Here is a 72,089-nt window from a genome sequence, read left to right on the forward strand (position 1 = left end):
TGGCTACTGTGTTGTTTTTTTCCCTGATTGAAATCAAGAAAACTAATGAGCAAAAAAAAAGATTTTGTACATTTTTGTTTTGTTTCTAATCTGCAAAAATCAGCAATATGGAAAAATTGTGAGAATCGCAATTTAAATAGAATCGACACCTAAAATAGCAGAATTGAATCGGGATAAAAGCATATCGTCAAAGCCCTAAAATTAATATTTACATTCTTTTAAATATTATTATTATTATTATTAATAAATATTATTTTACATTCTCCACTTTTAAAGTCAGAATTGAAATATTCCAGTAAAAATCCACTGAAAAAATGACAATCTGCAGATTTTTCATTATGAATCGTTCATAGATTGTGATAAGATGTTTTCAGGCCGTTCCATTTCATTTAATCACGTCACAGTTCTCATCTAAGATTACAAACACTGACACTCAAGTGGTAGCACGTTAACAAAAGTATTAGCAACTCCATTAGCAGGATGTCGCAGTCATTGAGCCGTTGGATGCAGACTATATTGCTTCAAAATCTTTGATGACTACAGGTCATAAATCAAGACTTCAGCGATGTTGTGAAATCTATTAACTCAAGCGTTTCACAAATCCATCATGAATGCTAAATATTCAGATCCCAACTGTGGCTAACTTATCTAAGGGGCATCATTTCTTGCATCCTACAGCACCTAAAAGTTTTGAAAATTGACTATTAACTTACCTTGTTACCTTGTTACCTTGCTCTGGTATTTGGGCATGTTTATCTCATATTTTTATCTTTTTATCTGGTATTTTTTCCCCTTTTTTCAATCATGCAGAAAGATAAAATTAGACTTTTTGTGTATTGGTGAGGTAGTTTTCTGAGTCTATATGAGTGGATTTAAAGAAACAGGTCTATTATTGACTAAGAAGGTGTTTTTTTTGTCTTACTTACAGGCAAACTGAAAGGCTGCATGTAGCCAATATGAACAACAGTGTTGTTTAGTGCTGTTGTGTTGACCTTGGCTGGCTGCTATATGATTGTTTGTGTGGTCTGACGTTGCTGCCAACAGGGAGCATCATTATTTGTCTCTCTTGGACAAAGACCTTGCTATGATGCCATAAAGTTGTTTTTTAAAGAAAACATTTTCTGTCCTTGTGGAGTGACATTTTTAAGAACGTGGTTTTCTGAACAGGAGTCACTATTAGTTTTTTTTCCCCTCCCAACCTAACTGTGTATGTCTTTGTGTGTGTGTGTGTGTGTGTGTGTGTGTGTGTGTGTGTGTGTGTGTGTGTGTGTGTGTGTGTGTGTGTGTGTGTGTGTGTGTGTGTGTGTGTGTGTGTGTGCTTTGTGGCGCTGCTGAGACAGTTTGGCTGCTCTCCAGCTGAAACTGTCCATCGCTTGGAAGGCTGAAAGTAATGGGCTCATTTCCCCAGTGGTGACAAGAGGGGCGCTGAATGAAAACAAGGGAGTGGATGCCAGGGGACGCTGCAGAAATGAAAACAGCACATAAAAGAGTAGAGCGGGGACGGTTATATGTCTGTGTGCCGTCATTTAACGATGAAACAGGTTCATACACATCGTCAGCAACACATTAGGAGTAATTGTGATGATAGCTGAAGGCTAAAGCGGTAATGACATTTCTACTTATTACTGATGTCACACAAAATCTGCAATAACACGTTTTGATTAACATTTTTTATGGTAAATATGTGACCGTATCAGTTTTAGATGATGTGCATTATCAGCACGGTTGACTGCCATCTTTCTGAAACAAATCTCTTCTAAGGTACAGTCTTCTCCTTTTGTCTTTTGCTTTTTTTGTATGTTTGTGTGGAGATGGATGGAAATTATCATGCAAAATGCTCCATGTCCGCTCAAATGATTGCAATCAGCCTATTCTGTAATAATTGTAAAAGCCCTGTCTTTATTTAAAGTGCTGTAATCACAAATCCAATATGGGAAGATTAAATTTAGCCTGGATGACAGAAGGATGTTGTCCTATAAAAACTCAGGACTTGGGTTCAGCTGCAGGTCTTCGTCAACAATGTGGTTTTATAATGTTATCATGTGTGAACGGAAGCCCTCCGGCCATACACTTTACTTCTAGATGGCATGATGCCGTGTGTTTCCTTCGCAAGTATGATGAAAACAGTCATTTGATGTGTTCAGAGCAGAGTTTCAAAATATCAAACATGAAAGAAGTGTGTATTCAAACAAACACTTGCAAGTTGGTGGAGCCATATTTGCATAGACTTAGCCTGGGTTTCGTTAGTCCTCACCTCGTCGTTGAGGAGGATCGATATGATTTCTGTCACAGTTCATGCGAAGCAGGTGGGAGGGAGGCTGGATAACTTAACTGAGACTTTGTACTTTATACAACCTGAAGAGACTGTCTGTCAGGCTATACAGAAGCAAAAACACAATGGGACCATCCATCCATCCATCCATCCATCCATTCACTTACTTAACTGCTTAGTCCAACTTGGGGCTACAGGAAACTGGATCCCACCAATCATTGGGCAACACGCTGGCTACACCGTGGACAGGTCTTTAGGATGATGGGATCCTCTGATGCAGAATAAAAGAAAACCTGGAACATAAATATTAATAGGCAAACAATGACTAAGAGGCAGATTTGACAATTAGCAATAAAGAACCAGGTGTAAACGGTAAACCAGGAAGTAAGCGTCACTGAATACAAGAAGCAGAAATCTAACAGGAACAAAACCTAAAATGGAACCAAAATGCACAAATCTGGACACTTTCTGTGTTTGTGCGATATAAGACATTATGTTCTGAATTCAAATATGTTTCTGTAGCCTTTTTCACACAAAACGTGCCTAATGTGTTACACACGATCAAAAGAAAAACAGGAGAATACAAACATTTTTTTGTTTTACAATGTCCCATATTATACATTGCAGCTACAAAGATTGCCAACAACCCGGTTTTCACTGGATACAAGATTTAGTTTTTCATTTCGTTCCGATGGGAGTTTCCTCTAACACGGTATTATTTTAGCACAACAGATGTTGTGTCATCAAAGTTTGTTTTTTGTGACCCTTGTTTGGATTGCGATCTCCATTTCCCGGCAGGTGGCATGTTTGCTCGCCGGGTGGAAGATTTTCAATGAGTTGCAAAGCAACAGGTCCTTGAAGTTCAGGATGTGCTGCACTGAATCTGTTTTAAAAAGGTCACATGCTTTATGAGGCTTAAGTTCTGTATGTTTTGTGCATTTAAAAGTTCTCTAAAAATGAGACTGCCTATGAAAATCCTGGTTTGTGGTTCAGGCTTTTCCTCTTTTACATAATGACATGTAAGTAACATAGATTTGCATGTTGCCTACCTGGTAGCTGCCTGGGATTCTTAAAGAGACAGGAGCTGAAACTGTGAAATACAGAATACATGGTAACTGGATGTAACCTGACCTTTTTTTTTTTTTTTCCTTCTCCTCCCTTTCAGACCCTTGTCTTATAGTAATGCCGCCATGCATGGGCGAGGCCGACCGCTTCAGTCTGGAGGCGCTGCGGCACATCCACAAACAACTGGATGACGACAATGATGGGGGGATAGAGGTCAACGAGAGCGTGGAGGTGAGCAGTGTAGTTGTGCATTTATCATGCGGTGTATTCAGCTGACAGACGCGGGATCTTACCTGGGGAAATACGATGAAGCAGATGAGTTTAAATGACAGCAGAGGCCAAACTTGTGGCCTAGTGGACAGCCTGAGGCCAAGATATCTTTCAAAACAGGCTCCACGTGAAAATGTTGGACTCTTTGTGATGGTGATCATTTAATTCTACGTATGCATGTGTCATGGGGCTCTAGCTTATTTTGTTTGTATGAAGCACAGTGTCCTCAGAAATGAACGGTAAATGTTCGCAAGCTGTATTATGCACGTAGCTACTGGCACACTGAAGGGGAAGTAGGACCAGATCGTTTCATCACCATGTCGATTTAAATCGGCCAATAATACTCGTTTTAAAAATAAACATTGACAGGAGTTTTGCTGATTCTTTTTGCCATTTTCCCCGTCACGCGCCCCCTATCGACGGCTAAGTCAGCATCCATCTTGCATCCTGCCTGACCTGTTTGCCCTCTCAAGCTAGCAGAAGACTATCTGATAATCACTTTTGTTTTGTCCCTTTCTCTCTGTTAATCTTCTTGCGTTTCTTTGCTGAATCAGTGACGTTGCGTGTTACAAAACAGCCCGTTTCTCATTTTACCGTGCAGCAAAACTCTGCTGCAACGTCCTGGATAATAAAGTTGTATAAAGCGGTTTCTCAGCCTTGGGATGCTGCTGTGCAGAAGCAGCTCTAGAAATACACACGATAAATGTCACTTTGTCATGGAACAAGTTTGGAACACCTAGTTGTAAGGTCAGAAAGTTATGTAATGCGTGTCGGTGTCATGTGACATGTTGCATGGAGTTAATAAAGCTTTTCAAATCAACAAACTTGGTTAAACTATGCTGGGTACTGAAAACAGAGCTAATAGGGACGTGAATATAACAGCAACTCACGATTCAAGTCAAATCCGACTTTTGGGCTGACAATTCGATTCAGAATCGATTTTTGATTCAAACAGATTTTTAATTCATAATCATTACACTTAAGTAACAAAAAGTGCTGATTTCCCTAGTAGCTTCATTCTTCTATAAGCTAGAAAGAACTGAGAAATTATTTGGGCTGACTCGATTTAAATTGCGACATGTTCAAAACTTTTTTTGCTCGACATTTTTCTTAATTTTAATTAGGAAAAAACAAAACAGTAGCCAGACCATCATTCTGCTGCTATAATGCTAAAGAAAACAAGTAAAAAGATAAATAAAAACAATAAAAATGACAAAAATTTTATAATGGATTATTTTTGTTTATTTAGAAATAAAAACTGATTGTTTAACAAAGATATCGATATCATAAATGTGAAGCAAAAACTGCAGATTTTTTCCAATTTTTTTTTTTTTTTTTTTTTTTTTTTAAATAGAATTTTCCACCCCTAATAGCTAATAATGACCAAATGTTACACAAATACTGCTTTCCTAATTCTTGGTTGTGTCTTATTGAATAAAGTATGGACTTTTACTCTGCAGGCACAGATTGTGCATCACAGCTGGCTTTTGCATTGCGTCCGATGTAAGGAGATGCAGCAGAGGGTCCTGCCATCACTGTGGGCTCTTGATGTCCATTTGTTAAATAAATTTGAAGTTTAATGTTGAGTGTGTGATTGTCAATTGAGTTTCCCTGCATTGTGCATATTTGACCAGGTTAGCTTTGGCACAGCAGCGCCATAAATGTTTCAGGTGTTGACACAGACACACTCGGTCATCACGTCTGTTGGGCGACGACTGCACACTAAATATTTAGCGTACAATGCTAACAGCCAGTTCCAGCAGCTGGCAGGTGGTCAGACTGGAAGTCCAATCATTTTAATATTTAGCAGTAGGTCGTCAGAGTAAATAGCCGAGTCAGCATTCCCAGCACCGTGACACAGCATCTCTCACACACATACACACGCACTGAAAATGAATGGCTTTTTAACATCTGTAACTATTTAAAGCTGAATTTGTTTACTTATGAATCATAGTTTTGTCTATTAAAGATGTGTATGAAGGTGATTTGATGCCTTTGTGATCTAAAAGTATCACCATGAAGATGTTTGGGAAATCTACCGTAGATAACGCAGCTGCAGGGATGTGTGTGTGTGTGTGTAGCAAAGGCATGGGTTTCTGTGAGGGACTAGAAGGGTATGACTGACATCTGAGAGCACTCTGACCCCCCGTGACCTGCATGTCTCTTGCTAATAAACGACTTAGGCCCGCAGTCACATTTTCTGTTTGTGTGTATGTGTTGGCACGGAAGCGCTGGTGTGAGAGATGGTTATACCCTGCAGCTCTGCGGTGGCGCCTGAGTTTAAAGGCTTGATGCTGTATAAGGGTCCAAACTGGACCCCTGCCCACACTGAATGTGTCTGTACATGCATCGCCGATGCCAGCGTGTGAAATATAGGAGTAATGTACAAAATTCCCGCTTTACCTGTTGTCTTTCTAAGAGCAACAAGCTGTGTATCTGCCTTTCCAGCAGAAACCTGGAGTTGTTTTTTTACATACTGTTCCTAATCAAGGATTTTCAGCTTCTTTGCTGAACTCCGATGGAAGTCCAAGCTCGGCTTCCTGACATCATTGATGCTCATTTCGTCAAATTAGTTAAGTCTATTAGTGACTCCATGAAAGGCGGACATTGTCATGAAAGTAGGATATCATGACCGAAAAGAAGGTCCTTGATTGTAACCACAGCTCCAGAAAAAGGGAAAAAAAAAAAAAACGTCTCCCAAAATGCCACTGAAAAATTGTGATTCTTTCAGGTTTATAAGAAAAGAATCGATTCATGAGCAAACAGAAGCCGATTAGATGGAAACATCAGTAAGATAAACAAAAGATAAGGGGAAGCAGCTTCGCAGTGGGCCGTTCGATTTAAACAGTAAAGCTGATTAACTGATCTAATGAAACCTAATGGTTTAATACCTCACTAGATACTTTAATCTCTGAAAATATCTGGTATACTGTATCATTATCTGGGAATATGCGGATCAGTCATGTTATTTTAGTCTTTGTCTGGTCAGAAGTGTTTTGCAAAGTCATTCCCCCTACTGGCCGGGAAGACCTTTTGGAAAGGGGCAAAAACTACGGCAATGTTTTTCTTTTTGCGTTTCGATTTCTGACCAAGCTAGGAATAAAGATGTAAATACTGTCATTTATCTGGCATTGGATAGCAATCAGCTCTTAACAAGAAGGTCAGGAGAAAATGTTTGCATATATTTAATGAGAGGAAGCAACATTGATCAAATCTGTTCACAACAAGCCCTCTAAAAATGGCGTAACAACACATCGGTGATCTGGAATGGAGGACCAGGAGAGATGAATGATGAGTAATTAATTGTAAAATAAAAATATAAAGTGTTAAATTTAAATTTAAATTCCACAAATAATTCATGCGGGAAAAAAAATCAAATTGCAAAGTGTTATGTCATGACATACTATAAATGAAAATATAAACAAGGAGTTCATTATTAAATACTGTGATTTGTAAATGTATTATCAAATGCTATTTGTAAAAGGGGGGGATTTATAACCAAATTCTTAAATTTGGTTATAAATACTTTTTAATGTCATGCACTTCAATATGATGCTGAAATCCAAAAAGCGACGGCTGTCTTGGTAAACTACATTTTATATTTGAGACTGAACATCAGAAAGGCGCGTTCTGTATCCTGCTTTAATGCAGACATGTAGAAATGTTAGCTTTCAGTTTTAGCTCAGTATACCGTAGGGCTGCAACGATACGCTTTTCTCTCAATACGATTTTTTTATGTTTTGTCATTTTTTTAGGTGCCAATTTGATTAGAATTGTGATTCCTCATTATTGCTGATTTTAGTTTGCTTTTTAAACACCCGACCATGGGAAAATGTTGCATGGCAAAGTTTACCGACTATATCTCGAACCACACCTTCCCAAATAAAAAAATCAACTGTGTGTCAGCTTTTAAGATTTATTCAGCAGCAATATATCTGAACTAGCCGTTTTATCTTTTACTTTCGTTTCAAAAGCTTAAACTGCAGATAAAAGTGCTGGTTTGAGTATCTGTTGGCTTACTGCTGCTGTTTAGCTGTCAGCTCTGCATTCACCTCAGGAGGGCGTCTTGCTTAGTTGTGTTACTGCAGTATGCCACATGTGCATCACAGAATTTATAAATATTTTTTGACATTTATAGCTCTGATTTTTCATTTAAATAAAAAAATCCAAAATTGGTCCACACTTTTGACTTAAAATGCAGTGGTGAAGGAATTATCTCTGCACATTTTTACATGATTTTCGCCATTCTCCGTCTTCAGTTCAAGTGTTTTCCAAAACGGATATAATGTCATGTTACTAAATAGTCGAAGAGAAACAATTCGTCCTCTGCTGGAGAAAAGTGCTAACTTCTCCTCCATCTGGCATCTAAACAGATAAAAATTTAAAATTGAAAAAGAATCGATATTTGACCCCCCCCCCAAAAAAAAGCAATTTATTGTAAAACAAAAATTCTTGATTTTTATGTGAATCGATTTTTTTTTCTCCTATCCCTACAGAAGATTGCACCCACCAGCCTTTTCCTTATGAATCTTAGGTGATTTGCCTAGAAAGTCTACACCTAATTCTGATTAAAGAAGCTGACTTGATCATTCTATATTAATGCAAATTCAGTCTGCTTCAAGTGGACAAATTATATGAAGAGAGCTAGAAATCTAGGTGCATTATCAGTTGAGCACACAGCATTGTGGGTAAACACAACCAAAACATGCACATGTAGGATGAAGAATTTGGTGGTAGTTCTGATTAAAAAAATATGATCAACCCACACTTCTAGGGTCTGATGTTATTTAAACTGGCTGGCTTATGAGTCAAATTTAAGTAAAGTCACATCAATGTGCAAAATTAAGCTAATTTTATTATATTGGCAAAAACTGAATGGATATGTTATTGTATTGTGACAAAGCTTGGGATTTACACACCTATCCTCTACAGTAGTGTGAGCCTGATGGGCCGGCAGACCAATGAGACCTCTACATCAGATGAACACCAATGAAATGTTGCTGCATAACACAAACTTATGTGTCATCAAAAGAAAATAATATCATTTTCTCAAAGTTAATATAGCTCTTTAGATGGGACAAAAAAAACACAAAATCTTACTTCATGTTACTTCTCATGTTAGGTAGTTATTCACCTAAAAATGATTATATAACAAGCCAAGTGCCGAAATTTAGAAAAGCTTTCTAGGTATCACATCAGCCAGATGTACAGTGTATGGTGTATGGATGCTAAAATGAGCTTTTCTCTGTGTGTCTGCAAGGTATGCTGATTTAGTCAGAGATAAAATATGATAAAAGTAATAAAACATGGTTTACAAGAGATACTTTTAATGATAAGAGCAACGTTTGTGATTTCATCCTTTCTTCTAAGATGGAGGGTAAATAAATACTTCCTGACACAGTTGTGAGGTGGGGTCAGGGAATGTCAGCCTGCATTTGGCCTTTGAGTGACAAGACCTCGTCACCCCTGTCACCCCTTTGCCACCAGGCTGAAACCTCAAACCTCAAACAAATAACTTTCGTGCTCCCTGCTTCATGTAGTCCAGAATTTAAGAAGATAGCTGACATGAGAAGTCGGTGGTATCTGTGGCATCGAGGGACTTGTTATTGATGACAAGCATTTCACACATTCTTATGCTGATAGTAAAGACGATAGAAGGTGTTGTTGTGGCTCATCCAATTGGAAAGCACCAACTGGATATACCAGGCTTATTGATCACTTGAAAGAAAGAAGAGAGAAATAGAAGACGAGGCATAATCAGGGCGGTGAAAATCCATAGATGTGATTGGCAAGAAAGGGTTTGAGATTATGTCAATTAAGGGTCGATACTGACTTTGACAAGACTTCAGTTTACCAACAGGCTCCTCCAGGTTGTCTTTTGTTGATGTAAATGGTTTAATTTCATCCATCCATCCATCTTCTGCCACTTTTCTGGAGTCTGGTCGCAGGGGCAGCAGCCTAAGCAGGGAAGCCCGGACTTCCCTTTTCCACAGCCACACTTTCCAACTCTGCGGGGAGGATCCCGAAGTGTTCCCAGGCCAGCCGAGAGATATAATCCCTCTGGCGTGTCCTGGGTCTCTAGGTCTCTTCGCAGAGGGACGTGCCTGGAACACCTCACCAGGAGGCATCCTGACCAGATGCCCGAGCCACCTCAACTGGTTCCGCTCTATGCGGAGGAGCAGCGGCTCTACTCTGAGCCCCTCCCGGATGACCGAGCTCCTCACCCTATCTCTAAGGGAGAGCCCAGCCACCCTGCGGAGGAACCTTATTTTAGCCGCCTGTATACAAGATCTCGTTCTTTCGGTCACGACCCACTACTCATGACCATAGGTGAGGGTAGGAACATAGACCAACTGGTAAATCGAGAGCTTTGCCTTCTGGCTCAGCTCCTTCTTCACCACAACAGACCGGCGCAGAGTCCGCATCACTGCAGACGCCTCACCGATCCGTCTGTTGATCTCACGCTTCATCCTTCCCTCACCTGTGAACAAAACCCAGAGATATTTAAACTCCTCCACTTGAGGCAGGACCTCCCTTGCATCCTAAATAGAAAATGGAAATAGAAAATCCTCCTAAACACTAAATATTTCTTAGTAATCCCTTCTGATCATTGCGCTGGTGTTTTATTATCAAAACAGTTTTAAAGTTCAATTGATATTTGTCCTAAAAGTAAATATTTCGATCTAGTTGGGTATAAGATTTCCTTGTCCAACTAGTGGCCAAACAAATACAACAATTCACAAATAAACACCAAAAGGGTTTACTGTTGTTTGTGCAAAACAAGCAGCATGCTAGTTTTAACTTCAAGAGAATAACTTTCAAATAAAGGCAAGAAGGCTTGTTGTTGAAGCTGTTGATCTCTCTTTTTCATGCCGTCTGTTAACGGCCATATATTTCATTTTAAGTAAAAGGAGGCATTTTTAGTAAGTTCCATGTTTCACTAGGGAAATAAAAAAGGAGCTGCAAATGCCTTTTTTTCTGTAAACTCAGTTGTTTTGTCAGTTGATTTGGAGCAAAGAAGGAAGTGTCGTGGAAATAAACATCTCCAACATCTCAGTTGTTATCCAGGATGTGGAACAATTCAAGCTTCGGCATCCTTTCGGGTTGCATGTTTACAGGTCTGCAAAAGCTAAATCGGTTGTTGTCAGGATGGCTTGGTATGATGAGGGTAACACAGTGGACATTATTACACACTTTCCCATGGATATGATGTGAGAAGGTGTGTTAATATCAATCTATTTATGATTTCAGCCCAGTTACCTCAGAAGCCTTTTTTTTTTCCTGCTCGTGATGCCGATCTTAGATCAACTGTCAAAGCTTTCTCTCCTCCCCGTCTCTTCAACCTAAATATATTCTCATCAGAAACTTGACCCTCTAAGATATGCAAAGATGGTTTCAAAGCCATCTCACAACACATCTGACATTTTACCTCCTGTTATTTGTTTTATTTTAAAGAAATTTCACCCATTGTAACGTCGTCCAAAAGAGAAGCATTTCGATTCTGGGGCTTTCTCAGGCGTTTTGAATGACATTCGGACGTCAGTTGCATAGCAAAGTCACTGGGGACGGCAGGTGCACGCCCTCGCCTCGGGGTGAAGAGCTGCCTGTCTGCCAAAAAGATGTTCGGCAGGATCGTGTTGCATCACTTGAATTGCATGAACTCAAATCACGTCAAAGCAAGAGACGATGGTTGTGCTGCTGCACGCTACTTTATTAGTTCTTGACAAGTCATTCATAACATCTGAGTGAAAAAAAATGGACCTACATGTATGTAAGACGTGCTGTATACAGTACGTCTTACTTATGTGTAACTGCTCTTAGCACTAGAGGAGCTGCATGGAGCATCAAAGGTATGGTTATATAAATGTGTGTGTGTGTGTGTGTGTGTAAAGTGAAAATATGGAGACAGGCCTTCTTGCCACATCAGAGTTTGGAGTCAGTCATCTTAATAAACACAAATATCCAGGAAGCAGATAAATGACGAAGCAGGAAGTGGTGTTCGGGAGTACTAAAGTCAACAGTATTTCCTAAACTCTAGTCTAGTCTAATGCTCTTCTTTTCTTTTCTTTTCCTTTCTTCTCTTCCCTTTTTGCCCAGCTTTTCCCCCATTCACATGAGAACAGCACAAGTCAAATTCTTCAAATACACAGGAAAGGGTGCTTCAATGCTTCGTTTATTATCTTTATATGCATGCAGGACACTAATATGAGTGTTTAGGAATGTTTTAATATTACAATATTGTGGGTAATTTTGTTTTTTTATTGCTTTAATTTCTAATAAAGTAATATTTTCATTGGGTTGTCGTTGATTTCTGGCTTCGTGAGCCAAATAGTAAAACCATGGGAAGACGTGTTGGATATAGTTTTTGTTGTTTACCTGAAAAATTTGGAGGTTTTCCTAAATAACAGGGGAAATTTCTGTGTGTGCATGGGGAAATGCACGGGCAATTACTTTATTGCAAAGACAAGATTAAACACACATATGATTTATATCTATGTTGCCATGACACAAAAAAGTTATAAACAATGTTTGTAACCAAATGAAGCCAATCCAGTGGGAATAACGTTGTCCAGAAACAGCAACCTACCGTAGGAACACAATCCTCCTTGTGATCACCCAAAAACTGGTCAGGAACAGCTTGAGAACACCAACAAATGAAACTTAAATAAAAAAAATACTTTATGTATCCCAAAGGGAAATTTTAAAAAAGGCCTCTCCTGTTTTCACCACATCCTGATCAGACTGGAACAAGCCCAGTCTGTTGAAACTTTACAGACACCACAGGTCATCCACCGATCCACACGATGTAGTTTATGATAGTGTAGAGTAACAAGGTTCATTGCAGCGATTAGGAGACACAGTGATTGGTGTTAAAGGTGAGCCTGATAAAATAAATCATCCTAATCGTCTTAATAAATCTACTAAATGCCCTTTGCCTTTTTGTCCCAAATCCATGACATGTTAATAACAATTTATCAGAATCCCCGTGCTCAATCTCATATGACTTTCTGCTTTAATTAATTTTGAGGCATGTTGCTGAGTAAAGTTATCACTTACAGTCGAGATGGAAGATAAGCGATGGGTGTATTAACATTCAGCACATTAAATGTGGCCACGCTGACTGATGAAGTTGATATTGGGGGGTGAGCAGTCAAAAGAGGAATCTGGTGTGAACAAATATGTCTTTGTCTGTGTGCTATTGTGTAGTGTGACTCTGTCCCAGTCTGTGGTTGACTGTGTGTCAAACTCTGCTGTGCCAGGCCTTTGTGGATGTATCATTGTCCTTTCACGACGAATGGCTGATAATCTGGCGGAGTTGAACATCATCGTTCAGCCACAAAGTTTCTTTATCTCTGTTGTTGTATCAAATTGCAACAGGCTCCATGAGATTTTTAACATCATGCTGATGAAGCTATCGTAGTTTTGAGCCCCTGAAACCACAGCAGTCCTACACAGAGACTTATCTTTACATTTAGTGGATCCATAAAAAAATTCCAAAGCTGTCTTTCACCATTTGCAAAGCGACCGCGCCAGTCTTCCTGCAAGTAGTTTCAGGGTGAAGCTCTGCAACCACTTCAGTTGTTTTTAAATACATGATCATACAATTTATGATTAGAATCATGCAGGTACTTCTGGCAGGTTTTGGGTGATCTTTGCTTTATTTGTGCAAACCTTTTACCTCTGTGTCTTCATTCGGATGTATAGGTGTTGTATCAAGAAAATCAATGTTAAAGAAATTATCATTCCTTTTTTTTTTTTATTAAATACACTTTATTATTTACTGTAATCTCAAGTTAAAGTACAAACATCTCAGAAGATTGTAAAGACAATATCCTTCATGTCTTTAAAAAAAAAAAAAAAATAGCCTCTTTATTTTTCTTTTGTCCTTTAAGCACTGGTGCCATTGCGTTTGGAGTCGTGCTGCACACACTGTGTTCCCACCACTCACTTCACAGTTAGTTCATTTAAGTTGTTGCCTGGTGCTGCAACAAAAAACAAATTTGCATTTGTAAGTATCACAAAAATACCCCCTCCACCACCCCCACCCCAAAACCCTTGAAAAACCATGTGTGACTATTCCCATCTACTAGGATTGTTTTCAATTCATATCAGCGATTTCTTCAGGCATGCAGTTGGAGGAAAAATGTCTCTTCTAAAGGATAATCTGCTCAGATGTGCAAAATCCTGTTATCATTAAAAACAGATCAGACTCTGAACAATCATCAATGTATTTCTGAGTTATGAAATCTTTGCAAACATGAATGGGCCTAAATTGATGAATGCAAGCCCATTAGGATAATTAATTTAAGGGGACCAGGCCAAAAAGACGTTAAATATTAATGTCTCAAAGTGCAGAGCTGTAGCATATATATATATGTATATTGAATTAAGTTCAATTCAGTTTTATTTAAGAGCCATTTTATGAGGAAGTCATCGCAAGTCTTTCCTGTAAAGTTACAGTCCTGTCCAGCTCTAATTTAAATCAGCCCAGTTCACTTTAATCCATTTACAATGCTATAAATCAAACTGATTTATAAACCTCTTTGTTCCAATTTATAATCATTTTGATCATATCAAGCGAATTTATAAGAAAATAAATTTCCTAGTTAAGGAAGCCAATGGATAGCGTTAAGTCTTCAGTCCTCCTTCTTTAATCCAGAAGGACCAGATTCAGGAATGGTGGCTTGTGGAGCCAGAAGACAGCAGCATACGTAGTGTGGGAAATCTGTAGAGGAATCATAGAGGAAGGCTTTGCAGACAGAAATTTATGTGTTGAACTGCATTGTGGTGAGTTACTTTCCACCTGAGTTTCCACCTGTGTTCTCTCTTAAATGCAGTAGCTACGAGTGTCCACCATTGGGTGCGAGCACGTACCATGTTTAACTCTAGTTTTTGTGTGCCGGTGAAGTTACACTTGCTATGAACACAGCTTGCATCAAATGACACAACCTAGATGTTGACAACTGGACTATTGATAGAGCATCAGTTGCTGTCCTTACTTTTATTCATTCTGTTTAAGATATGCATGCATATTTATTCACAGAGAAAAGTGTGTAATCTCTCTCTTTGACAGATTGAGTAGCCCTCCCTGCATCTCTTTGAACATCGGATTAAAATACATGGACGGGTAAGCGAGTAGATGTACCAGATTTGAATCTCGGGGGGATTTTCTGAACACTTCTTTGACAGCTAAAGAATTTTTTTTAAAATCTGTGACAGCAGGAAAGCAGGAAAGATTTGTAGCAGACAGCCTCTTGACACCAGACTGCCATTATGTATTCAGTGTCAAACTCACAGGACTCCGTTAACGCTGGCTTTCTGAGCGTACACCAGAGAGACGCGAATTTGCCGGTAGCTTCTGATGTTGACTGCCACATCTACATTTCTGTGTCATGATTAATACAGTTGTTCAAGACATGTCTTAAAAAGCTTTCAGGGGTGTTTCAAACGAATTTAGTGCCGTAAAAAAATCTGTGATAAAATCTGTCTTGTGACATTTTGAAGTCATGTGAGAGTCTGGGCTGTTATCAAGTCAAATGTGAAGCTTATTGATCTGTAACTGAGATACGTATCTGTATGAAATGCCAAATTTTCCTCAGCAGAAGCTGATGAATTGATCTTTACCTGATTCAAAATGCTATATTCAGTTATTATTGCTAATAAGTTGTATTGGCTCTGCTGCTAACATGAAAGAAGCAGACAGTGTGCTAGCATTAAAGGCAGAATGCTAATCTCCTCGTTGATCACAACTGCAGTAAAGGGGATAATCAAATTGCTCATTATATTGTAAGGTTTTCTAACACTTTAGCAACTTTGCAACCAATTCTTTGTTAAACTTTATGTGGGTATCCCTGAATCATAGTTGAAAGTATTTAAATGAAGACTTGCCTGTTTTCTTTAGCTAAGATAGCATTCTCAATATTACCCCCCCCCCCCCAAAAAAAAAAACTTCAAAAATCCATTTTTGGACATTCAAAGTTGTTATTATTTTATTTAGATATTGCTATTTACTTTGAAAAGTATGGATATTTTGAGATATTTTTTTCAAGAGTGATGAAACATTTTAGAAATTGCGCTTCTTTCTTTAAGCTAAACGGTAGCCTAGCCTAATCTTAAGTGCAGAGAAATGGCTAAGGGTTTAAAAGAAATAAAGAAAAATATGATAATAATGGTTGTGTAGAGCAGAAAAAGTTGGAAAAAACTAAAAATATAATACAACCTACAGTTTTAGTTTAGATCCAGTTTTCCCACAATTGATAATTTCAACGATACACAGTAGCGAAATACACAAAAAAATTAAGGAAATACAACATGGGAAACTTTCGTTAAGGTTTTTTTGTTTTTTTGTTTTTTTTTAAGATAAATCAATTTTATCTCAAGAAAACAACAAAAACAAAAAAAGAAAAAATAAATAGAATTGTCTAAAAAATTACCTGCACAAGTCTAAATGTATAAATAAATACAGTTATGGTTGCTTGCAGAGCATACCTGGGTAATAGGCTCCTCTGTAACAGTTTGGGGCTATAAGACATGGCTCCAAACATGAAAGCTGTGTGGAATCAATAGGAAAGATTGTTCAATTCTGTGGGAATTCAACGTAACAAAAGAAGCTGGATTATACCAGTAAACTGTGTCTAAAATTTTGCAACATGTATGAACAAAATGAGAAAGTTGCAAAGGCAAACATCCAGCCAGATCAAGAAAGATGTCAAACATCTGGAAAAGAAACTCAAAGCAATACCCCGTAGGGAAAAAAAGAAGCAATGAAAAACAAATGGACAGAAAAGGGGCTGCATGTTTGTGACCAAACTGTAAGAAACTGGCTGAAGAAAATGGGGTTTCCATCCAAACAAACCAAACTTAAATCATCATTACATTTCCACCTAAACAGAAGAAAAGATTAAATGAAACAAATATGGACTGGATGTCGGATGAAACAGATATTCATCACAAGTCTGGTGGACAAAGTGATGATGCCTCTATGTGGTGCAGATGCAGTTTAACGCATAGAAGAAAGAAAAGACAGTAAAGCAGTAATTTCTCACAACCACCGATGATGTTTCATTTAAAAAAAAAAACAGATGATAGTCAGTACCAATTCAGTAAATAAGCAGCTTTAGAATAAAACTGTGGGCACTTTTTTTTAAAATCAAAATAAGATTTTAAGGTAGTTTTAGTGGTGATATATCTTTCAACAGCGCAGAAAGTGTCCAAACATCTATTCAGCACAGGTATATCTACTCAATAGCAATGTTGGCAAACAGTCCACATCTCAGCCTGAGACTCAATCTATAGTGGAAATTAAGAAGAGAGAAGAAAAAAAAAGTTTGGGGGAAAAAAAACATAGTTCAACGATGTTCTACAGTACTGTCAAAGGCTAATTAGTAATCTAAAGCAGTCAGGATGTATGAATTAAACGGAAGTTGTTCCGATTGAATTCATGCCCGGGCCACACGCAGACACACAGTGCTCCAAGATGGATGCTTTGAGGTGTTTGGTAGTCCGCCACGATCCTTGTTAATGCTGCTGGTGTTCTGGCAATGCTTTAGTGGGTTTGTTTGCTATGGCTTTCTCTGCAGGGGCATTTAAGAAACCAAAAGAGAACAGCCGGAAGCTCATAGCACACACACACACACACACACACTTGCACACACAGGTGGAAGTGGTGCCTCTGCTACTGGTTTCTTTTCAAAGCCCATAAAAGGAAGAAAGCAAAGGAAAAAGAAAGTGTGTGCATGTGTGATCTAAAGCCAGACCTTTATGCAAAGCCAGCTGTCTGCAGCTCTCTGTCGTTACCACAGAAACACAGAAATCTGTACATCCTCTACATTTCCACACTGTGATCTTAACCAAAAACGTCCTGCGCCTCAGCTGTTCCTCTGCTTTTATTCAGTTCATAATAGAAGACATGAAGCAGCAGCAAACCAACAAGCACAGCAACCTGCATCGCGAAGACCAGCACATCACAGTGGAGGAGCTGTGGAAGGGCTGGAAGACCTCTGAAGGTGAAGACTCATGTATTTGCATTCATTCATTCATTCATTTTCCGAACCGCTTATTCCAATTCAGGGTCGCGGGGAAGCTGGAGCCTATCCCAGCCGGCTTTGGGCGACAGGTTGGGTACACCCTGGACAGCTTGCCAGTCCATCGCAGGGCTCATGTATTTGCACGTTTATCAAAATTTACTTTGGTCATTTACTGTGAACCTGCCTATTATTGAGACTGTTTGAGGGGAAATTGAAGCTGAGACAGTGGGGGAAAAAAAGATTCTCCCTATAAATGACAAATTGAAGTTTGTAGGTTTGTTACAATAAAATACTCACAAAGCTGTCTTTACTGCTCCTCCTCTTCCTCTTTAAACTTCCTCTTAGCTTCAAAAACATAACCTGAATCTGTCATTCTCGTCCTGGAAGTGCCACAGTTTGTTGATCACTCAGGTTCAGATAAGTACTTTAATAACAAGCTCTTCATATGCGCCGGCCCCCCGGGACCCTGCCTTGGAATAGGTGGGAATTGAAAGTGGATGGTTAGATAGACTAGTCAAATACTTCAAAGGAACACCATGTTCGCTCTTAGCTCAGTTTTGTATTTGTAAAGTTAAAGGAAATGTAAATTTTACACCAGCTACTCTGTAATACTGCAGGTTTTCCATGTAGCCCTGGTCCGGAACACCTGGTTCAAGTCAAATGTCAAACCATTTTAATTAAAAATAAAAAATTATTATCTCATATGTTTAATTTCTAATTGAACTGAATTGAAGATAAAAATAATGATTGTCATTGTAGAGATACGTCATTTCATACTTAAATCTAATTAAACTTCGGTTTAAAGCAGCACTGTTGAAATTTGGCACATTCACACTTTGATGCCCCCTAACAAAGGCTAAATCCACATCCGTCTTGCATCCTGTCTCCTCTCTGAGCTCTTTCCACTCAGTAAAAATCAGTCTAATGTTGGCCCTTGTCTTATTTCTTGCCCTTTTTCCCCCTTCAAATCAAATCAAAACAAAGATACTTTATTTATCCACCATTTATTCCAAGCGAAATTCCCCCTTTTTTTTTTTGCTTGTTTACTGTTTTTTTTCTGACTTGTATGTGTTTAAAATGACCACTGTGTTGCTGGTGTGGGACGTGGTGCATGAGAGCAAAACTCAGCTGTCATGTCCCTCTCCAAGCTGGAAAATAAAGTTTTGAAAAGCAGGTTCTTGGTCTCGACCTCTCGCAGGGTTGCGATGGTGCCAGCAAAGTGCATGATAGATGTCATCGTACAATCAAAACAAGTCAGAAGCGCAGAGTTTTAATGCCGGAAGCTTCAGTCGTCGCCGTTTAACCAGGACATTGATTAGAATATAAATTTGCCTTAAAAACAAACAGCATTGGACTTGAACTCTCGGTGTGAGGTGCCCATTGGTTTGTCTCTTGAGCTGTAGGCTGGCTCTGAATCAGTTTCAAGCTCTTTGTTCTAAGGCTGGTCTTGCATAATTTCCACTTTATATTCAAGGTTTCTCCACCGCTTGTGCCTGACAAATCTTTTCTATCTCATGAAATACAAGAAAGCCTGAATTTAAAAAAAAAAAGAAAAAGAAAAACAGCATTCAAGCACATAATTACCAATATTTATTAACAGCTAGAACAAATAACTTTAGTCTCACTGAAGAATTTAGAGATTGCTTAAGTTTTGATCCTGTTCCTCTCTTCTTTCTGCTTTTCCCATCTAATTCAAACCATTGTTGAAATTTCCCAGAATGCAATGCTGCTAATATAAAAAAAAATGACTCATTTTTCTACACTAAAAGAAATCTAGTTTCTTGTAATACTTTTGCTTTAAACTAGAGCAACTTTTCCATATTTTCACTTCCGTTTGCCTTTAATCTGTCGTTTTGTTTGAGTTTCATTTCATTCTCCCGTGCTTCTCTTCTTCTACATCAGTCCACAACTGGACCATGGAAGACACGGTGCAGTGGCTGAAGGATTCAGTGGAGTTGCCGCAGTATGAGAAGAACTTCCGGGACTTCCGGGTCACGGGGAACACTTTACCTCGGTTAGTACGCCGCAGTTCTAACAACCCTGCTGCTTGTCTGTTTCGTCCTAGGAGCACTCCTGCAAACGTCTTAATAACACAAGCTGTGTGTAGGTGTGTGATGCATCCTTGTTCTGCATATCCAGAAACAGATCATCATATTTTCAGTTTCATACATATTGCTTCCAATTAAGATGTTTTAGTCTTGTTTTGCCAACCTGAGAAGTGAGTGAACGGTAGTTGTTCTGAACTTTCCAAATAAAGTTGTAGTTTTTATTACTCTTGTGTACTGCTGCCCTCTGCTGGTTGCACAAGGTAACACAGGGGGGAAAAAAAGTCTAGACATACTTGAACGTCTCATCTTGTTTTTCTGGAGGTTTCTTTTCATCACGCTCTCTAAACAGGCAGCTTGTCCTAAATCTTCAAATGTGTTTTACATTCAGGATGAGCTGCTATATTGTAAATCATCAACTGATCGCTTTAAAGCCCTCCAGTGAAAATGAAGTTGTTATATAAGGGCTGAGGTTACTGAAAAGACTCTGGTGGGACATGTGGAATGTGAGCTGCCTCAGACTGCATGTACTGAATGAACAGACTGTAACAGGGGAGGTGGCGGATTATTGAGGGGTTTCATGTTGCGCCTCAGAGCTGATCGGGGCTGACTCATGAAGTGATGTCATAGCCAACGGGTATAGTTTTCCCAACCTTTTATGCTGTCTGAGACATTTTAAGCGGTTAAACTGGTGATCTGCTTTGCGACTGGTCCTCCTATAGAGCATGTCATTTCAAATGTTGAAATAACTCAACACATTTCTCTTAAAAGACTCCCATCGCAGTTAGATTTTAACGAAAAGCTCGACCTTCCTTTGCTTTGTGGAATATTATCAGTGCGCGCCATTTTCATCTTCTTTTTTCTCCATTACAGAATAGCGGCGAATGAACCGTCGTTTATGTCGATGCAGTTAAAGATATTAGACCAACGGCACAAACAAAAGTTAAATCTAAAGGCACTAGATGCGGTGCTCTTTGGGCCTCCTCTCCGTAAGTAAAACCACAAATTCTTCATGCAAGTGCTGCTTTTTAGTATCATAAAACCACCAATCTTCCCCTGTTCTTCCCTTCACCTGCAGGTCCACAACATAACTGGATGAAAGACTTTGTGCTGATGGTTTCCATAGTGATTGGTGTCGGCGGCTGCTGGTTTGCCTACATGCAGAACAAATCTAGCAAGGTGCACATTTCTCAGATGATGAAAGATTTGGAGAGCCTGCAACATGCCGAGCAAAGCCTCTTCGACCTGCAGAGCCGGTAAGAGACAAATAAAAAAAAGTAGATTTCTGTGCCTGAACACAGAAATTATTCGTACGTGCTTTGGTTTAAAATTTATTCAGCACTCCAGTTCATTTGCATGTTGTCTTTCTCCATCTTTAACCCAGGCTGGAGAAGGCTCAGGAGGAGAACCGGACGGTGGCCGTAGAGAAGGAGAACCTGGAGCAGAAGATGAGGGATGAGATCAGTGGGGCTAAAAAGGAGGCTCACAGACTGCGAGAGCTGCGAGAGGGGGCTGAATGTGAGCTCAGCAGGCTCAAATATGCAGAGGAGGAGCTTGTACAGGTAGAACTATCCTAGTTTGCTATTTCAACAGGCTTTCAAATCATCGTTCAGACTATTTGTCCTATTTAATATCTTATAGTCTCAAAGACATGCGACTTGATAAGACTGTAGTCATATTTATGATCTATGTAATTGTAATGAAAACATTACAATGAAATATTGAATTTCAAGACTGAAAAGAGGAGGAGAGGCAGGATGTAGAGACACTAGCCATACCAGTATTCATTACCCTTGCTGTTTAACTTCAACATGAAAGTTAAATTTGATATTTTGCATGTTAAATTTTCATTTCATCCCCAAAATACCTACTTTTCACATCCTCAAGATTGCTTTATTTGCCTTCACTTAGAAATACGGCAGCAATATATCGAAGCCTCGCCTCCCAGTAATGAGTTCTTTCCTCCTATTTGAGCCACGATTGGACTTATTTTTTAGTCAGCTCAGTTCATTTGGATCAAACTCTGGAGCATGTTTGATCAATGACGGCGCCAGAGACGTTTCCCTTCACATTTTGGTGGCGAATCTGATCCAAGCGTCATCGTGATGTATCGCTGTGTAGGTGCGAAAGGCCCTGAAGCGAGCGGAGAAGGAAATTCAGTCGGAGCGCTCGGTGCCGGAAGCTCTACAGATGTGGCTGCAGCTCACACACGAAGTGGAAGTTCAGTACTACAACATCAAGAAGCAGAGCGCTGAGTTCCAGCTGTGCGTCGCCAAAGATGAGGTAACTTTCTTTCACAGGAACATACTTGCATTAGGAGGTTTACAGAGTTTTGTGGCCACCTACATGATTAAAGCAAACCACACACACACACACATAAGGTGCTGTGTGAAAGCAGAAATAAAAATGTCGTTTTTTTCTTTTGAGACCAAGATTATACATTCGGCACTTGTATATGTGGAAATCCACATAAGTCATTTCAGACAGGATGAAGGGGTTAAGCTTCAGATCCTCTCCAAAACACACACATTCACATTAATCCTAAATCTATTAATCCCTGCTGATCCGAAGTCAGTCTGACCTCATGTTGCCTAACAACAACCAGACTTCAACATCAGTTACTAATGACATCTTCGGTCCAGCAGTGTCATCAACAGTAGAGCTGCATGTGCAGTATGTTTGGTCTGACGCTATGGTAACAGTATGTTGTTTTTTTCAGCTGATATACCATTTGCATCTAAATATAATACTAATTATTGGTCATTTGTTTATGAAGTATATATGACTCTTGTTAAATAAATGCCCCTGAGAATAAAATGTGTGTTTATGTGTAGAATTGAATCAGTGTGTTTATTTGTTAAAGAAAAGAAACATGAGTTTCTTTCCAAAGATACAAAGAAGAAAGCTACACATAAAACTCTCTTCTGAAAGTTCCTAAACTGTGCATGAATCAAGTCTTTTTACCTGGAACTGACTGGATCCTATCAGCTCAATGACAAGTTTCACTTTCCAATAAACGGCAGATGGTTTGACCTTTCAACTCTGCTGCTGAAGCTGCTGAAAGTGAAGTAGACCTTTAAAATCTGGAAAAGGAGTCTAGTATCTGAATGTTTCATACATAATTCGAACATTCGGCACCGATCCACTGTTTATGGGGTTCCGATCCAATACTGATATCTGAAATTTGAACCTGCATATCCCGAAATTTGCCGATACCAAATCTGTTTATGTGAACATTATTGTGACTATGGTTATTATTGCTGTTACTGCTGTGTAAGATTTTATTAGGTTGTAATAAATTACCTATCCTTCCTGAAGTTACCTGACCAATACAAATATAATAACGTTACAGATCTAACAGTTTCAACAAGTTTTACTTTTATTTGGCACATTTTACTCAAACACAACTTTACATTTGCGATTTTGAAACAAAGATCTAGCTTTTAGTGTAACCATTATTGTCACATTTTAACATTCATTTATTTCTTTCAAAACACATACGAAGCATGCCATCAAACACATGTGCTTTGGCTTGATGAGTGTGGTATCCGGTATCGGGTGTGATATCCGAACACTATTATTAATACCAAGTACGAGTACACACACATGGTATTGAGCCAATACTGATATTGGTATTGGTGCATCCCTACTTAGAAAAGTAGCTTCCTTTGTATCATGAATGATGTCCTATCTGTATTGCAGAAAAACTCAAAATCCTCTAAATCTACTTTTCTTTCAGGACCTGCTGCAGAGTTGAATCGAATCAAATCAAACTTTATATCTAAAGTGCGTTTTAAGTCAGAGGCAACACAAAGTGCTTTATATGATCAAACAAAGTCTTACAGATTAAAATAAAGCAAACCGTCACACTCCAAAATTCATAACATCACAATTTAAAAACACTTCTCTTTTGCACACATTTCATACACACACACACAAGGACAGACTGGAAAGACAGCCTCATTTAAATTTGGGTTTTCACATACCATCATATTCGTACACAAACACTATTATACTCTTACTCAAACAACAGTATACTCTCTCACAAATACTTCTATACTCTCTTATAGGGAAATTCATACTCTTACACAATTACTACTATACCCTCTCCCAAACAATAGTATACCATGGTCAGATACAGGGATCAGTGAAAGGGTACCACACGGGAACACAGAGAACCACAGAACAGGAAGCCAGGGTGCACACGACTCGGAATGGAGGCGAGAGTAGCTCACTTTTATCTGTTTCTGTATGTTGAATCTCTCCGCCCCATACGTAACACATGCGGTTTTGACGTCCTGAGGACTCTTTCCTGTGGGTTGGTAGACGCTGGATAAGCTTGTCTGGCAATACGGGAGCTACCACATCCCATAGTGAGACATCGAGTGAAATATTAGCAAAGAGAACTTTAGGTCATTTACATAACCCCGGTTCTCTGAGTGATATGAGTGAGATGTGTCACCAGACAACCCTTCTTGCTAGGGTGAGTAAGAAGAGGTGCCTATCTTGAATGAGGCAGTGCCGTCCGCATGAGCTATATAAGCTAGGTGACATTACCTGATGTGGACGGACACGTTCACCAGCCAATCAGTATTGGTGTGATGAGATAATGCTTCTGAGAGCTGCACAGAGGCGTGCATCCCGTAGTGAGACATCTCACTCATATTACTCAGATGTAAATCTGGGGTGATGTAAATAACCTAAAGTTTTTGTTGAGAGAAAAGATGTTTTCAGCACAGATGGTATAAAGTAGCTCAATGAGTGTCAGGTAACATCAAGCCAGAAAAATAGTTAATACAACTTTGCAACACATCCCAAATCAAGGTAAAGTTTTTAACAGGATCTCTTTTGGAAGGAAACGCCTGATCAAAAATAATGTCTGCAATTAGATGAGCTAATGATGCTCGAAAGAGCATTGAGTTTAAAAGATTATTTAGGAACATCAGATCAGTGGTAATCGCTTCTGATCTGTCTGTCACAGGAGTCTTTTGTAAGTTTAGAAACTAATTAAGCTACACATTTGTTTATTTTATTTTCTAATAATAGACTTTTAGAGTAATGGGTCATCCTTTCTGTACAGGTTTAACAGATTGTCTAGAGTCTGTGGTTGGATTAAAGTGTTTTCTGTGCATCTTTGTATCTTAGTCTCCTCTTTCTTTCTTTTTTTTTTTGTTTTAACTATTTTCCTTTTCCTTTCTGTTCTCTTTCCATCCTTTTTCTGTCCCTTCCGGTCAGGTCCAGCAGTACAATATCAATTCTGTAAAACAAACATTTATTACAAATAAATAAACAAAGAAATAAAGAATTTATTAAAGATTAAGGGGATCTTAATATCTATAAAACTCCTCTTGGCAAAGCAAGTTTTCTCAGCCCAACCTCAGCAGCCAGACCACTGTTCTGCTTGTTTTCATATACAAGCACATATACAAGCTGATAAATCCCATCCTATGCATGAGAATGCTTGCACGCACACTTTAGGCACACTTCTGTGCATATTCACTTTTGATGAATGAGGCCCCTGGTATTTATGTGTCTCTTGTAGCTTTAAAAAAGAAACAAAAACTTCAGCTTGTCCAGGGTTTACATTGCCTCCTCACCATCAGCTGCTGGGATCGGCTTCAGCATCAAAATTCCATTAACTATTCTCTGTTCACTGAGGGCAGTTGTTAGTTTTTGCAGTGTTATGCAGTTATACTTAAAGACTCTGACAGAAATAACTATGGCGGCACAAGAATGACAACACACTGAGCTGCTACAAAGAGGTTGGTGATGCTGCGGTACAATTTCTTTATTTAGCCAAAGTGACTTTTCCCCCTTTTGTTGTCATTTCAGGCTGAGAAAATAAAAAAGAAACGAGGTTCTGTGTTTGGAACTCTTCATGTCGCCCACAGTTCATCACTGGACGAGGTGGACCACAAGATACTAGAAGCAAAGTAAGGGCACTTCCCAAACCACACAAGTTAGTTAGTTAGTTAGTGTGTGAATGTGTGTTTGTGTGTCCAAACATTTTAAACAACAGAGTTTATTGTAACTAAAAACACTTGTTCATGTGATTTCTTTTCACATAATGACTAACTGATCATTTTATCAGGTACATCTAGCTAAGATTAAAGCCTTTAATCCTGCTTCATTGGTTATCACGATCAATCTGCACATTTTAGAAGAAGTACTGTGTGTCAGAGCTTCATTACACTGTCAGGTGGTTAGGTCCCAAAATTATGTTCAGCCTTCGTCTCTTGTCTTTTTAGACATCAGACACTTTACTTAAGTAATCAGAGAAAATATCAGAAAAATCTTTATCAAACATCCCAAACAACGCTATCGTGTTAAGTTTTGGCATAAGAGCCGGGCTCTGGCTCTGAAAAAAAGGCTTTCTTTGTACTCAAAAGGGAGAAAAAAAAGATTTAAGAAATAAAACAAAGTAAAATCTTCAGTTTGGATGTTTTGGCAGAAGTTTAGTATCAAACCAGAAGGCTTGTGTGCCAAAAAAAACCCCCCAAAAAACTCAACAACCTGCAAATCCTGGCTAATAAGAGAAAAGACGACTTCTTACTGTGTCACATTCAAATAAAAAAAAAAAAAAAAAGCCTGCATCAGATGGAGACACCTCTGTGTTTGCCAAGTTCAGTACATTTAGATCCTCACTCAGCTGCCTCTCCTTTCCAGGAAAGCTCTGTCAGAAGTAACAGCATGCTTGAGGGAGCGGCTCCACCGCTGGCAGCAGATTGAGAAGCTCTGCGGCTTCCCAGTCGTCAATAATTCAGGTCTGCCGAGCCTTACGGCCAGCCTCTACTCGGACCACAGCTGGGTGGTCATGCCACGAATGTCAGTCCCTCCCTATCCCATCGCAGGAGGAGTGGACGACCTGGACGAGGACACGCCCCCCATCATTCCACAGTTCACCTGTGAGTAAAGCAGCAAGGGAAGCTTTTTGTTAAGATATGCTGTGTGTCTTAAAAAAATAACAACTCCAGTATTCCCATTAACTCCTCCTTGTGTTTTTATCCCCCCCCCCCCCAGCAGCTACATTGATCCGGCCCCCTCTGACGCGCAACAGCAGCTTGTGTCGTTCCCGCCGGAGCCTGCTGAGCTCCCCGCAGTCCTCGCTCATGTCTCCAGACCCCGACCTGCTCTCCATGGCCGGCTCGTCCCTCTCCTATCACCCTGAGGCAGACGATGAACATATCATGTTCAGCTCGGATAGGAGGGGGTATGTAGCTGTGGCCGGATCGCCGTGGAATGGTTTAACAGAGTGGACTCAAAGGTGTTTTGTTCAAACATTCACACTGATGAGCTAAACTTGGGTTAAACTTTGAGCTTTCTGTGGGATTTTAATTCATTAACAGGACTTTTTAATTACTAAATGTTAATAAATTAGTATTGGACTGATAACAGTTTAGCTTTAAGTTGAAATACTACATTTATAATAATATTATATTGGAAACAATATTATAACAGCTTGCTTTAGGGCTTTGGGCCTAAAAGAAATGACAGGAGGCAACATATTTTACTGGACTTAACAAAGAGCATGAGAGCAGAGACAATTTGCCTCATCAGCAGATTAAATATTAGATTTGTTAGCAATAATGTTTTTTGTTGTCATCCTGCCATCAAAAAGACTAGAATCTTCATCTAGCCTAAACTGGAGAACGAACTGAATGCACAGCAAGAACACAGTAACATGTCGCTGAAAACCTCCAGCCAAGATTCAAACCTGGGTTATGATCCAATAGTCAAGAAAGTCTTATTGGAAAGTATGAAAAGGCTAAAGCCACACTAAGTGACTTTCTTTATTTGTTTCCCACTGGCTTTGACTGACGTTACATGTACGTACATTCCTCAAGCCGTTGCTGCCTGGCAGCATCACGACCCTGAGAACCCACACTTTAGCGTTCAGGCTGCTGCGTCACATTCCAGCTAAGTTTTGCTTTATGCATCACGTCACACGTTAGCAACTGGATATCAACACACCAAACGTTTTGTACATATTTTGTGGCTGATTAACTTAAAACACCCCAAGCAGATGTTATTGGAGGAAAAGAAAGAAAGAAAAAGAATTGATTAAGAAATAAGACATCAGACTAACTTTTACAGACTGGAGGGAGCTCAGAGAACAGGTAGGACGCAAGATCTGTCAGAGGGCGACTCACTTCGAAATTCACTGGTGCTTTGACGAAAAAAAACGACAGCGCCGCAGTTCGAATTACTGAGTACACCCACGTTAACCTCATCCACTTTCAAGCTGAGTTGTTATTCAAAGAATGCAAACAGAAAGTGGATAAAAAAAAACAAGCTTCTAGCAGAACAGCTGCTTGACAGCTTGTCTCTGGTGAGAAGTTCCGCAAAGGGGTGAAAAGTTGAGGAGTTTATGCTTTCTGTGTAAATGCATGCGGCCCATGTGGAGGACAGAAAAGGCAATCCCATTGTAGATAGACGTTTTTTTGGCTTCCAGGAAAAGAAGAGGGAGAAAAAGGCTGAACAGGGAAACACGTCGTCTCATCACTCTCACCCAGCCGTCCTCATACTTCAGTCAGTCATTCATCGTCTATACCACTTAGTCCCATTCAGGGTCACTGGAAATGCTGGAGCCTTTTCCCAGTAATTAACTGGCGAGATGTGGTGTCCTTATATATCTACCCACACAACAAACAATCACACACAACTATGTGAACACAGCGTCAGCTTGAAACTCAGCTGTGAGGGATCGTCTCCTTTCCTTCTGGGAGAATTCTCCAGTCTTCTTTGCTAAAGCAAAACAGTACAGGATGCCTTTTTTCTGACTATTTCAAAAATTCCAGCAGCGCTTATCAATTTTTATTTTTGGAATATTTCATTAAGTCTGCAACTTTTTTTAAAGAAAAAAACCCAAAACAACAATAAGTAGACACTAATACTTTTGGTGAAAACTGTTTAGCCAGAAAAACACAAAGCACATCAAGCAGAAGAACACAACAGTAAAATGAATGTATTTATATACATTTGTAATATTTAGATATTGTTTATCATCATTTCAGTGTAATTATTATAAAAGTATCATTTTTTTCATTTAATTGTAACAAAGCTACATTTGCATAATATACCCAATTTTCCTGACGATTCTCTCTGTTTGTCTAATTGGTGTATCTCCTCTTCTTCATCAGGGAACCGGCTCAGGAGGGCGGCTCCGACACAGACTCTCTCAGCTCTTCGATGGGTCGCAAGCAGCTGCACTCCCCCTGCGCGCCGGGCTCGGAAACCCCTTACCGCAAGATCTCCCGTGACGAGCTGCTTCTGTTTAGCCAGAACCCGGAGCTCCCAGCGTCCACCCACACCACCACCACCAGCAGCAGCAGCAGCAGCAGTCTCAGGGACTCCACGCCCCCACCTCTGCCTCCCACCCCGGCCACCACCCCATCCGGACCGCCCTCCACCTCACCGTCCCCGGCGTTGGAGCACCACCAGTTTGTACAAAGAGGCTCGCCCGATCTCACCCGTGTTATACCCGAATCGCAAAGCGCCCCTCTCTCGCAGGGAGGCGTGGCCTCTCAGACAGGAAAGGGCGTGTACAACGGCATCCTGGAGAAGTCCTACAGCTACGGCCAGCTTCCGGCGAGCATGCTACCCAACGCGGGGCGTTATCCGTCTCTTACCTCACTGGACTCAGAGGGCCGCAGTCTGGGAAGGGATTACAAGCTCCAAAGCACCTCCTCCCAGGACTCCAGCGACAATGGAGAGAAAATCAAGCGCTCCTCATCTAAAATCAAAAGCTTATTTAAGAAGAAGAAATAAAAAAGAAACAAAAAACTTGCAGCTTGAAATAGTACGTGTGTTTTAAGTGACAGGAAGAGAGAAAATTAAAATGACAGGAGCTGTTTTATGGCATACATGAAAAAAACGGACATCGCTGTAAGATAAAACATTTCATTTTCTCTCTTCTTTTTATCATCAGAGATGGAATGTAGCTCAGTCTGGGTGCCTTTAAACGCTCCTCAGACTGGTAGCCTTATTTTACAATAATGCCTTCTTCTTCTTTTTTTTTTTTTTTTTTTAAGTTCACTCACAGGGAAACCTGCAAAGGTCAAGGAAGAGTCAATGAAAGCTCAAAGCTTGCAGCAGCTCATTGTCTTCTCTTCATGTTTAGAGTTTGAATGGAAAAAAACAAAACAAAACACTGTTTAAAATGTCTGAAAGTGCAGTTTGTGCATTTAGTTTTAAACACAATGTGTAGTTTTACTGCTGATGTATAGTACAGCCATGTTTGCTGTGTTTGTGGCAGCAGCTCACGATTAACGCCCACAGAGAAGGTAAAACATATTTACCTCTAAGTTCATCTTGTGAAGAGTTCTGAACTCTGTACTTGATTCATTTCCTTCAGAGAGAGAGAGAGAGAGAGAAAAATCCTGCTAAATGTTTGTTGCACTACTGCTTTCCTGGTATTTTGGGAAAGAGCCGCTGCTGGCGGAGAACATATTCAAGTAAAGATGTCGAGGTGAGAAAATGCCTGAGCAGCCGCAATGAAGACGCAACACAGAGCCAAAGTTACTTGATGTGTTTTCGGTGCCGCCATTCGTGGACGTCTATGTTTTTAGATCACGATGTTCTTCTAGATGTTTTTAAATTAGGATATCAAAGACTGAACCCACACCAGTCACTTTATCTGTTCTCGGGTTGCCCTTTATAACTTGATAAACTGCATCCTGTAGCCATACAGTAAGTAAATATGCCATAACAGTCTTGGTTTTGAGTCTCCTGCCCTCCACCTTCCTTTTTAAACTTGGTGTCACTGCTATGTTTTGGTCAAACTGGCTTTGCAAACGCTGCTTTTCTGCATTCATGTGCAACGACGCAGAATGGAGTAAAGTACTGTTGGAAAGCTTTTCTTTTCTTTTTTTTTTTTTTTTATTCTGATGTCAAACACTAGAATATATTTGTTCAGATAAGAAGCAAATCAATGCAGCAAGACCAGCGTCCAACCCCCAACCGCAACAAACACTAAGCTCGAAGCCGACCCACGCAATACAGCCCTGCTCCTCACCTTCGGGCCCGCGCCGAGCGCACTGATGTCAAGAGCTTCACACTGTGAATTCTGGCTGCTTCCACTCATTTTGGACCTGGCTGTCCCTGCTGCAGCTTAAAACATTTAGTTAAAAGGCATCAGGAGAGGGGGTACGGGTGGGATGATGAGATGTGCCAGGATGACCTGAGGATCTAGTGGCCTGTTTTTAAACAATAATGGAAAAAAAAAGAAAAAAGAAAAAAAAAAAAAGTATGTTTGAAAGTTTGTGGAAAATGCTACTCGATGAAGGAAATAAGGCGAGGAGGAAGCGAATGTTTACGAGACATTAGGGGTTTTTTGAGAACATTTTGTGTGTGAATATTTGTATACTGTAGAAGAATTAATAATAATAAAAAAAAAGGAAGCGTCAAAGATGTTTCAGAGTCATGTTTGCTGCTGCATTGATGCTCATTTTTCTGACTACGCCTTTACAAGTTCATCTAATATTAGGGATCATTTTAAATTCAGTATTATGTTGCGTTTGATTAATGTTTTACAGATTACAAGATTAGGTCTCAACAGAAAAATTGATCTTGTCAGCGCAGAAACTCTTCCTCTGCATTTTCAAGCTGGTCGACCTCCAGCTGAGCTCAAAGTTTTGAGATGCTTCTTTTGTTTCCCTACAGGAAAAACATCCCTGACCCTCCTACCAGCAGAGCGCACAAGGGTGGGGAAAAATCACATTCTGACACCCCACATTCGTCTTGCGAGTAGGGGGGGAAACCGTGAAACACAGAAGAAAACCATGCATGATTGCTTTATCAGTATAAAGTGAACGTGATGAAACTTGTGTTGATGGTTCATCAATTTGGCACACCAGGAGAGGAGCGGGGACGTCTGCTGGTGATGAATGTTGTTTGGGTGCCAGTGTAAACAACAACCAAACAGCAGCACTTCCCCAGCTGGGGGTGCAGTTCCCGCAGCGGCCACATGGTGTCAGCAGAGCACCGGAAGAAAGCAGCGGCTTCAGCCACTCCCTGACTGCTGGTATGGGCTCTCATGAACCAGTCAGACTTGCCTTCTCTGCAATCAAATAAAGGCAAGTCCACTGCTGAAGATCTGCGTGTTGTACCTGCTAAATCCAATTATTTATATTTGATTACTTGATTTTTTTAAATTAATTAATTTATTTTTTTTGCCAGCTCTGGTTTACAGTTAGATGTTGAGAGCATGTGTTCTGAAGATGTGCTGATTATCAGCAGACAGAACAAACTCACATTTACTCTATAAAAATAGTCCCATTTAAATAGCTTTGAGAGGATGCTAAGAAATAAACCTGCAACCAATCAAATACTAAATACTTATTGAAGAAAAAAAAAAAAAAACACCGACTCATATACAGGATATTGTTCAGCATATTTACTTAAAGAGCTATTGTGTATGTGACTCATATTTAGCAGAGTATTATGCACCTACTTTGTTGGCAATAGTGCTGTGTGTCCATCATCATAGCAGCAGTTAAATACACAAGGTTTTGTAATGCAAGGAAAGCTATTTATACAAGGACAACTATTTCTTCTGTCTAATAGGAATCATGCAGAATGTCGTTACGTGGAGGGCAAAAAAAAATGATTGTTTTTTTAAAATCTGGGAAGATGTGTGCTCAGTGGCGTCAAAATATTTAACAAAAATGAAAATCTTCTGACTTTGTGCAAAGAGGGAAGTATAAGAAGTTTTTTTCACTTAGTAGAAAAGACAAGCTGTGTGAAGACACATCAGCCTCTTCTAAATGATTTCTCTGTGTGTGTGTTTTCCGCTGTTTCTTTTAATGAAGCAGGAAGCTTGGTGGCCCAGACTCTCTCTTCTCTTGTTGTCCATAAAGTAAAGGAGAGTGAAAGTGAACTTTTACAGCTCAGTTCACTCCATCACCCTTCAGCAGACCAGGAGTCTGTGGATAAAAGAGCAAGGACTGCAGGTAGACAGCTGTCCTTAAAGTAAAAAAAAAAACAAAAAAACACAACAACTTTAAGAAATTTCTAAATTACCTACAGTAATATTTCCAAAATGAATGAGTTGTCTGTTGCAGATAAGTTTTGTTTAGCTTTTATCATGTTTCTATCACCGGAAATTCATTAAGCATGTGCAGAAAGAGCGTCCTTATTGGCACATGGGAAAAAGTAACACAAATATATTTTCTGTTTATAAGATAAAAGGTTTTTTTTTTTTAAAAATCTGGTTTTATTCATATTGAACCATATAAATTTAATCTGAATAAAGCTGAAAGTATACCTGACTTTAATCTCACACACACACAGACACTGGCTACATTGGATTTGTATGAAGCTTCTATTGCTATGTCTTCATGCTGCAATATGTGAGTAACCACTAGGGGGCAGTGTTAAGCCCGTTTGACTGCACGTTAGGTCGGATGGTAGAGAGTGGTAAAAATGACAACATGGAAGTTTTACGGCTGCTGCCCTTTGTTTATTACTTCAAAATCCAAATGAACCAAATGCTAACCCCCCTTATTGTTGTCATGTTTATTCTTTTGTTTACACCTGACAAATTCAGCATTTATATCTGGTCTGGGATCTTTAATACGCCCTCTAGTGTCCATTGGGTTGGAATACTGGGTTAAAAAGCAATCGTAATCTCAGCCTAAACCGTTTACATAATCTTCAAGTAACTATAATATCGAAACTGAGAAAATGAGGTATTAATGGCTCAGTTTTCAAGCTTACCTCAATTATCTTACCAGCTCAAGAAAACAAAGCTTATTTTGTGAGTAGTAGGCAGTCATATGAACAAAACTTGCTATGTTTTAAAAAAAAAAAAAAACAAGCTTCATGACTTTGAGATAGTGCCATCAGTTCTAGATAATTGCAGAAATGGCCACTGTTTGGTTTTTGATGAGTATGAGAACACCGTAGTCATTATGTTGAATAGTAGTTGTGTAGAACAGACCAAACCCCTCTCTCTAGACTACCCCTTGAAGCCATGCCTCCAAAGCATAATAATGTGCAATGCTTGTTGCTCACCTTATTTCATGTACAGGCGGTCCTTAAGTTACACGGTTCTCGACTTACATTGTTTCGACTTTACAACACTCATTAAATAAATGTAAATTTAAAAAATAATACAGCAAGTTTCGAAGTAATGAGTTTCTGTATACGCTCCTGCAGAGGCTGAGACAATGATTTAGTGCATGTTTATTTATTTTAGTTTGATTAAAATGTCTATTTTAATTGCTTGAACTGTTTTTCCATTACTATGATGTATCATGCATGTATTTATATCGTTAATGAGTGACTAAGGGGGTAATTTAAGGGTAAAAATCTGACTTACATGGAATTTCGGGTTATGCCACGGCATAGGAACAGAGCTCGTTCGTAAACCGAGGGGCTGCCTATGGTATGCTAGCTAATATAGCTAATATATCTTGGGTAAAATTAGCCTGTGCAAGGCACATGCAAATATAGTTCAGAAGAGCTTTGAAAAAGGTTGAAGTATTTGTCTCTAATAGATATTCAGAAGCATCCTTACAAAGCAGATGTGCTCTTTGTAGATTGCACACAAGATATTCCAAATCAGAAACAAAACATTGTCAACTAGCTCACTGAAATACACTTAAAAAAGAGTATTTCTTTTGATTATAGCTTTTGTTGGTTATTGTAGCTGGTAAATAAGTTACTTCTTTTGATTCAGGGACGTTAAGATGCTGACTCCTGGTGATGGTTGCTTTATGAAACATTTTACATGAAAAAGAAAAGCTATGCCAATAACCAGATTCAGGATAAGGACCAACTTTTTAGCTACTTTTAAATTTTGCAGCATTTTTTGGTTTTAAACATACAAAAGAGCTGAATATTCTGTTAAAAGACTTTTCCTGAGATAATACTGACTGGCAGATAAGTAGGATGCATAACTGTTGATCTGCCTTAGTTTTAAGTTTAGCTGGATTGATAGTGGTTGGCATGGATTTTTCCTGATGTGGCAATTGTATCCTCAATGAAATACAAACAATCTTTGCTCCCCAACAGGAAGTTGCATGTAAACTCAAGTAGTCTCAGCAGTTGAGTGTAGAAAAACTGCATCAGATCCACTCATTTTTACTGCCATTTAAGTGTTTCAATGTTCATTCTGAGATATTTTTCTTTCCTTCTTGCGGAGAATTGTTTGGTTTTGTCAGGTTCTTATCCATCTTCCATGTGCTGATTTTTTAAAAAGGGTGTTTTCAACAAATTTTTGATTGGCAAAAAATTCAGCTTGTACCTTTTGAGTCAGTTGTGCATTTCTAGGTGTTTTCAGGATGCCTTACTTATCTTAATTGGGTTTACAGACTGCTTACATCCAGAAATACCTGGAAGCCAATGGAATCCATTCTTTCATCCATACCTCTATTGTCTATACTCAATGCAGAGACATTGGGGGGGGGGGGGGGGGGGGGGGGGGGGGGTGAAATATTCCCTTTGCCACTGGCAGTTACACAATCATAAACCATGATCAATTCAATCTAAGTTATATAATCCTCTTCATTTTAAAAATACTTTTCTACATTTCAGCCAGAAGGTTCTTTTTGAACTAGTCTTGTTCTTAAAATTAATTAAGTTTGCTGAGATGTTACATTGAAAATATCCAGTAATGCATTTTGTGGTGAGGAAACAGTCATGTTTTCTGCTATGACTCTCCTATGAAGCTCGTGTTTGTCTCAAAAGTCTTCTAGAGGTCTTTTACAGACAAATAAAGGTTTTTGTAAGCAATTCTGTCAGAAAATTTGATTAGTCTTTGAGATCTCATCTGGATATTTACATGGCTGGAAGCTGCTGTTTTTTTTTTTTTTTATTACATTACAGAGAAAGGAAACAATGATGTGAAAATGTTTTATCTCAGAGCATTCTCCTGGTTTGTGTGCATTACTTATCATGTTATTACTTGGCAGCTGTTTACAATACAGAGCCTTGGCTTTTCGATTATCATGGCGAAGATCCAAATCCAACGTTTTTATGCAAATGGTTGCTAGATCTTTCCTTTATCTATCACTGTGTTGTTTGTTCTGTTTCCATAAATTAGAGCTCCAGAACGATTCTGGGATTATTAATTGCAACATTGCAGCGCTCAAATCCCACAGCTGTTCACACTACAACAAATACTTTCACAGCAATCTGGTTCTAGAAAAGTACATTTAAAACTGCATTCAGCTGGAACTTTGTCCCATATTCTCCTCCTACACCTCTCTGCTTCCTCTGTATCCTCACAGGAGCTTTCCAGGTTGGGGACACGTTGCAGATATTTATGGCCCCTGAACGACACTGCAGTGTGGTAATTGGCCCTACAATGATGCTAATGCTCAGAAAAAGAAGCTGTGTATGGGAGTAGAAAGTGATGCAATGGCATAAGATGGCAAATCGTACCCTTAATGAATGCTGGTAGAAAAAAGTAATGAACAGATAGAGCAAGTCTTAAAGGCATACATACATTAAGGTGAATGTGTAACAGTGAAGCTTTTACCCAACCTGCCACAGTACCTCATCTCTCCCTCCCAAGTCTACCACTCCTCTCTGCCAAAACCAGCCTCTCTCCTTTCTTTATCCCCATCACTCAACCTTCTCTCCTCTCTCGTTTGGATCCCATTCCATTGCAGTGTAATGGGTTTATTAGTGTGGTTAATGCACTGTGACCTACTGGGGCTTGCCGTCTACCTTTTTGAACCACACAGAAAACGAAAAGATGGAACGTTTTTAGAAGGGAAGCAGAACATGAGTGAGGTGCAAAGGAGCTGCAATAGAGAAAGAGGGAAAGGTCATTAAAGAAACCAAATTAGAACTAAGGAGTGAAGTAAATGAAGAGTAAAAATGAAGAAATTATTCAATTTACCTTGCCAAATGTGGAAAGAGGAAGACGTAATCTGTGAAGGCTGGGGTACAAATGCACATCCACACGACTATTATAATAAACAGCCTAGCATAGTCAGAGTTGCTAGCTGCCATGTTTACCCAGACTGGGACAGACAAAGTCATCTTTGGAACTAGACGTGCTCAGAGCAAATGAATGTTTTTGCTCCAAAACTGTACCAGTGAGACCTGCAGCCAGTTTGTGGTATAATGAAACAATTCCAGATGGGACCATGGTGTTCTTCTATCTGCAAGAGCTGAGCCAAAACAGAGATTTAGTGGGTGGAGGCTTTACCTGGTGGGGAGCTGGGGTTTGAACAACCATTGGAGCACATCTACTAGATTGGACTGTGTCATGTGCTGTGTTGGTTACAAACAGTAAATACTAAAACTGTAGAGAGAAATAAATCATTGATTGAAACATTTTTCTATTAAAATTATTTTATATTAACAAAAAGTTATCTCTTTTCCTGTCTTAAAGGTTGTTTAATCAAACTAGTTGATTTACTTCTCTTCTATCCAGGTTAAATATATTAACCCCTGGATTCATAAATAAATAAATACATAAATATTTGAACATAATTTGATTAAATTCCACTCGTAAATGTTTTTGCTTTTAGAAAAAATGGCAAATACTTGACATGGCATGAAGCAATAAGTCCAACATCCCTTACTCTTGTTTTTAAACCCCAAAAACCCTATCCCCTTTTTTGGCTTCTTTTGTTTGTTTTGCTGAAGCCCTGCAGGACTCAGTCCACACCATCATCATCAGACAGTTTTACCCAATGTGTCACAGTTGTACTAGAAACATCATGTTACAACATTTAGAAAAAATTAGCTTGAATTTAGCGCTTCAATTAGGCTACATGGAAGTGTTAGCAGTAAGTACAATTAAGTACAACATATATATAAAAGCATTAGTGTGTAATTTAGTGTGTAAGCTCATTTAAGCATAACTTTATAAACCTTCGAACAAACTCCTGAAATCATCCTTGCTCAACTTTAGATTTTTCTTCTGCTCCTTGTTAGCTAACGTCGCTAACAGTGTTCAACATGCTTTAAAGTTCAACAGATTATTAGCTGTGGACACAGGACAGACTCCCAAAATAAACTGCAAAATAAAGAAACAAACTAAACCAACAACAGCAACAAAAACCCAACTAAACCCAACTTTAAACAGGAAAGAAGTTTGGACAGACAGAGGTCTGATCAACCCTGAAAAATAAACACTTGCATCATGTTAGAGTCCCGGTCATATTGCGTTTAGACGCATATGCTCAGGTTTTTTTTTTTTTTTTTTTTATTGTTTGGATGTTTAGTCCTGATGAAACTGGACTGAAAAAGTTCACTTTTAAAATTGGTCAAAATAAGAATAAGACTGAATTTGCCTCTTTTTTTATTTACATGTTTCTAACCCATACGCATCTTTTGATAAATCCATCTCTACGTAACATGTTCATGCAAACTCTCCCCATCAGCTACATAAATGGCAGATTACAGGGTTGTCTTCTTGCTGCAGAGGCTAGTAGTAACATAATTTAATTTAGGACAAAGTAATGTAAAATGTATATGTGTCTGTGTAATAATGTAGCTATAAGGAAAAGTGAATAGTACTTAGCATAAAGGACAATGCAGCGATATCTAGGATTTCTACATACCGGTATATATATATATATACCGGTGTGTATATATATATATATATATATATATATATATATATATATATATATATATATATATATATATATATATATATATATATACATATATATATATATATATATATATATATATATATACACACACATATTTTACATATATTTGTACAATGAGTTTATTGTCTAGACTTTGACTGATAAATGGGAGAGCCAGCACAAAACTGCTGGCCTCTATAAAAGTTCAAAACATATTGTAAGCTACTATATACTTTATTTACAAGACCTGGAAGTCTCGTTTTTGCTCTGTGACAAAAAGCAATTTACTTATCCGAGGAGACTTTCTATCAGGGCAACAACATCCACTGTAGTAGCACAATTTGTACACAACATAGAAAGTGTTCTCAAAAAACAAAACAAAACAAAACAAAAACTTGAATTTTGTCATCAATTTATAGCAAATGTAAGTCTGATTAAAACTGCCTTTAAAAATATATATATACATTTTATATATATTGAATACATAAATATATTTTAAACATGTGAGTGCTGCATGTGTATTTTTTTTATCAAGCAGTGATGGGTTTAATTTGCTGGGCCTTAAGCAGCTGAACTAAATCAACGTCCCCATTGAGAGAAAAATAAATAAATAGTAAAAGAGCTTATCCAGACTGGAATTTTCAGGATGTCATTGGGCATGAATGACACTCGTCTGATTGATTTGTTGTGATTAGACCGAGTTTAATCAGATTTGCAGAGGTGATTACAGGAATCACATCAGCTTAACATTAGTCATCCTCATATACAAGCTGATAGAAAAAGACACCATTACATCCCTGCAAGGCCCAGCATAGCTCTCTCTCTCTCTCTCTCTCTCTCTTTTTTTCTTGTTTTATGTCTGATTTAACACACATGCAGACAGTGATTATATATCAGCTGTGAAGTAGTCCAATTTACACAATATTGAAGTTCATGAGATACTTTAAGGGACAAAGGTGAGAAAGGATTGTGAATGTGTCTCACTGTAAATTAGTTTCCTAACCCTATGGTCTGGCTGTCCAGCTGACCACAAAATATACTTTTTGGACACTTGGGAACTGGATGCTTATAAACTGAAAGTGCTGAATACCCAGGTGTGTCCAGAAAAAGGATTAAACACTGTAGGATTAGGCCAAAAGTTAAAGCCCAGCAGTATCTCACTTTATGAAAGTCTTGTGAATCTACCATCTATATGGAGGTAAGACATGGCGAAGCAGTTTAAAGTGCTTCTGAAAGGGCATTAAAAGTAGATATGAAATCAACCTATAAAAGAATACTTGTAAAGAGTGACATAAAATAGAGCTAAACGATAAAACTATAAAAAAAAAAAAAAAAAAAAAAAAGGGGGAAAAGAGGGTAAAGTTAGAAATGAGTCACATTTGGTTGCCATGTTTGTTTAATGACAGGAAGAAGCAAACTTGGAACCCTCACATCTTTGATCTACTCGATTAAAATGTTAGCAGCTTATTAAACCAACGTTATCAGGAAAAACCACTTTATTTATGAAGGAGAAATCTCCGTGTTGGCTGCAATCATCTGTAGGTGTTGGAAAGCAACATTGTGAGACAGAGGTGGGTGGGTGGTGGCATAAGCAAGACAGGTTTATTAGTACAGCGCGCTTCATGTTAAAGACTAGTGCTTCAAGTGCATCAGTAAACAAACAATTTTCCATCGAAAGATGGAAGAAAGAAAGAAAGAAAGGTTTAGCCCTGCATGTAACTCCCCCCCCCCCCCCCCCCCCCCCCCCCCCCCCCGCCCAACTCCCCAACTGTCATTAGTTTCAGGGAGCAGAAAGACCTTTCTCGACTTCTCCTAGGAGAGAGCTGATAATTAAACAATTCTTGTTTTGCTTTTGTTTTGCTCTTTCCATTGCCACTCCTGGTTTTATTATGTTTAGTTAAAAACAATAAGTACTTGGTGAGGATTTAACATAACTATGTTGACTTCTTCTAGCAAACACACAACCAGACAGGAACAAATTGAACCTTTCCTTTTGTCTTCCCCCTAGTTTAACTTCTGTTCTTTAGTGTGGCGACACTTTTATCTTATACAGTTTAATTCTGTTGGTTTTATCATTTATATTTATGTATTTATTGGTGTAATTGATTTGATGTAGAATGTTTTAGTGATGTTTCATCTTTTGGGTGTTTGGAAAGGGAGATGTATTGTTTGTCTGTAATTGTATTCTGTAATCTGGGAGTGAATTTAGTTGTTAATCTCAAATAAATGCCGTTGGTAACAAAGCAGCATTGCTTTTATATGTTTTTTGAAGTTGGTTTCTCACAGTATCCTTAGCCTGTTGTAGCAAAGAGAGGAGTATGGTCCATGTCAGGTGCATTTCTCAGCTGGAAAAGCTGCTGTTGAGTAGTGCATAGATTTATTGCACAGTAGGTAGCAATTTTTACACAAAGTATGCTTTCAGTGTCAGTTCTTAAAAAAAGTATTCCCTACGTCTCGACTATACTTTAGACGTTGACAGATTTGACGCCCGTATCAAATATCCTTCTTCTTTCCCCTTAGAAGGGTGTCGTATTTCATTTCAAGCCAGTCACGTCATAATGTCGCTAAAATCTGTAAAGACGGCGCTAAAGTTTGTTTTAATGTCTGCCAAGGAGGAATTAAGCATATGTGTTGTCACGTCTCACTCTGAGTAGTGGTTATGAATGGTTTTTAATCTTGGCTGCAAACCTGTTTAAACATACTACTGTTTTAATGAAAAAAAAAAAAAAAAAAAAAAAAAACCACATTTAAGAATCAATTATTTGACACACAGCAAAATGTGTGGGGACTGAGATTAACCTGAAATGCCTTCTTTAATCTGCTTTCTTATGATGATTTTTGCTGAAATCCTGCCCACATTTTGTCTGTAATTAGCTTTTTGTTTTAACATATTAAAAGCGTGACTGATTAAGAAAGCCAGTGACATAAAAAAAAACAACAACAAAAAAACGGTGCTTTGAAGCCTTTCTGAATGAGCATAAAGCAGAGACAACTGTAACACTTCATCGCATGACTCACATAAAGCCGAGTCCTGATTGTGGTCTTTTTGCCTGTCAGCTAAAATTACATTTGATAAGAGCAGTCAAGCTCGTTATGAGACACAAGTCACAGAGTAACCCTCAATCATGTATTGAAAAAATGGCCTCTAGCAAGGAGGTATTGGCCACTCTAATAGGTGTCGAGAAATTTTCCTGTGCAATTACCCTGTTGTTACTGTCAACAGGGTGTCAGAAGACATGATGAAGTCTAAACAGGGTTAGTGCTGAGCCATGCTGAGGTCTAAGAGATGTGACAGCACCTATTAGATTAACATAGGCAGTTCCAGCTTAGTGGGGGTTTGATAAAATGCCAGTAGACGTTGCCTTTAGAAACCAGTCAGCCACCTCGAGTGGCTTTCATTCTTCTCTCTGCTTCATTGTCATTGTGGGCTTTTCGCTGAATTTTTTTTTTTTTTAAAGTGCAGCTTCTTAAAAGCAAAATAAGTTGAGATGTAGTTTACCCATCGAATTAAGGGTGAAGTTTCCTTTTCTGGCTCGAGGATAAAGATCTGAAAGCGCTGATGCACCAGACCTAAATAAAGAAATCACATGATAGCAAAGGAGGGTCATCACGCAAATTTTATTTAGCAGATTAAGTTAAAACTTGTCATACATTTGGCTGGAAAACCAGCTTATGTAACTTATTGCTGACTTTACACTGTAAAGTCAGCAATAAGTGTAAAATGTGTAAAATGTTATTTTTAGGGCTTCTCATGGGGAAGATGACGGATATTAGCTTAATCCTGTACAAACAGGAAACTGCACATCAACGGTCACCATTTTCTCTGTTTTAAAGGTTACGTTTTTAAGTTTACTCTTCTTTGATTTAAGTCAAATTTAGTTTTTTCATGTGTTTTTACCACTTGCGTTCTGCCCACACCAGCTTTTTGTGTTTAGTGAATTAAATCTGCTTTGTTCCTTCCATTCACACCTGGTGTTGGTGTACTATGTGTATAAATACTCCCTGGTCCCTGCTAATCTTATCTTTTCTAATGAGTATATGACCTCAGCTTGTTCCTGTTTTTTCCTCCTATTTTATTTAATTTATTTTAAACTCATTTAGGGGTTTGAATTCTGCTCTTTGTCTGCAACTTTGCCTTGTGAACAGTTAAACCTCTGCTTGCCCTTTTTAACTCGGAGTGACATTTATATTGTTTTGCCTTTAAAGAAAAAGATTTATGTTTTAGAAGGTTCTTTTAAATAAAGACTGTCTGAATGTCTGAGTATTAATAAACTGTATCCACCACATGCAACCAGTCCATCACAGATAAATTGCTCAATAATGATGTTTAATTTAGAAAGGATTACAAAACTACAAATTTTTATGCTTGAACAGAATATCATCCTTTTTATGAGTCCGTTCATGGAAAGGAAAATGCATTTCACTCCAAAAAAAAAAAAAAACATTTGTAGATTTTTTTCTTGTAGAATAAACTATGATGTACTCTTGATATAAGTGGGTTGTTTTTTTGTTTTTTTTAATACACTCACATTTTACTACTATAATTATGTTTAAACACAATTTAGCTATTGGTTTATAATCCAAATCTATACACCCCTTTAATATAATGGTAATCATTAGAATGCAAATCAGTGTTTAGAAAAGCCTTAAAGTTCTTTTTCAAGGTCTTTTTATTCATAATTCATAATCACTGCAAATGACAATTCTGGTAAAATTTACTGAATTAAAAGCTGTGCTGAAATAAAAAGAAAGAAAGAAAAGAAAAGAAAATTATGGTTCATGACATTTTTCTGTTCACTTTTTTCTGCGGCACATTTACATGGTCAGAAAACAATTTCTGATTTTAAAACTCCAGAGTTTTGAAGATGGCAATAATAGTTGAATAGTCAAAACTTAAAATAACCTTTCCGGGATACAACAGTATCCCGGAAAGCCTTAAACAGCTTTTATTAAGAGTTAAACATAAATGATTCTTATAAATAACTAAAACATGTAGAAAGGGACGAGATTTTCCATTTTCTACACTGTGACTGTGAAGGTGTGCGGATTAAAACAAGATCTTAATTGTATCTAAGTTTTTTCCGTTTTGCAGTGAAGACCTTTTTTCTGTTTTTTTTTTTCTTTTTTTTCTTTTGCTTGGTCCAAAACTGCTTCAAACTTGAAGTAAAGCAAATTCTAAATTTTTTTGCAAATCTAATCTGACCTGGGTGTGCGTCGCTCAAGAGGAATTTGAATTTCTTTGACAGCAAGAGATCAGAGCAGGAGGGCGCAGGAATGGAAGAATGGGATCTGAAAGGAGAGCGTTGATGGGAGCGAAACTCAGGATGAAAGAACTGAAAGAAAACAAGTGAATCAGCAGGGCGCCAAGGTCACCACAATGTGAGAGTGGCTGACTTATCAAGAGACAGCGACAGAGTGAAAAAGTGAACTGGAGAAAAAAAATGAAACGACACGCCAGAATTTGTGTAATAATCCTTTTTTTTTTTTTTTTCCCTCCTTAAAAAATTGTAATGATTAATCTATTAAAACATCTCAGTTTTAGGCAAATTCTAACATTTCTAAAAAGCACATCTATTTTTATTAACCCCCCTCAAACATCACCCTCCTCTCCTCTCCTCCTCCTCTCTCCCACGCTCACAACTTTTCTCCTTCTCTCTTTTTTGATTTGATTTTACTTCTCCTACCTCTAAGAAATCCAATAATTTCTATACGTGTCACCTCAAGCTTGATCTCTCAAACAAAGGCGGGCGAATTTGATTTGAGTGAATTCAGGAGCTTTGCGTCAATGAATAAAACATTTCTTCTCCTTGATGTTACCCGGACTTATCAAGTCACAGATTCCTCCTTTGAGCTCAGCGGTGACACAGTATAGGAGCCCCTGTGCAGGATGAAACAGAAAAGATGAAGTTTCTGCTGTATATCTTCGGCTCTGGCTACGAGGCGAGATAACTGCACAAACGCTAAGATATACAGGTAGATGCAACACATGGGCGCGATGAAGGAGATTGACTTTGGACCAGTTCTTTTGATGAATGATGCATTTCACACAGGAGAGAGAGAAAAAGCACAAAGAAAAGGAAAGCTGATCTTTGATGTCATCTGCAGTGTACAACTTGTGCAAATCCCTTCAATTGTGCCAAAATGGGATATGAGGGGATTAAGGGGCCTATGTGGGAGTTATGGAAGGTATATTTTACTCCTTAAGACACGGCTTCGCTCGGCGGTTCACCCTGATAAGTGACTCTGTGTGTGACATTTAAGTGGGCTGTGGGGTTTTTATTAGTAGCTGGAATCTGATTTAAGGTTTACAGATTTGGATACAAACATTTAAAAAGAAAAGACATTTAAACACAACTATTTAAACTTTGTAAAAATTTGACTTTCATCCCAGACTCAACTGGGCAAAAGAAAAAGAAATTCACAGAATGAACCTTTAACACCTGGCGTGAACAGGAAGGGAGGGGGGATGATTAATCAGGCACACCTGTGAGCTGCAAGAGCGGGAAAATCATGAGCAAAGACATCTTGGAGCAGCAAAATAAGGCAGTTTCTTTAATAACTGGTGAAGTCCAAACTTGTACTGTGGGAAATGTCCAATTTCTGAACATGTTTGTGCGAAGGAGGCAGATAAATATAGAAAATATTTGTTCCAAGACTTCTCTGGATTTGATAAACTTTTCTTGCTCAGCACACGCTGCTGGAAATGAGCTGATCCCTGGAGGAAATCTGGACAAAGCTGACTCAACTAACTCTTTGACCTGCTTGGATACACATGTTCAGATAAGTCTATTTTTTTTCCCCTTTTTTTTTGTGGACAACTCTCGGCTTCTTCTTTTCTTACACCACAGGTTGATGCGCCTCTCCTTTTATCTACCTCTGCTTTTCTTGGCAGTTAGGGTCAATGACACACATCTCGCTTATCTGAACAGATCTGAACTCAACCACACACACTTATCCAGTGACATGATATTAACTCTGGCACATACACACTGCAGTGAGACACAAACTGAAATATGTGTTGCTGCCTTGAGTTATTTGAACACGTTACACTCAAGATATGATTTTCTTTTGCTGGTCTTTCTACAGTTGGTGGAATAAACTGCACACATACCAGACTCATTCCCTCAACCAAGAATATCGCTCCATAAATGTCCAAGTCACCCACGACTCGGGTCCACCTCCTGAATGTCATCTTTAATATTTAAAATGTACTACAACAGTGGCTTTTTATCACAGTGAGCTTTATTAGGGGATAGGGTTTATGCCCTGATCTTGGGGTTAATATCACCCCTATCAGGTTAATTTAATCAGATGCCCCACTCGCCTCATTGGTGCACCCAATTTTAAAGGGAGGCTGAATGTATTTGGACAGCTGTGCATGGTGATTTGCTTTACAAACTGTAGAAGCTAATGAATGTGGAGAGAGATGAGAACTTATCGTATGTCGTCACTCTGTAGTCACGACAGGACCGGAGTGATGTTTTGTTGTCTAAGTTTGGGAGTATTTAATTACCTGTTTGTATGTTAAACTGTTTTTTTTTCTTTTTTAATCTGGTATGTTGTAATTGGCCATCTTGGTTTAAAAATATTTGGGATTTTTGAGAAGGATGTAAACCCTCCTAAGGCAGGAGTGTCAAACTCTGGTCCTTGAGGCTCTGGTTCAACACACCTGAATCAAATCAAATTGATCAAACAGCTTCTTGTCAACTTATTTACAATGACCCATTTATTTCCGTCAAGTGTGTCAAACCAAGGAAAAAAAACAAAACAACAACAAACAAATGAGACTTAATTAGCAGACTTGTGCAAAGCTTGACATCAAACTTGGAACATGTTTGCTAATCACCCATTGATCTGAGTCAGGTATGTTGTAGCAGGAAAACTCCTAACACATAGAGAACTGCTGCCCTCAAGGACCGGACTTGGGCCATTGCTAATCTGAAATTCGCACAATATAAATCTTGAAGACTGGACTTGGGCATCTCTGCCTTAGAAGCTATGCTTCTTTTAATCAAGATTCACTGTGGAGATGACTAGTCACAAAGCAACCTTTTTTCTTGGTGTGATCTTAATACAACCAAATGCTAATTTCCTTTGTTGTTTGCATCAAGGAAATTTGGAAGTTCTGTACATTCTGGGTACATTAGTGTGCCATCTAGTGGAATTGGTTAATATGTGTCGTGTACAGGTAAGAACTTGAACAATTAAAGAACTATATCTTAGTATTGTAAGTTTTTATGCCTTTTGCTCTCAAATGGTGCCATATAAAAACAGTTTATAAACGTACTTGGTGTGTCACAGAATACGATGGATGAAATTCTGCTTTGTGAATGAGTTTTCCGTACATTGCTTATTAACAATGGGCTGTCAAACTGTGGTCCTCAAGAGCTACTGTCTTGCAAGTTTAAGAAGTTTCCCTACCTCAACACACCAGATGGAAACTAAGTGATCATTGTGTAGGAATTGACAACAAGCTGTTGGATCCATTTCATTTAAGTCAGGTGTGTTGGAGCAGGGAAGCATCTGAAAGTCTACAGGACAGTCGCCTTCTAAAACTGGAATTCAGGTTCACTGAATTAGCCCATTTAAACTTTGTAGTGTGTCTTATGCTATTGTTTAGGGTGTTTAATACTTGCCATGTAAGCACTCCAGTAATGGTGGAATCTTTGTTTAGCTGATGGATGATTTCAATCCTGATTGATGTGGAAAGTTTAATTTATGTCACTTGTTGCGTTTTTAGCCAGTTGTGAAGAACTTGTGTGGAACTCAGGATATGCCAATTGAACGCTGTTGGATTTCGGCATATTTAACAATGCTTGGTTTTGGTTGGAATAAGTAAGGTTTCACAGTGTTGTCAGCAGGTGGCAAGTTTGGCTAAGTTACATGTGGTCACAGCCGAACACATGCTGTAGTTGGCGGGCATTGTTGCTAAACACCTACTCATGCATAGCTGGTGGTCTTGGCCACATGCATGAGGAAAAAATGGAAAGTGGTCACTTATTTTTTCCAAATATTTCATCATACTCAGGTGATTGTTCACATTTTGTGCAACATGGAGACTTAATCAGACCTGAGTGCACAACAATCTGCCCTGATGTACGTCAATGTTTTTCCAAAGAAGGCAAAAAACAACTCAACTGAGCACAAAACCTCTTGTTGCAAAACCCATGTAGCTTCCAATTTCACTGTTTCCAGTAAGCTTTGCTAATGGTAGACTTGAAAAGATGCAAAGAAAAAACATTCAAAACCACAACTATTTACAAGGAAGGAAATAATGGGCTGTTATATATGCTACAGGGCTGCTAACACAGTTGCATTTACTATAGAAATATGCCAAAGCATGAAGATGTGCAATAGTGCCATGACTTATGAACATAGAACAATCCAATGAAGACTCTTTACAAGTTCTATAGATTATGGGTCTTTACGTGGTAGATGTTGGTTGTGAGAAGAGAAAAGTTGAAGGTCTGCTGTTGAACCTAAGTCTTATAGCTTCCTTGACCCAACTTCGAAGTACAGCAGATAATTGCTGCAAAGATGAATATCTGCATCATTCACATCAGTGCAGAAGATGAGATGTTAAACATGTCTCTTCCTCAGTAGATGGCAGACTAGCTCTGTGCAGGCTGCCTGGCACAGATAAGCAGCTCCACCCTTGCATCATTAACACAACTGACATACATTGACAACAGTGTCCATATCACGTGTGTGTGTGTGTGTGTGTGTGTGTGTGTGTCTCTCAAAAAGAGCATATAAATGATAAAGATCCAGAGAGAGAACCGATCTCAGTTGACTGTAAAATCGTTTGTGGTCAGACAAACCAGAAAATTGTGATGAATCCATAAAACATGCATGCAGCTTACAAATGGTTCTCGTCCCATGTCTTTCCTTGAAGGGAGATTTTTAAATCTTCATTTGAATCATGTCATCACACATCACTAATAACTGTGTCAGTCACAAAATGGGAATGCTGATGTCTGGTTGTCCTGCTATTCCAGACTGTTTTATGTTGTTGAAGTAATATGGATTTGTGACATGTAATAACCTCCAAATGAGCTGCTTCTAATGACTTTGGTCCTCAGTCATTGTGATTAAGACATCTTTAAATCAAGTGAAGGTAGATGCTTGGTGCAAATCGAATCATTCCAGTGATTAGCTGATCGAACAAAGTGCCAGAGGTGTATTGAGAAGCAAACAAAAGAGACCTCAGCTGATACTCTGAGGCACAATTTTATTGTAATGGTTCCCCAAAGGTATCTAAAAAGGCAGTCTGGGGTGTAGATAACACATGGTCTAGTGTTATGCTTGTGTTCTTCTGGATAATTTAATGGTTCATATACTTTTATGTTATTGCCACCCGTTTTAATTATTTCTTGAGAGCCAAGGCACAAGTATGAAAGTACTGCCATTTGTCTGTCAGCAAATCTACATTTAAAACTACAGAATCCCACTGAAATTCATGAGCCTTGGAAGACTGATAGACCAAAGTGGAAAAACCCATTATACGGGTCCTAATCAGTTGCAAAAAAAAAACAAAAATAGCCAAACAAACCACATTTCTGAGTTTTTATTTGGTTTCTAGTTAGGTAAAAATTTAGTTTTGAGATCATCAAATAGCTAAAGTGGTTATGCTGAAGCGTACTGAGGCTGACTTACCTTCACCAGATAACCCATGACCCTCAACCGCACATCCTCCTCATCTCTTTGCCTGTATTTTGTGTCTCTTCCACTGTTTAAGGCTGCTAAACCCAAAAACAAAGCATGAAACATACAAAAGAAAACAAATTTTGTTTCATGCTTTGGTACAGTGTTACTCATTCCGGTCCCATGAAAGCCACAGTCGAGCAGGGTCTGGGACATTTGATTTGATTCATGTGTGATGGCATAGGAACACATTAAAAACCTGCTAGCTTGCAGATTTTGTAGGACTGGGATAAGTAACCCGGCTTTGGTACAATGCATACATTTTAAAAAGTCTACAATGTCCATGATCCCAGTGGCTTGTGTAGAATCTGTTGTAGGAAGCCATGTTGGGGTAAAAGTTTGTGTATTTTTTAAGTGAGCCATAAAAAATGTAGACATTGACCACAGATTTTTGGAAATAAACTGCTCATGGTGTGTGATGTGACAAAGTACCACAATGGTCAACAGAATTTTTCTTTGATCAACTTTAATTTCTTTAATATTTAAAAGTATTCTGCACAGTATGCCTCTAAATTTTTTATAGGAATGAGTATATATTTTTTTAAAACTAAGGTCATCCCAAAACCTGATACTGGCAACACTAGTTTCTGCTTGTTCAAATATTTTGATGCCAAACGGTTAATACATAATGCATAGCTCATTGTATTTGAGCATCAGATGTCCATCTGGGTAAAATGCCGGTTTACACCAGATGCTTGTGGAAATCTGATTTTCTTAAATTTGAGTGGTACATAGGTGGCATGTAAGAGGGACCATCACAAGGCCATGACCTGGCTCAAACCTTGCATGAGCCTCTGTGTTTCATGGTTTAAGGAAGGATCCTTGCTGCAAAGGTTCAAACGATTAAAAAAAATCATTGATTAAGAAAAGTCTCCAGGAAGGTAGCAGAAACAGGATACAACCACAGACTGGTGACTGCTGTGGAGGAGTGAGCTGGTCTTAAAGGAGATGATGGTGAATGTGGGCAGGTGTGTGTACATCGGGTTGAAGATGGAAGATAAACTGAGTGAGGGCAAGTGGAACCAGGAAGAAAGAACATAACTGTGTTGTGATTTTAGAGAAGAACATTCATATGTGTGAACAAGAAAATTATATTGATATGACCTACTTAGGTTCTTTTCTTCCAACCTGGTGTTACAGTTCTTAATATAACACCATGTTCAACTAAGAGTGGGGGGTAAGAAAGCATCCCTTGTACTTTTCGTCTTTCCTCTGCTTTATTTTTCTGAGTCTGTGTTATTTGACTGTACTTGCACTACTGAAGGATAATTTCCCTCTAAAACATGCGTTAAATGTGTTAAATGCAGTTATGCAGTATGACTATCAAACTGGTTATATAAAAGAAGTCGATAATACATCTTGGCATGCACTAGTTTTGTACAAGTCATTAACAAATCATTCAATACTTAAGAATCACTTTACTGACTCGTGATTCATGATTCCTCCTCTCCACTGACTCATATCCTACTCCAGCTAGATAACTCCTTTGTCCAAACCATTTATCACTGATGAGCAACTGCTAATCTAACTGAATTGAAATATATAATGGAAATCACTGTGATTGGGCCATAACCAACAGCTTGTGTTAACTAATCTCTCATTTCCACAGCAGATCACCACTAATGCCCTCCTTGCCATGTGCTGTGAACAAGCAAAAATACTGACAACAAAGCTCACAGCTGCGCAGCCCCACTCACAACACAATAGAATCCCTCACTAGCTTACAATATGTAGCATTGCTAAACTCACAGCCCATGCAACTCACTAAGAGTATTTCATTTTACAAGGAATTAGAACATTCAAGTTCACCTGAAATGAAGGTCTGTTGCTTTGCTTTGAAAGTCTAAATGACGCCATAGAAAGAAATTCAGGCTACATGCTATGTTTATCTCATAAAGCTAATTAAAAAAATAACGTAGTCAGTTCCTCCTCTGCCGATACAAAAGATGAACTATAATGTCTATGTTCAACTCGCTGCTTTTTGCTACTGCAGTTAATAATGTAATGAAATTGAAACTAGCTTTTGCGCTCTGCCCTTTCATTACATTGAGTAGAAAATGTTTGCCATATTGGAGAAAAAAAATGGAATCATTTTGAAAACTTTTATATGTAAAGGGTGAGACTAAAATGTTTTAAAACCCCATTTCCGACCCACTCATCTTCTCAGTAAAAGGGGGGAAAGAAGGATAGTCACTGATATAATTATTTTTAGATGCATTTTGAAATGACAAGTCCAAGCAATGCCAAATGGCTCTAAGCAGCAAGCACCCCACCATGATGCTACAGCACAGAAAAAAACCCCAACTCATACTGTTGGACAACTTTCATGAGGAGTAACAACATCACTTGGTTCTTGAAGCAGCACATCTGCTTATACTTAGCAAGAAAGTACAAGTGCACAAACATCAGATGTAAAATAAAAAGGTGGCAGAAATGATCTTACATGGCAGTGTTCGTGTCAAGGCCCCTGTAGGAGCCAATTTCTTTAACTGTGTTCTAATTGGTGCTGTTAGGGGGCGCTGTATTTCTTACCTGGGCGAGTGACGCATATAGGAGGAACACGTCACTAGTTGGGTAGATGTTTGGTCCAGAAGGCAAATGGTTTTTGACCGCAGGGCACGACGTGTAACTGGCACAAGAATTTTGGAGATGGAATAAAAGATGGATGAACCAGAAACTAAGGAATCAGAGTGAAATCAATCACGGTAACGCGGCGCGTCAAAACATTCTCGGGCCAAGATGTCTCAGTGGCTTTGATTTAGACTTGGCCCCTTCAGCCCCTGATACCACTGCGGCAAAGCAAGGAAGACCAGGCTCCGGTTAAAATGGTTGTCAAAGATGTTCAGCTTTTTTCAGTTGTAGATGAGAGGGGATTTAGAGAATACACCAAGGCACTTGATCCTTCATGCATGCTCCCAGCAGTAACCACTACCAGTCAGTTGATGATCTGTTTAAGAATTTTGGAGCTGATCTGGAAAAAAATTGAGACATCCTGACTTCTGGACCTCCAACACAACATGTCAGTTACATGCCACTATTTAGGTGTGTTCAAACTGTAGTCAAACTTCATGGACTGTTTTGAGCGAACAGACCACCATGTTGCTAAAAATCTGTCTGGAGCTGGACAGAATTAACAATCAAATAGGCTATCACTGACAGGATAATCGTATGTCATCAGAAAGGTTATAGCAAAGCAAATATACCCGCCAGAGCACAATGTTCTCTGCTGAGCTTTAGCAGATGCAGATGAACCAGCCCCCAACTATGACTAAAACCAGATATGCCAACCAGGTGAAATTCCACTTAGTACAGGTTGAAGCACTTCACAGAAGTGATCCTCTCCATCCTGACCTTTGGTAAATTCTCAGTTACAAGCGCTGTCCTTGGAAGAGCAGGAATTATGTCCTGAAGCCCTTTGGAAGTGAATCGAGCAATATGTCAAAATAGTATTGTAATATTTGTATATATATTTTTTTTTTGTGCCATTACAAAGATTTGCCTTGACCCATTTCTTGAAACCTTTCCAAGTTTTTAGCATTAAAATAGTATTTCTTAAACGTTTCAGTGCATGTGTGAGCTTTTTTAAGACATAACAGAAAGGAGTTTAATTTAGGACATTGTATTTCTGTTGCACCATGCTTATTTTTCTGAATTCTAATTCATTATTATATTTAGCATTTCCACTTTCAAAAAAGAACTTTGTGAAAAAAGGGCCACCATTGGATTAAAAAAGCACAATACCATGGTATTTTGTTTCCTTTTTCAAGGTAAATGGTTCAAAGGTCATTCTGATGGCAAGAGGACTACAGAGCGTTATTGTACACCAGCAGAGAAACCCTTACGTTCACCTCTCAATACTTGACATGGTCCACATTCTTATATTGGAAAAGGTCTGAACAAGTTAGCCTGTTTAAAGATGTTAAACTTTTGAATCCCAGGTTCAAGAAGCATGCATTTTTGCCTTGAGGTCAATGAGGCCACTGACAGCGGCAAAACCCAGCACAAAGGAAAAGGAGGCTAACCCACATGATCCTTCTTATCAAACTTCACTAATTTTAAGAAGCAAAAATCTATTAGGCCAGGGAGCCAAAACCCCTTAACAGAGGCAGTGCTGGAGTTTTAAGGTTCCCTGTTGTCGAAACTGCTCCTTCCTGAGATGTCTGACGTTCTGGGGTCTTATTTCTAAAACATTGTGTAGGATCTATGCTAAAATTGTATGTATGTCCAAGAGCTGGCTGAGTGGTATGCCAAAAAAAAAAAAAATCCAGATTTATAAAACCATACGTACTTACTCCTACAAACAATTTCACCTGTATAAATTACACGAGGGCTGGGCAATACAACCAAAATCTCATTTCCTTATATAGCTCATTTTATATCCCCATAAAAATATACAAATATGTACAAACAATAAAATTGTTTGTGTAATTTTGTGTCAGTCATCAGTTATTTGTCAGATGTGCTTGGCAACGTCAGCAGTGATCTCCTTCCATCTACGGGAACTATGGTGTTTCACAGGTAAAGGCTTGTTGCAGCGTTTGCATCTGGAGTTTATTATAAGCGCTTTCTCTGAGCTCTATATCTGAGCTCTTTATTCTGTATTCTTTGTCTTGATTCTAGCACAGTTGATAAAATTAGTTTGTTGTTTCTGAGTCCGTTGTTGGGACTGTGAGCTAGTCTGTTGTTGGTTCCACATCGGTCTTTTTATATCCAAACCCCATCCGTGTGACATTTCTCCTCTTTTAGGAACAAGCTCATCGGTTTTGGTTGGCAAGTATCTTTTAATGCGTTTGCTACTGTTTTCCTCCATGTTTGTTTATGTATTGCAGCGTGCATGCTGTAAAGTGCATCTTGACATTAAATACTGCTGTAAAGCACCTTATCGTGGCATAAACGATAGAGCTTCATATGAAACTATACATTTTCTATCGTCCAAAGGACATACAGTATATCGTTTTATCGCCAAGCCCTAAATCTTACCTGCACCCAAACGTTTACAGACATGGTTCCTCCTTATGTTTCATCCTCTACATGTCCATATTCAACCATAAATGGTCAATGCAAAGCACCTCATGAATAGCAATGTGTATTTAAATGAGCCAGCATGGTTAACAATGAGGATGGGGATGAAGATAAGAGTCCCCATTTTCAGAAAAACAGTGTGTGCTCCAACAGTCTTGGATATCACACTTTTAAGCCTCTCTGGGAAAGTCTTCTCTAGGGTGTTGGAAAGGAGGCTCTAGACAATTGTGGAAGCTCAAATTCAGGAGCAGTGTAGGTTTTGCTCAGGCTTTGGAACAATGGACCAAATCTTTCCCCTCAGATTTGGTCTGGGGGTTGTAGTATGTCCAAATGTTCAAGAGTCTGTGGGGAGATGCTGTGGGAGTACGATGTGCCTGAATTGCTGTTGCAAGTTATTAGGTCCCTGTAAGCCCAATGCCAGAGTTGTCGCCACATTCTTGGCACAAAGTTGAGTGTTTACAGTGTGTGTTGGACTCCACTTAGGCTTCTTGTTATCACCAATCCTCCAATCCCATTAATATTAATGGAATTCATGGAAAGGTTTTCAAGTTGCCATCACGGAGAAGAGGGAGTCTGGTTTGGGGTCCTTACAATTGCATCCCTGCAACTAAAAGTGTTAAACACCACACCACACACCATGCAGTTAAAAAAATGAATTTCAAATCTGCAACTTTAAAATGTGCATTCAAAGGAGGTGGTTGGGAAAAGAAATTTCCCTGTAGTCCCCATTCCCTGTGATAATGTATGGTATTTGATTTTAGAATCTAAATGTGAGACTTTTAAAGGTAATTTTAGAAGATTAAGTGTTGCAACAAATAACCTAGTCCATGTAAAAAACTGCTGAAAGATTTTTTTTTTTTTGGGGTACTTGAACAAGGATTTATCTACAATAATGTTTGTTTTGCCCCTATGACCGTCGTAATGTCCAGGGTGTACTCTGCCTCTGGCCTGATGATTGGTGGGATTGGCTCCAGCTTCCTCGCAACCCTTAACTGGACTAGGCAGAGTGAATGAATCCTTGTTTGAACGCTGACTCTTTCTCAAGCTCTTAAAAAATGTTTACTCTTTAATAGCTGTGTGTTTGGTATTTTCTAGTGTGTGTGTGTGTGTGTGTGTGTGTGTGCAGTGCTTCCACACACACACACTTTATTTTTCACACTGCACACCTGAAAATGATCCCTGCTAACAAAAATCAAAACTCTTTACCAAAGGCTGTGAAGCGAAAAATGTTCTGCTGAAAACACACCACTCCTGACCCATCACCATGTTTATCATTTCCTTTGACTACGCTGTGATTGGATGCTGGTTGCACCAAAGGACTCCAACACACTTGAAGCCTGTGTGTAAAATTGGGGAAGAGCTCTACTTTTCATAAACTCATGAGCGGGTGAGCCAGTTGAGGAATTGGTGCTGGCGCATGGCCCTGTGCAGCAGCATATTTTTGAATAATCCCATGCAAGTGGAACGCTCTCTGTATGGCTCAGTTGGTAAAGCATGACAGCAATGCTAGCAGGGTTAGTGGTTTGATTCCCACTGTGGCCGAGTGTGACAAAACTGAACATGCGAATGGCAGCTAGAGGTGATAAAAAAAAAAACAGCCACAGCATCTTATGTGGAGTGAATGCTAATTTTCACTGAAATGGCAGTAATGCGTGTCAGACTTTGTCCATGTTTCTTGATCTGCAAAGCAGCTGTAGATCAGCATAGGGATGATGCACTCCCTGGCCTCCCTCAAGGTAAAACACGAGCCTTATTAGCCCTCTCAAAAATCCCACTGCATGGTCCATTCATTCATGTACCCTTCAGTGAAGCCTGAGAATGACAAGAGGACAAAAGAGGAGGAGAGTGGTCTTTAAGACATAAAGGAAAAGTGCAAGAGTTGGAAAAATTAAAGCAATGATGAGGTTGAATGGCTGTGTTTCTGAAAATTACTGTGTTAAAGGAAGAAAAGAAAAACTCGACTTAGTTTTATGGTGTAAAAGTGTAAAAGAATGATGAGACGTAAGATGAAGAATGGTCTTTTGAGAAAGTCAGACATTAATGGAGACCATTGTAATTCTCAAATTACCTTTTTGGAGTTAAGAAGTCATTTTTGAGATTTAAGCTGAAAGAGCATGAACTGTAGAAGGTGAATGGCAGGGAAGAATGGGTCTAAGATCGGAATGGCTTCAGGTTAATGGCAAGGAATTGTAAAAGGTACAAAGAAGTTAAGTAGCCCCTCCTCACAAGATACTGCTGGGATCTGCCTTGAAGGATCCATACAATTAGAAACCCTGAGTTTTAAGGATATGTAACAATTTTGCAAACAAGAGTTTTGTAAATGGAAATGCAAAACAAAATATCTCTAATCTGACATTATTAAAGGATTAGGTTTTCCTTCATTTGTGTGCTATTAAACTAATTAGGGTCCGAGTCATACCAAATATAAAACAGACCCTATTGTTTTCCACATTTATTATTGTCAGCAGAATGAGCGCAAATACGACAGCCGAAACAGCCATGAAAAGTTGTAAAATTTGGTGCACACAACACGACTGGTGAAAATGTGGACAATCTATGGTCCACATAGACTCCAATGCAAAAATGGATCTACAGCGCCACCTACCGGAAGAAAAAAATCCAAAAAAGAGTTTAGTCCCAAATGTCTACTTTGATGTAGGACAAGTAAATTTGTGTGACACCCCAAGACATGCAAAAAAATCAATGAAACACCTGTTCCACGGCAATGATGTGTCCGCCATCTTGGAGTTTCAGCCCATTTTTGACCCAATTTTGTCACTACTTTTTTGTATTTGAACAAACTAGTCTTGAGAAGATTCATGCGATTGATTCCTTTTTTTTTTTTTTTTGTCTTGTGCAGCATTTAAGCAAGCAGACTGATGTGGAACTTTTATAGATGTAATGATCCCCTTGTATTTCTTGATTCTTATTTTATTTTCTCTATTTGCTTTGGATAATAGCTTGTATTACAGAGTTTATGCTGCTGGACCTGACCGGAGGGGCAGAAAGAGAACAGAAAAGAGAACATAAAAAACAAAAGAAAGATTGATTCCAAATCGCAATCATGCGATTGATTCCAAAATCGACGGGAAGCGTGACAAGTTGTGGACGAAACGCTATTGAAATCTTTCTAATGGGACAACCCATGTTACCATGGCTAGGCACGGAAAAAAGCATCATAAATCACGGTTTACTCATATTGTCATAGAAATACATGCGATCTGCACCAAAACTGACAGCATTCATATTTGTTTGGTCCTCAATACATTACACTGTGCGGAGTTAGGCTAATAGGTACATGAGACGGGTGGCAGGGGCCAAGAGGATTTGACCCGATGGATGCTGCTTGCAGCTTTAATTCCTATTCTTCTTATCTAATTGCACATATTAAAAATAGACACAACTGCACACCTTTTTGCAAACTTCAATAAGAAATGGTCTTCATGTTTAGTCATATATATATATATATATATATATATATATATATATATATATATATATATATATATATATATATATATATATATGGAAAGACCTGAAAAGTGTCATTTTAAGAAGTTTACCAGCTCCATCTGTTTCATCAAGGTTTATGTTTTTCTGCTCTAACACACCTGATATTGAATAGATCCATCAGATTATCAAGTTTTGCTCAGTGACTGTACATCCCATCTGTTTTTGTGCTTCACATCTCATTTCAGTCAGGCCTGTTGAAACACCAAAACTTACAGGATGCAGCTCTCAAGGATTGAACATATCTATTCCTGCACTAGACATTGGCAATATTTGACAGTTAAAATAAATATTCCAGTACTACTATTTGCTTATGAACCAGCAAAATTAAAAAAAAAAAGTCCGTATAAGGAGGCAGACCAGTGAGGAGTCTTTGCCTGACAGACCTGGGGTCATACCCTATCTGTTTTTATCATTGTGTTGCATTTGTCTCTTGGTTAAAGGATCTTGTTTGGTTAAAAATAGACAGCGCCACGGTGACAAGTTGTCATTTTTGTGGTTTATAGAATGACACAAGAAAATATGGGACACAGTTGTCAGAAATTTTAAATGAAATTTCATGGTGCCGTTGCTAACATTGCCTTGTGGCTCCCACATTAATCAGATTCCTTTACATTTTGATGTGCTCCAGGTTTAGCTATACTGATCATGTCATACTGGGTTCAAAAGCAATGGCAGCATGAGTCATACGTGTTGGAACACCCAAAGCAATCACTCTGTCTCTTAGCAAGATTTTCTTTTTGGCAAAAAGATATAAAAAATTGAGCTGGCATATGACCTATAAGCTGGTCAGTTTGATCCATGTTGCTCATTAAATGAGTCATAACCTGAGATGTTGTTTTGTGTATCCCTCATGAAATACCTACCTCTATCTTTAAAAATAGCTGGCATCATAAAGTAAAAGGAACAAAACTGTACAGCATAATATGCACTTCACGCCAGATGAATGACGGCAAGCGAGTATGCTGCGACACCAGCATGAGCTTTAAAAGTCTGTTCAGACATGGATGGACGTTTATTCATGAAATTTAGTGCATTTTTTCTTCACAGCACGCAGTGCAGCTTATCATTCTGCAAGGCTTACATGTGGTTATCATTTCTAAGTTGGCATATTATGTTTTCCTACACCTGTTTATTGTTTGCTGCTTGTTACCCCGTGCGTGCCGTGTTACCGCACCAGCCCTCCATTATTCCCATAAAGCCAGCTCTTAAATCATTTACGAAGCTTATTCAATTTCAAAAGTGAGCCCCATTGAGGTAATTTAGGGGCCTGTGCATCGACCCACTGAGAATTTTCTACATCCCACTTCTTGTGCTTCACATCTCCGGTCGGATCAGCAGCAGACACCACGTTTAACCTTCAAGGTGAAGAAAAGAACATTAAGTCCTATAGAAACAGTGGAATAAAAGTGGATGAAAAGAAATAGCGGATGAAAGCGGTTACCTTGAAAGGTTGTGCGTTATTGTGGCATGACGTGGGCTTTGCAAGTTTTGACATTACATTTATAGTAAAGCGTACGTTGAGAGTTTGTGCATGAAGAGCTGGCCTTGGTCTTTATGCTTTGACCTGACATGGAGGCATCACCGTTGTGATAGCCACAAGGCAGGAGCATTAGCTTGGAATAGCTTGGAAAGATGGCTGAACTGAGCTACCCCAGTAGATGATAAACAAAGCATTTTTTAACCTTGCAGTCAAGCGGACAGTTTCATTTCAGCCTCAGGCTATGAAGTCGTGCATAGATGGAGAGAAAGCCAATCAGTCAGTGAGGCTTGCTTGACTTTAACTGTCAGTAAACGGTGATTCTTCTCATCTCACACTGGTTTGATGGTAGACCAGTAATATGATGTCACAGGAGGGTGGTGACACCTTTATAACTTTGACCCGTGGTGTGTTAGCGCTTTTAAAATCTGTAAACCAATAGTAAAGCTATTTTTTTCTACACCATGCCCTACAGCTACAACACAGTGCATTTAACAAATCGCATTAAACTATTATCACTTCGATGTGGAGCACTACAGTTTGGTGCGGACATGCCTTTTGCAGGATGTTCACCTTCAAACCTTTACCTGGCCACATTTTCTTCCAATAGCTTTAGAGAGGACATGGAATCTTTTCAACAGCACTTTTCATGGGTTTTATATAGTATTGACTAAATAATCCGGTGCTCTAAACTTTGCGGAGTGTTCCCCATGTATCATGCCACATTAATATTCTTTTTAGCATAGTTTTAATATTTACGCAGAGTTGTACAGCTGCACAGAATATTGTGAATATTTTTATATTATAACTATATTTATATGATAACCTCTTGAATGCACCAATGGAAATGACACCAATAAGGTGCTTATAATTGTTTATAAATGATCTTATTGGCGATGCTGTTCTTACAAGCTTGCTTTGTAGCTTAATGTGCAGATTAACCACGAGATGATGTGCATCGGGTTGGAAAGACGTATCCAAGATGTCAAAAACCAACTATTTGAAGTAATATTGGGATTAAATGTGATGCTTCACCACAACACACATGGTGGCTACATTGGTCCTCATCTTAAAAGCACAGTCTTGTCACAATCAACCCCAAAACATGTTTCTTTACACCGAACCAAAGAGGAGTATAGCAGAAAAGGTTAAGTCTGTTTAGGAATTTGTGGAGCAGATCAACCATTTTATTTTTCCCCTCCCTCCGAATTCCTCAAGTTCAGCATGAGCATAAAACCAAAAATACTACTAATGCAAATCTTAAGTTTTACAGGACATTTTTTTTAATTGAAATTTTGATGGGAACAATCATTTTATGCAAATGGAGAAAAAACAAAGACAATGTCTATTGGCGTTACCATGTGTATCATCTCCTCATTCTGACTTCATTAACAGGAAAAAGTCTTTGCAGCACCACAACATGGACTCCTCCATATGTCCTGACCTCATATCCTCGTTTTTTCTTCTCCTGTCGCTGTCTGTAACTAAACAGGACATCATACACCGTTACCTGACCTTTGCTGTCGTTTCACCTGACAAATAAATGACTGTTTACTGAAATGGTCCATTATAAATCCACATTTCCAGTTTTTAATGGTCTTGATGCAGCTGCTAATAGTTTTCCTCAGTCATTTTTATTATTACCTGCCCCTCAGTTTACTAAAGTTAAACATTACTGTAATGGTTATTTTGGGGGTATTTTATACATCACAGCCACTTGGCAAACCTTCAGACAGTAAAAACACAGGTTGCAGTGAGGTACAGTAAACCACCGACTGGCACAGGACGGGTTAAAGCAAATGACAAAGAAGGAGACACTAAGTGATCTATCGCCCTCTCATAGTTTTTTTTTTTTTTTTTTACAAAGCTCCAGTTGAGAGGTATGGCCTTGAAAAACTTGCATCATCTATTCTAAAGCACAGAGATTAGTCACTGAACTGTGTGACAAAAAGTGTCTTATGTATTCGATTGCAGATCATCAGTGTCACTAATTTCAGCGTGACCGGCGGCAAAGACTAATGATGCAGGCAAAACTGGGCCAACATGATGGAATCAGGTGGTTTCAGTGGCGGCAGGCGTCCTTTCTCATAAAAACAATTCTAAATCCACTAAACTAGTTGTTTTGAGGAATGTTAAAAATAGATTTGAGCATGACAACCCAAACGGAGACTGCTGCACTATAAATATAACAGTGGATGACGGCGGTGTCCTTTAATTTAATCTGTCCACAAAAGACAGTTATTTTCCGTGAGAGGAATAAAAATGCATTTATAAACATTTTTTTTTTTTTTTTAAAAATCAGATTATTCGCATTCTGCCTGCTTTAACTGAGGACCATTTCCAATAAACTGCTCCACAATTAGCTGCGATAAGCCACTATTGTATGCACAATATACAGCGTGACAGTAAAATGCCACAGTGTGACTGGTGTTCGTTTGTAAATCAAGTTAAAAAGCAAGCGTCTTTGCACCTGAGCTGTCTCAGGTACTATGAGCTCAAATGTAATGACTTTAAATACCAGCCGCTGTGTCGGAAAACATTAATATAAAGTTAAACCAGAGGAGGAGAAATGCACAGGAAAAATAAATGGGGGATAAAAAAAAATGAACAAAGCTAAGTGGAAAAACCAAGAAGCACGAGAAAAGGATGGACTCTGTGGCAGACAAAGAGCAATAAGAAGAGAAGCAATGAGGGAAAAAAACCCAAAACAGAGATACAGAGCAGGAGTCTGTTGACAAAGAGGGATTGCACCACTAGTGGAAGAACAAAGTTCGGCCATGCAGGAGAGATGACAATGGGAATGTGAATGCACAAGCACAATAAATGCATATATCATTCTGATAGAAGAAACAGATGTAGAGAAACCTATTTCACCCAGTATTCTGCTGCTTTCTATACATGGGATGACATTTATCAGGCGTAATACTCAGTGGAACCTGAGAGCGCTGGCAACTGACCGCACTTGATGTTTTATCTGATGTTTTTAGAAGACTTTCAACATATTCCCTTGTCAGTCATTTTAATTTGAGTAGCACTGAAAAACACATGGAAATGCAGATGCAGGATACTTAAGCAGACCATCACCACTGAGTTGGTCAGTTTTTAGGTTCATGGGATTTTGCTGACCATGTAGTGGAGAGATGAAGTTTTTTTGGCAACTGTTGGGCCAAATGGATGAATTTGATTTGGACTGAGTTAAATGGCATTTGGATTGTTATTTTAAAAAAAATTCTTTGAGATGGCTTTGTTGTTAATTGGAACCACCTCATTTGGACAAATGAAGTAGGACTTGTCAATATGGCAACATACAAAGAAAAGACAAAAAAAAAAGTCAATAAGGACTTGTTGCCGATCAAGAGTGGTTGCGTTGATCACTGTAGCACACAGGTGTCAAACTCCAGTCCTCAAGGGCCGGTATCACTGCAGGTTTTTCTTTGTCTCTATGCTCCAAGACACCTGACCAAAATTCATTAATGGTTTGACAAGGAGCTGCTGGATCCATTTGATTTGAATCAGCTGTGTTGGTAGAGGGGAAACAACAAAAACCTGCCAGACACCGGCCCTAAAGGACTGGAGTTTGACGCCCCTGCTGGAGCACAAATCACATGACCAAGGTGGTTACACAAGTGTTGGGTTTCAGTCTGCTGCAGGCCTTCCCATCTGCTCTGCTTTCAAACTCTGAAGGTACTCTGTGATGATCTTCGGGGGACAACAATGTCTTTCCAACAACGTATTATACAACACTAAATGGCAATATTTAAGGGAAAAAAAGTAATGGAACAAACACATTTTCTTACTTCTTGCGTATAGTTAGGTATGCCTAATGCCGGCTGCGGGTGATATTTTGCTGTAACTGCAGCTTGTGCTCCTGGTAGAAAGGTTGCTGCATTCATGGCAGATTTTAATGTACAGGTTTAAAAATGCGTTTGGAGTAAGTTGTACTAATGTTTTAAAGTTTATCATGATTCTAGAGTCTGAGAAATTGCCATTTCTTTTCACTGCTAGCACAGCTGTCAGAGCAAGCAGATGTCAGCGTCACCTATGTGCCATGTAGAGGAAATAAAAATTATACTTTAGTTTACATAGTATTTTTGCATTTCTGGCATTGGGCTAGTTGCTAAGCAACCAGTAAGAAACATGAAGTTATAAACTGCCATCTCTTCCTGGTAAAAAAAAAAAAAAAAAAAAAAAAAGCAAAGGTTATTTTCACACTTTTGTTGTTATACACACAACATTTAACACAGTGATTGGTGGGCTTTCCATGTGCAGGAAGGCAGATGTCATGATGGCCTTCGTCCCGCTCCTTTCGGACTTCTCATCCCTGATACATGTAGACCGAACAGGCATACGAATGTCATAAATCTTATTATAAAAAGTTTCATACTGGTGCAGGAAAAAAGAAGCTCTGTATACATTTGTGGAAAATCTTGGTTAAAAGCATTTAGAAAGAAAATTATGAAAGTCAGAAAAGAACAAAATGTGTTGTTTCCTTTCTCTTTTCTTTCCCTATTTTTAAATTTCTGAAGAACAGTTTGACTTTGAGCATCTTGTTGGGACCATCTTAGGTGGCCTCATTTTCAGTTTATTTGGAGCAAACAATGTGGGAGGAAGGATTGCCCCACTCTTTTTTTTTTTTTTTTTTGTTTGTTTTTTTCTCATCCAAACAGTTGAATTGGAGCTTTCCACGCTGTAATTAGGATTGCATGTCAGGGAAAAGAAGAAGGGTCAAGTACATGACCTCGGAGAAGGCTTGACATGGTCCGGGTCAAGCTTTTATTTAACAGTGAAACAAGTGTCAGCGAGATGTGTTGCAGTCTGTTTTGACTTTGTTGCTTTCGTTATCTTTTGTTCTGAACACATGGCCGCAGGGATCTAATTAAGGCAGCGCCACTGTTTCCGTCAAGTTAAATCAGCAACTTTGTAGTTAATTTTCACAGATGGAATAAATACTGAGCTTTACATATCCAGTGACTTTCAGCTATTCCAAGGCTTCTCTCCATATTCATCCTATTGTTCATTATTTTACTATATTTGTTCATCTACTCATCTTAGTCCTTCAGTTATTAAAATAATAGAGACAATCATAATGTAAACACGCTGGTGTTTGCAGTACAGACTTTCATTGCTCTGGATATAAACTGTATTTAGCTTAACAAATAGGAAGCTTCATATTTTGAAGTTGAAAATCTAATCTTTCCTCAACTAAACAGGTTTTGGATAAAACTGAAATCATATTCAGTTATCTAACCATCCTTTCTCCATCCTTAAGCCTGTTCAGACTTCAGGGCATCATTCCAGTTTGAGCTCTTCCAGCTTTACATTAGGTGAGAGATGGTGCACATCCTACACTGACCAAAATAATTAATTAAATAACATATTCCAGAATTGTGTAGCTATATTAAATACTGCCTGGCCTGTGGAAACAAGTAGTTTTTGTTTTTTTTTAAAGTTCACACACAGGTAGTGCAGGTTAATGTACAAATTAGAATAGTTTAAAATTTATGTTGTTTTTTTTAAAATGTATTTTTAATTAACTTATTCTTATGGTTAATAAAGTTTCGATTTATAAGTCAGGAGTTATAATATTTTATATATTATCACATATGTGATGCTGATAGTGTTTTAAATTTGAGGTTTGAGCTTTTACTTGAAAACTTCATATTAAATGATGATGGTGATGGGATCTGGGGTGGAATGCTTCGTCTTTTTCTTTCCCCTGCTTTTCATACATTAAGGATTTTTTTTACGGTGTACCAGAAGTTTTTTTTATTTTGTTAAAGTGTTTTGTTAGACGCTGTTGTGGGTCATTTTGTGATATATGCATAAAACAAATTTGTGATCTATCTTCTACCTCCGTTATAAGACAAAGCCTGTGTCCACAACAAGGCTGTTAATCAACCTTTTGTCAGTCTTTCTGCAACTGTGGCATGTACAGTAAATTCAATTTATGTGGTTCCTTCAGTGTTAAAGAGGTGGTACACCTGGTTTGTGAACCCATGAAAAAATGATCAGATAATACTAGGTATTTGAATATGTGGTCCTTTTAACAAAATGTCAAATAAAGTACCTTTTTTTTTTTTTTTTTTTTTTTTTTTTTTTTTTTTTTTTAAGGAATATCTACAATTTAATACCACGTGATGTCAGAATTTTTAAAGTGTAATCTTCTGCCTCCTGGTGCATGTCCAGGGTAAAAGACAAAAATCGGATTTAATGCAAAATATATCAAACTGTATATCTCATATGTCACACATGGTTCTTATGGCTGAAAGTACTGGAAAATTGAGATTTGAAAGGTATTGTCTAAGGTTAATGCACATTTCATGGAGAAGTAGCAAAAATACATCCTATAATTGTTATGGATCTTTTTCCAACTCATCTCTTGCTGGTCTTTGTTTAAAACCAGACAGCTATGTAACTACAATATGGGGACAAGGAGCTATCTTCTCAGATGTTGTCTGGAGGTGTTGGAAACCATAACTTGGCTGAGACATCTTCTCAATATCTGTAATTCCTCAAACACTGACAAATTACAGAAATATTTCTCTCTACTGACCTTCCTCTGCGGACCAACTTACTAACTTTATCAGGATTTAATTAAAATCTCAGTTATAAAGTTAACAAGAAATGGTTTCATGGTTTAAGTTTTTTTTTTTTCTTTTCAGTGAGTCCAACAGATTTTCAGCTCATTTTTAATATGTAAAAAAAAAAAAAAAAAATCTTGTATTTTTATCATGGTCTTTTATCATCAGTTAATATCAAATTAGTATTCCTTATGTTAATTTGTTTAGAACATGTCAAATTATTCTCTTCAACTCTAAAGGACTTGTATTGTGTTTGCGGGGGTTCAAAGTGATCTATTTTCAGCTTACCAGTTGCAATCGTCTGTTGTTGAGTAAATGGAAGTATTGGCATTGAAATAAGCAGGTTACACAACACAGTGACAAGCTCAGCCCCAGTTCAAACAGTCATATTCACAATATTTGTCTCTTCATTTTCACCCCTCCTTCTTCATGTGTTTAAAGAAGGATGGTTTTCATAACATCACTGGGAAATTCACACCTCTGACGATCTGCACAGAACATCACATTCTACTACCAGCTTTACACGGTTTAAAACAATGTGGCTCATCTACCAGAGGATAACATTTAACACCAAACACTAAATGGGAGTTCATTCTGAGTGACATTTCCAAACTCTCCTTTAGAGAGGCCCAATTTTCCCGGCGATAAGTAGACGACTATAACCCAACATGCGGGCCCAGCATTCTCCAGCTGTAATGAGTTTAAGTCCCTTTCTGGCCAACTGTGCTGTCTCATTGTTTGATAGCAGTGTTATCCGCACTCACTTACCCTTTCTCTTAGGCACTGCTGGGCCTCGGGGACTCTGCTCGTTTTGTGTGTTTACCAATTCCCCCAACCTAGCCAAGACTCTTGGGGCTTCTCTTGGAAATTACATTCCATAAGGTTCCCGAGACTGTTTGGATGGCGAGTGGTAGGCTTGTAAATTCAGGGCGGGAAAATCAGAAATGCAACTCTCCATGTACACTGCATGCAAAGCAGAAGAATGGAAATGCTGTGAAACTGGTTTATAAAGGGATGATGGAAAATTTTCACGTAAATCTTGAAGCCACAGTCAGAATTTGATGAATTTTACAGAACAATATTTTTTCCTTTTTTATGCAAAGAATGACAAGTATCAATTTTGCTTCTATAAAAAACTAAAAAATATATATTAAGGCAATCTGGATGTGTCGTAAAATAAAACAGCATTGATAGATTGGGCGGTGGGAGGGTGAAATAGGGGAAACTTATATTGGCTCAGAAATTTAGCAAACGACCACTGTTTATGTTGAATGTCTAGCAGATTTTTTCCAACCTTCATCTATTGTGAGCAGACAAATGCAGGTACTGATGAATGCAGGATGAGCAACTGCATTTCATTAAAATTACAGCTGCTTGTGTTCAGTCAACACTTATGTCGGGATCAATCACTCTATAATTAAATACTGCTTACTTCCTCCTGTATGAGAACATTTAGCCTAAGGTAGGAGGTAAAAACTGATTAAAAACAAATCTTTTAAAACCAAAACTCCTCTGAACTGTGGACAGAAAAGACACTTTAAGACAAATAACTGTCAGAAACAAATACTGTAAAGCTGAATTGGTTTTTGGCTAACTCTTTAATCTTCCATGTTCAATATAGCTATCGATTTAGTGTGTTTTTTTTTTTTTTTTTTTTTTTTTTTAGCTATTTCTCTTTTTTTTTTTTTAAATTTAACTTTGACCTTTACTAAATACAATCACTGTAAACATTTAAATTAAGTTTTAATTTTGCTGCTGGTTCTATTGGTAAAATGATCTATTAACAGCTAGCTAAAATGGCTAGCTTAAACACACTAAACCGATGTGGAAAACTGCAGAATTTGATAATAACTGTGTAGTTTTGTCATATCATATGCAGTAAAAACAATCATTTGATCCAAGTAAAGGACACCATATTAGCATAAACCAAAATCGATTTATTGGCTAAATGAGCGTTTCAGTTGTTTCCCGGCATTTCTAAGGCTTATTTTCATCAATTGGCAGATATTTAAATACTTAATATACTCCAGCAGGTTTGTTACCAAAAAATGCCAATTATAAAAAGCATCTTCCTGCTCTGAAGAATACAATGACTGCAAAAGCCAAAGTCAGTGTCAGGACAGGAAGGAATCGGGCTGATAGAGTGAAAGGCCATTATTAAACTCATTCTGCATTTTTGCTGGAGAGTGGTTCTGGAAATTGGAATTGTGTGACCTGCCAGCAACCGATAGGAGCCTTTTCAGGAAATAAATAAACCAGAAATAAATAGATAATGTGGGCTATTTTTAAATGAAAACAATCAATCAAAAGGAGGGCAAGGAAAGAAAGCAGGCAGTGTGCTGAAACAATTAGGACAGTGATGGGGTTATTTCTGCACATGAAGATGGGCGTAGTGCGGAGTTGTTGGCAATTTTGTATAGAAATGCAGTGAGATGTGCAGCATGAGACATTATTTAAGTAACATGAGACACTCATGAGCCATACTTGTACTGTAAAGTTTTACTACAAGTGCTAAATTGACTTTTCATTGATCCCTACCTCAACTCGGAGTAACTTTTTATACTAAATATTCGGATAAGCAACTCTTATAGCTGAAGATTAAGAGTGTTTTCTGGTGAAACGATAGAACACAGACATGCTGAGGGGTGGTGGGATCAATTCCACCAGATAAAGCTGCATCTACTTTGCTATAATGGAGTCCCATGTGTGACCTTTATCACCCTGTCACACTTGCGCCGCAACAAGCCGCCTGATGTTATTGTACACAACTGATATTGTTAGTTCTCTCGGCTTCCTGTCCTCTCTACTCAGCGCGGGCCTAATTAAGGCTGGATTTAGATGGTGGCATTTGGGTTTGTGTGGGCTGAACAATGTTTTCTGGTAAATGACCACATCAACATGATTCCTCTCCCTCTCTCTCTCTCTCGCCCTCCACATCCTCCTCCTCCTCCTTGCCATCTACCGTCTTGTTTCCATTTCCCACCATCGCTGTGATTCAGCCAGTGATCCATGCAGATGTGTCCGTCCTCACCCCCCACCCCCACCACATCTATCTAATTGTTTTCATATTGTGACATATGCAGACTGTTATTTTAGCCAGCTGTAAGGGCTGCATATAAATACCCGCTGACGTATATTGAATGTCAAAGGCCATTGGGCGGCTGATTGATTTTGACCCCTTTTCAGTGATGTCAGAATGTGATTTGTTGCCACATCATGGCAATCTTAAAAAGCTATTTTCTCCGCCAGTGGGAATACTCACTATTACTGGGAAAGGAAAGCGAGACTTGGGTAAGTCTGAAATTAAGATTAATGGGCATTTTACAAAGCCTGCCGGAAACTATGAAGATAGTTCTTGGATACATTTAAAATGGAAAAGAGAATGTCACAGGCGGCAATAATTAATGGATTTTGGCTAAAACTTGGGCGAAAGGGCAAGGCTTTTGTATTTTCAAACATGTGAGGCATATAATTGAGAGAAAGGGGTAACGGCACATGAAATGATAGTCCTGAGGAATAATATCCAGATTTGTGCTGAGATTTATACATATTCTAATTAAAGCTGGAACTTTCCAAAAATTTACATAATTTCTGTCAAATAAGCAAAAAAAGTCAATTATTTATAATGATGACAAACAAGCACACAGAATAAAAACAAACAAAAAAAAAAAATAGAGACCAGCGCAGAAGGAAACCTTGGATGAAGTTTAGAGGAAAAATTTAAAAATAAACTAAAACCCTAAAATAAATGCAGCAGTTGCATTGATTACATCGTCACATGTACAGTCAAACTTAAACGAAACATAACCACAGACATGAAATTAATCAATACTAAATAATGAAAAAAATAAAAACCGTGCTACAGAATTAGTAATTACTTTGCTAAACAAATCAGGTTTATTAACTTTTTATTTTATTAATTTCACAACCTCGCATCATGATAAAACAAAAGATTTCAAAAACCTCTCATTGCACCGCCATGATCAAAAAGGAGCAGTAAAAAGAAAAATGTATAATACCCACCCCTATCTTCATCAGAAACACACACATTAATGATCTGTCAGCCAATTACTTGACAATCAACACTAATACTTTGGAAAAAATGTCTAAAATAACAAATCAATAGATAACATATAATCCCACTCATTTACAACTGAGATAATGTCCATCATTGCCTTGATCTATACACCCTCAATATAACTGGCATATCTGCACACGTGGGGCTGCACGGTGGCAAAGTGACAGGCAAGCTGTCCAGGGTGTACCCCGCCTTTTGCCCAAAGACTGCTGGGATTGGCTCCAGCTTCATCGAGACCCTTCATCGGACTAAATGGTTAGGATAATGAATGAATCTGCACACGTATTCAACAAGCGGCAACCTCCGGTGGTTAAAAGTGAAGCCTATGAGGAAGTGCATAAAACTGCAGTTCCCCCTTCATCCACTAGGGCTGGCTGCAAAACAGAGCAAATCCCCATAGACTCCCATGTTAAAAAGACCAACTTCATGGCAGAAATAAACATGTTTACAGCCTGGTTCAAAAATCCATCTTCGGTTTATAGGTCAGGTTTACCTTCATGACAACTGTGGGGGGAGTGAAATTTTTTCTAACTCGCCCGTTTAAAAGTAATTTAATCTCGAAGTTCGGCATATTTAGGGGCGTGTCCTTTTGATTGACAGGTACCAATCTCCGGCTTCAAGTCAGAAGAACGTAGAACAACCGCGGTTTTTAGCCAGTAAACAACATGACTTAGCTTTAGCCCTCTAAACTCCATTAGCTGGTTAGCTCCCGTTATCTCGGGGTTAGCTCGGTTAGCTCTTAGCTACAGAAAGTTTGGAGTTCGCTGAATGTCAATCATCCGCCATGACGCTCACGGCTCCCCTCACAGCTCCACCTCTTTGCCCATATTTGTATTTTCCGGGCGAGACAACAAACATGACGCTGTCAAGATGGCGACGGTAGGAACCGCCAACTGAGCTTCGATTCAGCTCTTCAGAAACCTACAGGTGACGTCACAGAGGCTCCGTCCATCTCTTTATATACAGTCTATGGTATTCAACTGTTCCTGTACCTGATTCCATAATTTGATGCCACTTATTGAAGGGCGCATCTGTTTTAAAGAAGTCCTTGTAAACTGGTGTTTAAAGGGAACTTTTCTTTTACTTCCCTATATTCGGTACTAAAAACAAACAACTTCTAGTAATACTTTACTTTTTGCATTGAACATAACTAATAATGTCTGAAGCTCAACTAAGTCTGAGTTTCACAAGTTTTGACTGAATGAACAGCGTCTTGATGTGTTCTCTTGGATCTGCTGTGTGAATAATTCTTGTTTTTTTTTTTTCGTAAAATAAATGAAAACTTCATTACTCTCAGATGTGTTGCCCCCGACATATTTAAACAAAACTGAAATATGGCAGGATAAGTGAACCATACGAAATTCGTAACATACTATAATCTAACACAAACTTGGCTTTGTTTAGAAAAGCGATGTTCTTTACATCTTTCTTTTAAGTTATGTGAGATTTCCATGTCAGTTTGTCGTCTATTGCTAAAGACATGTATGTAAAGAAATTGATCAGTTGTAACCAGTACTTTAAAACACTTAAGAAATTAATGTTTATATTTGTTATGTAATATAAAATCTGGTGATAGTAACACCAGTTTAAGACTTGGATTGGATTTTAGGACTTTAGCAGGAAGTCTTGAAAATGACTTTGTCCAATCTTTGCTATTGCCTAATCAGGCAGGATTTTTGTTGCTGTACCATCTTGCAACGCCACCATTACTGAGGTAGCGAGTCCTAAGTACTCATTAGCCATCAGGGATGTCTGGACTTGACCGTGCTTAAACAGTGGTCTACATTTATTTAGAAGGACAACTTATCTGAAGATCTCAATGATCCTGTTTTTCATATTAGTTAGACATAACATTCAATAATATGAAACAATGACTCATCTGACAGAAACTGTTCTCAATAAGTGACAATCCACATTGGAATATACAATGCAAATCTTGTTATATAGGAAGTTATCAAAATTTGTTTTAAGAAAAAAAAAAAAAAAAAAAAAAGCTTCAAACTAAACGATGTAAAGTTTTTTGTTTTGTGAGATATTTGATATTGTTTTGTGATCACATCACCGGTTTTTTTTGTGTAACTTATTGCATTTTAAAAAATTTTTTTTTTATTTATGGTCACATCAGTGTTCTTTTAAGAACAAACAATGTTACATTTTACAATATCTCCCAAATTTGACATTTACTCTCAGGAACTTTCTCCTAGTCTGTTAGCATAGCAAGTGTCACCAAAATGAACAGTATTTAAGTTGTTGGTAACAGTGATGTAGTGGGTATACTTGTGGGTTTTAGACTTATTTAAAAAGCCAAAAAAAAAAAGTAGGCCAGAAAAATACTGTTTCAGAAAGTGATATGTGAGACTTCTCTGTTTAGTTTACCACAAAAAATCCATCAGTATTTTTTTTTTTTATTGTCACATTATTTCTGTTCAAATGTGTCAATGAGGAAGTCATGAAATGACTAAACCAATACTGTCC

The 72,089-nt window shown here is 38.5% G+C and overlaps 1 protein-coding gene across 3 annotated transcripts; it reads left to right on the top strand.

Annotated features, from left to right (window-relative positions):
* The first annotated feature begins 3,440 nt into the window (after nucleotides 1-3,440).
* Nucleotides 3,441-31,086, top strand: stim2b (stromal interaction molecule 2b). Of its 3 annotated transcripts, none has more exons than XM_079257460.1 (11): nucleotides 3,441-3,568; nucleotides 17,502-17,613; nucleotides 19,537-19,648; nucleotides 20,553-20,668; nucleotides 20,758-20,935; nucleotides 21,064-21,241; nucleotides 21,801-21,962; nucleotides 25,512-25,612; nucleotides 26,346-26,584; nucleotides 26,700-26,943; nucleotides 28,820-31,086. In XM_079257460.1, the coding sequence occupies exons 1-11, from the start codon at nucleotides 3,455-3,457 to the stop codon at nucleotides 29,445-29,447; spliced, it is 2,184 nt and encodes a 727-aa protein (XP_079113586.1). In that variant the 5' UTR covers nucleotides 3,441-3,454; the 3' UTR covers nucleotides 29,448-31,086. The 3 variants fall into 3 exon arrangements, with proteins under 3 accessions (XP_079113586.1, XP_079113588.1, XP_079113587.1); XM_079257462.1 differs by having other exon boundaries at nucleotides 26,700-26,889; XM_079257461.1 differs by having other exon boundaries at nucleotides 26,703-26,943.
* The last annotated feature ends 41,003 nt before the right edge of the window (nucleotides 31,087-72,089 follow it).

Source organism: Telmatherina bonti (assembly GCF_933228915.1).
Source record: "Telmatherina bonti genome assembly, chromosome: 18".
NCBI classification, from domain to species: Eukaryota; Metazoa; Chordata; class Actinopteri; order Atheriniformes; family Telmatherinidae; genus Telmatherina; species Telmatherina bonti.

Excerpts from the sequence above, each read along its gene's own strand:
- stim2b (XM_079257460.1), top strand. The coding sequence starts at position 3,455 with ATGCCGCCATGCATGGGCGAGGCCGACCGCTTCAGTCTGGAGGCGCTG. Across the intron at positions 17,614-19,536 it reads GGGCTGGAAGACCTCTGAAG|TCCACAACTGGACCATGGAA; the intron begins GTGAAGACTCAT and ends CTTCTACATCAG. Across the intron at positions 26,585-26,699 it reads CATCATTCCACAGTTCACCT|CAGCTACATTGATCCGGCCC; the intron begins GTGAGTAAAGCA and ends CCCCCCCCCCAG.